Source organism: Ostrinia nubilalis, chromosome 3, assembly GCF_963855985.1.
Source record: "Ostrinia nubilalis chromosome 3, ilOstNubi1.1, whole genome shotgun sequence".
NCBI lineage: Eukaryota > Metazoa > Arthropoda > Insecta > Lepidoptera > Crambidae > Ostrinia > Ostrinia nubilalis.
In genome coordinates, this window is record NC_087090.1 from 4946680 (window position 1) to 4998901 (window position 52222).

The 52222-nt window shown below is 34.8% G+C and overlaps 2 protein-coding genes across 4 annotated transcripts; one reads left to right on the plus strand and one right to left on the minus strand.

Annotated features, from left to right (window-relative positions):
* Nucleotides 1–220: 220 nt before the first annotated feature.
* Nucleotides 221–29193, plus strand: LOC135087670 (alpha-tocopherol transfer protein-like). Of its 2 annotated transcripts, none has more exons than XM_063982414.1 (7): nucleotides 221–471; nucleotides 20881–21060; nucleotides 23682–23776; nucleotides 24203–24356; nucleotides 26734–26927; nucleotides 27432–27693; nucleotides 28037–29193. In XM_063982414.1, the coding sequence occupies exons 1-7, from the start codon at nucleotides 420–422 to the stop codon at nucleotides 28066–28068; spliced, it is 969 nt and encodes a 322-aa protein (XP_063838484.1). In that variant the 5' UTR covers nucleotides 221–419; the 3' UTR covers nucleotides 28069–29193. The 2 variants fall into 2 exon arrangements, with proteins under 2 accessions (XP_063838484.1, XP_063838485.1); XM_063982415.1 differs by lacking the exon at nucleotides 221–471 and adding an exon at nucleotides 18186–18289.
* On the minus strand, nucleotides 29183–47609 carry LOC135087671 (clavesin-1-like). Of its 2 annotated transcripts, none has more exons than XM_063982416.1 (6): nucleotides 46893–47609; nucleotides 38147–38241; nucleotides 36158–36311; nucleotides 35035–35228; nucleotides 32282–32543; nucleotides 29183–31346 (listed from the first exon to the last, which is right to left on the minus strand). In XM_063982416.1, exons 1-6 carry the CDS (start codon nucleotides 47068–47070, stop codon nucleotides 31300–31302), a joined length of 930 nt encoding a protein of 309 aa, XP_063838486.1. In that variant the 5' UTR covers nucleotides 47071–47609; the 3' UTR covers nucleotides 29183–31299. The 2 variants fall into 2 exon arrangements, with proteins under 2 accessions (XP_063838486.1, XP_063838487.1); XM_063982417.1 differs by having other exon boundaries at nucleotides 36161–36311; nucleotides 46893–47606.
* Nucleotides 47610–52222: the final 4613 nt, after the last annotated feature.

Here is a 52222-nt window from a genome sequence, read left to right on the forward strand (position 1 = left end):
AGACCAACATTTGGCAAGTGCTGAGAAGAAGCGCCGCAACAAACTCAGTCACCACTGTCTGCCGGTTAATATAAATAAATAGAAATAGTAGTAGTAGGTACATTCGATTCAGGAGCAGTTCACTGAATTTACCATGCATACACATCCCCAGCACAGCGCGACCAACGATTGTATTCATTCCGATCATAACAACGCAATCCAACATCAATGTAGTGTCCATTCACCGTTACATACAACTAGTCCACCACAGTCTCAGAACAGTTGCGCCGCGATCCGCACGCCCCCTCGCGGCCGCGCATCAGCTGATCTCACTCACGATTTGTTACACGAAAACAAACATTCTTGAACAATAAAAGCTTCTCAATCAGTGCCCGGTGACTGACTGTGTAAGATTTTACGAGTGCTAGCAAACAGTCAACATGCCGGCCCAGATGGAAACCAGAATAGTCCCCCGGGAGGTCACACCGGAGAGTAAGTTTTGAATAATATTGTATCTAGGGGTTCTGTATTCCGGCATGTATTTTTTTAGTAAATTTTTATTTTAAAGAACTTGCCATTAGACATCCTACTTTGTTACATTTAAATCAAGATCTGGAATTGATCGATACTTAAATCAAAATCTTAAGACTGAGACTTAAAAAATGCAAAATCTCAACTAATTGAAACAAATAATTGAAAGGAAGGAAATTTTATACTTCTTAGGAATCGGAATATTTTCCGAGGATTTTCCATACGATAAAAGCGAGACGGTTACGTTAGTTACCAAGAATGTTATTAAGGTACACAATGCCGAAATATTTTCACTTGGGAGCTATCATTTTTCCTCGACGCTGTGAAGGTTAAGGGAAGGCTCGTAGTTTTTAGTTTACCGGGTACATATTTATTTTAGAGCCTACTTACAAGTCGTTCAAGTCAAATTTAAACAAGTATTGTCAATATACATTCCATAGGTTGTCCCCAAAATAGTGGTCGGTCGCGGAATTACGCGTTTTTACAAATAAAATTTTATTTAAAAAAACAAACAAACCAATTTTAAAAATATGTAACATTCACTTGGACGATTATATTAACAACTAACCTACCTAATTTACGAAAGTGAGCAAGAACTAAAAGCAAACATTAATGACCAAGTACATTAACAACCTTATCAATAAATAAGTAGGCTTACCTAGGGTTTTATTTTAATCTCTGCCATTTAAGTCTAATATATTTAATAAAAAAATAATTACAATCTGTTATAATTAAATCTTAATCGATACAGTTCAATTGAAACCGCGTATATTATTTTAACTACAGGTCTTTAATCAACACGCGAAATTAATTCCAAAGGCCAATGTCGGCTCGTTCGAGCGATGCGGTGGTGAATCAGCGGGTCTACCCTGCATATCGATTTCGATATCAACTCCATAGTTCGTCTCTATTCGTACGTTTCGAAAGACGTTTATTGTCGAAAAAATCCTTCCTCAAGGATTTCTAAAACGATCGGTTCTGCACTGCCCGGAGCTTTCCACGACATTCACCAGATCGTCGATGAAGTTTATTTGATCAAATAAAATAAGTATCAAGTATAATTAATTATAACTGATTCCAAAATAATATGTAATTGCAATTCACACACGCAAGGTTTCCACGCATTTCGGCGTGTTTTGAATTTCTTACGCCGAAAATACTAATCTTAGGCTGGGTTGCTCCATCTTACTTTAACTTTGACAAACATCGAAAATCTGTCAAACTCCATACTAAACGCACCGGTTATCGTTATAGTTACTGTCAAAGTTACGTGGTGCAACTCAGCCTTTTAATCTTGTAAGTAAAAGCGACTGGTCTGATAGTTAATGACATGGGTGGGATAAAGATACTTTGACAATATTTAGCATAGTACGTAAGAATCTGTCACATTTTCAGTAACTGTAACTTACTTGTGACAATAGTTTAGTATAGTGATTCGGCCCTTGTATAATGATTATAATAAAGGTGATTCAGTAATTTTAAGTTGTATTACTACATACGAGGTATAAGCCTACTACAATTTCTGAGAATGCAAAGATTTAGGTTTTAGTAATTATTAAGTAACAGTAATGCTGTAAGACTAGTAATATCTACTTACTGCACGCAATTTTCTACGCGATCGTAACTAATGCTTCTCTTTAGGTATGTACTTGTTTAGTAAAATATAGTGAATACTAGTACCAACAAACAAGTAATCAAAATTTACATTTGGTGGATTGTGTAGCATTTTACAACAGAAAAATAAATGCTCGTCCTAACCCTGATTTAAATGTGTACAAAAAAAACAATGGCTGGTTTTCAGCATGTTTCGCATTAAAGAATAAAGGCACAAATCTTAATAAAATATGCAAATCCATAAAGGGCTTAGGAGTAACTCGACCTTGCAGTTTCCACTTTTCCGGCTATAAAGCAAGCTTTAATATCACTTAGAACTGTTAACTTTTCCTAATATGACGTATACTTAGGTACATAATAGTTTAATACTCGTCAGTGTAGATGTCAATATCCTACAACGGATGAGTAGGAAGTAAAATATACCGCTCGTTAATTTTCATCTTCCCGATTTCATTATAGCTCGTAGTAATAGATAATTAACAAACACAATAGCCAACAATGTGACTCCTATAAACAAAGCAATCGATTAATCACCGGCAGATAAATCGATGGATGCGTAACTTTTAATTACGATTGAACAATGACTGTCGCGTGGCGGTGCCTATTTATGTTTCCCGTTTTATATTTCTAGACGAGCTATGCCCGCGATTTCGTACGCGTGAAAATAGTTTGAATTTTCCTTTTCCCATATTCGGAAAATTACTTGATACTCTGCTTGTATTGGTCGTAGCGTAGCGTAGCATTTATAGAGGAAGATTATAAATAACTATATCCAAGACTAAATATTTTTTCAAATAAAAACCAGTAGTTCATGAGATTGGCACGTTCAATGAAACAAACAAACTCGTTAGCTTTATAATATTAAGTATATTTAATATAATTAGTACGAGTATATACCTAATAAGAGAGATTTTATTATGAGTAGATATTGTCACGGTTGATGTATAAGGAACCTCGTAAAATAAAGTTGCATTCAATTAAAGCGAAAATTTTTAACAGTCTAAAATAATAACCGAGGTTTGACAAGTCACACTCACTCGCATAGTTTAGCATTGAACATGCCATTAATTAAAATTGACTGAGAATTGGTGTTGATTATGTCTTACTTAGTATCGAGTCGGAAATGAGTAATCAATTTAATTTCCATGACCGCCAAGTTCGCGGGCCCGCCATGTGACTGTTGCATCATGCATGATGCATGAAGCTTAATGCAATGGCGTTGTAAGCCCGCGTGTATATCGAAGTGTGCATGACTTAACTTTTAATTCCGTGTTTTGAGCTTGAAAACAATGGAAGCTTCTACTTTATTTGGCTAACGACAAGGATTCGAATAAAGTAGCGTCTCTAGGTATTTATTCAGATACAATTGTCCATTCTGATTGATTTATTACCATGAGTATCACTAATGTTACGAACACAAATTTTACGGTAAGTGGAAAAGTTATAGTACCTACCTATATAATAAGCATTTATATGCGAAAAGGTTATCTTACCCGCCTGAAATCTTGTCTATTACCTATCTAACTGAAAACAAAGTTAGAGCCTTTCACCGAACTAATAAATAGGTACCTGATAAGTCAAATACCTACTGTACACAACGGCTAAAGTTTCAGCATGTAGACGGCTTAGCACTTGCACTATACAATATTTAAGGCAAAATTGTTAAGGCCGATTTAAGAGGGTTCGAATAGGCTCTAGGTATTTTAAAGTTTCATAGAAGTCTGTTGACTAGTTTTTGCACGAAGAAGTCACAAACGTCCATCCATCAATCCTCACAAACTCCTGACATGTAACATTACCTATTATTTTTTTCTCTTGTAATTCTCTGTAAATGTAAATAGACAATATGTTATTACAAACGTTGATAGTTAAATAGTTATCAACAAGCAACCGCAATGTGGCCCTTTTGGTCCATGCATATCAGAATCTGACACATGCCCTATATTTAACTCCTACGCAATAACGAATGATTATATTATTGCTGAAATAGGTCAACCGACAAATTAATGGGCCTGCCGATAGCGCGGTGCAACGTCCACCCGTATCGGTGACCAATACACAATTAGATCATCGAGTTATCACTTAAAAGTGGGTCACTATACACTAGGCTGCTTTTTATTGCACTATAGTTTGTCTCTATAAACTAGATAAGTTTATTTAGATTCGAATGGCGTAATGCCACAAAACAGATACTTATTCAAAATCAAATTCAAATCTTTATTGCGTGCTAAGTTACAATTTGTAATGGTGGAAAATACATAGACATGGGCTTAAGACTTAGTTACTTAGGAGGTATTGCAATATACATGTATTGCAATATACATGTGGCTATATACATTATACTTAACACTAGAGACCATCAATATAATATCAGTCAGACCATCAAATTATCACTAAGTAACTAGTGTGCAACGCGCGTGTATCTATTAGCAAGGGGGTAAATAGTGCTTATAACAAAGAACTATACAAACAGAGAATTAACACATGACAAAAAGTATCACATGAGCTCAAAAATTAAGAAATATTAATATTATTTTTTTAAAATTTCATTGATGTTTTTAAGTATAAAAGTTAAAATCTAGAAAATCTCAGATTTAATAAATAGTTAGCTCGAAATTAAAGTAAAACTGGTTAAATAATTACGGCAAGCGAAGCATGGAACTTTCAATATACTTATCATTTAATTACATCACGGAGTTTATCGGTCAAGGATCTTTAACCAACATGGTATTACACAAAAAGATCAAGCAATTCTGCGCTATGTAAATAAGTTTAAACATTTTTGTATAATTTTGCAAATACTATGACAAAATGAAAAAGTGTATAATTATGCAACTATGGTTGATATACATCTAGGCTAGACTAAATCTAAGATAGTAATATTTTTCGCATTTAAAGTAATTTTATTGCTTTATAAGAAAGTTTCTTAGCTCGCTTTGCAAAACTAAGGGGTTTCTTAAAGTTGCTGTTATGTAAGTTGTGTCAATGACACACAACTGGTTTCTTTGCGAGACGGCCATGGAATTTTACGAAACGCACCCACCAATTTTCATGTTACATTTTTATTCGCACATCGTAAAAATGGAAGTTGTTTTCGATCATTGAAATCGATAACCCCGCCTGTATTAGTAGTGACGCATGCAAAAACGTAAAACTATTTAAAAACAAACTCTATTTAATAACTAGGAATGATATTTCCAGAGATGAAATATTTACTTAAGTCTAAGGCACGGACTATCTCTATTAGCAATGTTAGCAATAATATTTAAACTGGCAGATTAAATATTATAGTATTATCATTAGCAAAAACCAAAAGTGGGTAGACAATAATCGCCGAGAACATGTTCTCACACTCAGTAATGTAAGCAATTCGCGCGTCGTGTAATATCAACCAACCCTGAATTTAAATTGAAATACGAATGATTTAGAAACCCTATTTATTTATTCTTGATTCTATTTAATATTTATTACTTAAAAGTTCAAGAACTTTGCTATCGAATCTTATTAAACTCATAAATAAAGCGATCCTTGTTCGAAATATTAACAAATAATAGAGCCTTATTATTAGCTGAGACCTAGTCTCTACTGCACGAGCATGATCCCTTAACGTACCAGACACAATAGAGGATTAAGCCTACACTCCCACGCTCATCAGGCGGGTTAGGGAGGTCTGACCTTCGCATAATGTGTCCCTACAGTCGCCTTTTGCGACATCCACGGAAAGATTGACCATTATCTTACTTCATTAGATAAGATTAATATCTTGTATTGAGCGTGACTTATCTCGACAATCTATTTCATCAAACTGATAAAAACGGATATCGATTGATTATTCAAACAATCCCAACGTAGTATCATTAATTTACCAAGCCTGCAACTTTCCCAACTAATGACGTTTATCCATCTGATAACATTCAACTGCATTGACCGTGACTTATCGTTCTATTCTTATCTAACTGATAAATCATCTCGGATGTCGCGGATCGACGACGCGGCCATCTCCGTAGCGGGTCACGTTCCAATCTAAAGGTAGATTGACAAATCTGTGGATCATCCGATGTATAGAAATGTTTGATGTAATCAAAGGCAGATTAACGTTGACCGTTACATAATTTGAAAATTAGATAACTTAGTTTGAATGCTAATTAATACGTTATAAGTTTATAACGATTGATACGGAGTTGAAGTTGTTTCTAACAATAAGTAAGTAGCTAACGATTTCTTAGTGTGAATATTTTTTATACATTATTTTTAATATTTCATAACTTTAATTGTAAAGAGTGAGCGAGAAAAAGAGATGAGAAGTAGAGGTAACCTGTAGAAAATATAAGTTAACCATTATTACTAGAGATGAAACGGATATCCGGTAACTATCCGGTAGGCCGGATATCCGGCCTAAATTTACTATCCGGCCGGATACCGGATAGTAACTCACTATCCGGCCGGATACCGGATATTAAAAAACTACGACAATTTCCTATTAATAAAATGAAATACATTAATCTTTGAGGTAAACATCAATAAAATGGCTTATAATAATGACGGCTTTTATTTAAAGTCCAAAAAGTTACAAAAAGCCTTATTAAGGCCTTTAAAAAAAATTATTTTTCTGGGCTATTCACTCTAATGACGAATACATAAATAGTAAATATCTGTTAAGTCGAAATATTGCCAAATAAAATAGGCGATCTTTTTTTCACTGATGGTCTGATGTCATGATGCAGTTCAGTCAGAACAGATTACGCAGCAAGTAAACTAATTTAAGAGCGTTTACGCTGTTTGGCGCAAAAACAGCATTTTTTCAACCCGTTACAATCATTAACCAGTTACATTTCAAATATGTTATAGGCATAAATAATTAGGCAATTTCGTCGTCTACCTAAATAGTTAGTTGAGAAAATATTTCGATTAGTATAGTATTTAAGAGTTCTATCAAGATAAGTCCACACAGGTTTTCAAATTTCCACTTTAGCATCAGTTTACAAGCTGAAATTTTTATAAAAATACTGTGAAAACGATATAACAAACATTTATATCCTATAGCATAGATCCTTAGGCAAATAGTTAGTTGAGAAAATTCTTAGATTTAAGCATTTTACAATAAGACATCACAAATTCAAAGAACGTGAAATACCCAAAAATCAAAGTGATTTTTACACCATTATTCTTCTTTAATTGAACATAAAAATAGCTTAATATAATAAAATAACATCTTCTTTAAAATATTTACTTTGAAACGATATATAATTCATTGTTATTGTTTTGCTATAAACATTTGAAAACTATTAAAAAACGCCGCGCGCGAATCATTTCCAATGATGCCCCTTAAAACGCCGCGCTTCGCGTAAACGCTCTTAAGGACATCATCCATTTTGGTCCAAAATCAAAAGTGCCGGCCAAAAAATAAAAGTGTTGTATTCTGATAGAACACGTCTGACTTAGCATTTGTTATTTTGTTACTATGGCACCAAAGCTGTAGCACCACTGTGCATCGTAGTATTCGAGTTCTAAAAGTCTGTCTTTTTAACATTTACGATTAAACTATTTACTAAAACAAATAAAGTCTTGAGTGAATCTTGCCAAAACATGGCATTTTTAAATGGCTTGGCATGGCTTTGGTGCCATAGTGACAAATGCTAAGACAGACGTGTTCTGTCAGAATACAGCACTTTTTTTTGTTGGCCGGCACTTTAGATTTTGAACCAAAAATGTATGAATCGTGGATGATGTCCTTTTCGCTATTCAATCACACACTCACGATGGCATCCGAAATCGCCCGAATTGATATGCCCCCTAGACAAGTGGCAAAATCTGACATTCTATTCGGACTGATTCGATTTTCGAAAAATGTGACTAGTCTAGTCTACTAATAGATCCCCTGATCGCGTTCGAAGCACCTAAACTCGATAGAGATAATGGGCCAACTATCCGGCCGCCGGATATCCGGCTATCCGGCCTAGCATGTGGCCGGATATCCGGTATCCGGTATCCGGCCAAACAACTATCCGTTTCATCTCTAATTATTACCATTCAAAAATAAACTAAAATATTTTTTCCATTTTCCAGTATCATTGTATAATTCACCTACTTTTACAATAAGGTTAATCTGACCTCGATCCAGTTCGGTCTAGTAGGTACGTCAAATGTCATGACACGACCACTATTGATCCTATAATGTAGAGTCTAAAAATAAAATCATAATCGACGATACATATCCGAATCCAAATAATAATAGCCTATTGTCAACTGAATTAATGGCGACACCAATTTTGGCAATGATAATAATAATACCTTGTAATGAAACATATTAATTTTCATAGGTTCCTTGTTCTTTCGGCCAAGGACATGGGAGCTACTTCGAAATTAGATGCCTAATAAATTTGATAAAAGCTGTTTTTTTATTCAAAGACTAGCTGATCTGACGAAGTTTGTACTACCTATATTCATCGGAAATAATGTAGGATTTAAATAGAGGAAAATTTTTTCAAATCGATCCATTGCGGAGCGTATTACAAGTAAACAATCAAATCTTTCCTCCTTGTGTACCTAGTGTACCTAGATCAATCTCTTTTTGAACCATTTCTTCATTCATTTTATTCATGTTTGCTGACCAAAATTAGTTAACGCTTTAGGCGTGAAAAAGCCGCTGCGATACAAGCTTTCCTGCTTAGTGCAGAGACCGCCAGAATAATTTGTACAATGTGACATCTTTTAGTAATAAATACTTTTTTACTTTTTACTTTTTAGCTGTAAACGCAAAATGGGCAGTGGCGATACCCACTGACATAGTTTACGATAACATTGCTGTTTATTCTCATCGAGTATGACCGGTTTTGTAACCCGACAACCCGCTATCTGCTAAAATCTCGAGGCTGCACAATGTGTTTAACTCAAAAGTTATGAAATGCACACATAACGAAATTGATCTGATAGCCCGAAACACCATTAATAAATCCAAAACAAATTAAGTTATTAATATGTTTAATAAAACTTATGATAATTGCATTACCTTTTACATTAATCAACAGAACCTTGTTCACATTCACATATTAATATTCACATGTCTAATAAAAAAATATCATGTATGTACCTAGCAATTAACTTATTAATTAGTATAACCATACACATTTCATAATCATAATGAAGAACCTCATAAAAATACGATGAGTTAATGCATCAGTATTATATGAAGAAACTTTTGAAAGAAAGAAAGAAAGAAAAAATATTTATTTGGTATCAAAGATATTATATATTGCAAACAACGTCTAACTTTGAACGAATTGGTGCGTCGAACTCATGATTAATCTTTAAATTACAGATAAACCATTGACTATGTTGAGACATAACATGAAAATTTAATCTTGATACTATTTTAAAAAATTTAATACATTTAAGATAAATTAAAACGTATCAACCAGCGCATATTAAAGACGAATCCACGTGTAATCGTGCAATAACCCGATGTTGGCGCCCTCCCAAACATGTGGCCGGCATGAAGTGTGTTTTCGCTTTCCCCGTAAGGAAAAGTGAGTATAGAGTTCAAAGTCCGACCTTATTTCCCTTTGATAAGTTTCATTGGTGTCACAAATATCTGAGATCGTTCGTAATATTGGGTGACGTAAATGCATGCAACATTGTAAAGTAACGAGTAGGTTTTCGAGTGCGTTTCGGGAGAAAAAACAAATGAAGAGCGTAATTAATTTTCTTGGAAATTCCAGCCAGTAGTTGTAGTAGGTAGTGTAGTTTTGTTAAGCATCAAGTTGTTTATGACATTATTCGTCCTTATCCCTTACCAGTAACTCCACCACAACCTGGAAATACCCAAAGGTTGTCAACAAAGTTCAAGTGGGTTCACTGACACGTTGCTGGTTCAATGGCATTGAATTATAGAGTAAAAGCTTTCTACTGTAATACGGCGTAGAGTTTACAACTAAGTTTAAGTAATAAGATTTCATTTTGGTATAGGTATTAAAAATGAAAACTCGAAACTTTTTGAATTAAAAATATGCGAATAAAACTTTAGTCTGACACCACTGAAAGTGTAATATAAGGAAAATTGCCCAACATTTCTGGGAAACTCTATGTAGGTATAATGCTGTTTCTTTTCCTAACAATAAAATAAAATAAAAAATAAACCTAGAGAGAAAGTCAATGTTAAGATCTTTCTGTATGTTTTCGATACTAGTATGAGCTTGGACTTGACAGGTTTGTTATTGCGATTTATGTCTACCTACAGACTTCTTGACGGCTGATAGTTGGGTGAATATGAACAACTATGAAAGTGCACATATTGATGTCGGCCGATTCTTCATACAAATTAGAAACGCGCCCAACTATCGGCCGAATGCCGGGGAGTCTAGTCTAATACTTATGCCGGGCTAGGATACATACCGTGATAAAATCTTATCGCTGATTTTAGACGACAAATGTATAGGCTTACCTCGTAAAATCGATATACTCGGCGTGATAAACGCCTTAATAAACACGATGTCGCTATCCACTTTCATGAGACTTTTAATTTTTTTATAGATTGTTGTGTCTACGCGTTCTACCCACCACCTTTTAGGTTTACATTGTTGCATTTCTTGAAAGTAGACGTCATTCTGGGACGGGCTTTGCGTCAGGAAAATGCATCAGTGTCAATATGTCGCGTGGAACCGCATATAACTTCCGAATTAACATAAAATTATTCTTATTTTATACAGAATTAAACATTTGTAATACGTATTACTAAGCAGGTGATCCATGCCATTAGGCTGTACTTTTTGTTCTTAGTGCTTGCGTCAGTTTTGTGACGTACGAGTCCCAAACATCTTACTGAAGATAGCACTGTGGCATCTTATGTATTTTTTGTGACAGAGCGCTATTTTGGAACAAAATGTACCTATGTGATGTAAAGATCACATTACATGCTACATTTAGAAGGTTCTATATTGGCTCACATAAAATTCTAAATCCTATTCTTTGTCTTACTACCGATTTGTGTTCATAATAATCTCTCTTCATAATTTTATTTTTCATACTTTTTTTATTCATACATTTTTATTACTACCAACGGAGCTCATAACAGTTAGTAATCATAATTTTTTTATCAATACTGTTACTGTCAAGAACCATTTAAAATTCATAATTTTTATTTTCAGATCTTTTTTCTTCATAACATTCATTGATCATATTGTTTTAATTAATAATGTTGTTACTAAGAACATACTTCAACTCATAATGTTGTTGTTCAGAATAATTTACTTTATAACAGACATACTCGTATCTTTAATATATAAGGTGTTATTTTTTGTACTGATCATACTTTACCAACGCATCTAATAAAATCATACAAATACAACCCAAGTGTTTTTAAAAAAAAATTCAGGCTAGTTTTTGTTTTTACTTTTCCTAACAAAAAAAAGATATTATTTTTACAACCATCCTGTCTTCACTCACTGCCTCTCTCTCTTTCTTTACTCATTTCATTCATACGAGTACGAACAATGGCCGCGCGCATTCATTCAACGTTCACACACATAAAGGTTAGATTACACTAAACCTACGTTACCAAAAATTATCACTCGTGAGTATGTACGATGTTACGTCATGTTAATAGGTACTACGCGCTAGGAGAAACAAAATCTAGCTACATAAGTAGGTAAATAAGTGTATTTTCATTAGTGTAATAGCGGGGGACTTTTCCAACGAACCGAGGCGAATCATCCGCGTTAAACTAGACATTTAAAAAAGGATAGAAATTGGAATTCAATATCTACGGTTTCGTAATGCCTACGCAATTTATTTAGAGACGTAATAAAAAATTGATAGGTACATACCTATTACTACTTCGCTTCGCTTCAGTGGAAATGCACCCTAATATTGAATGTGAATAGGTGTTGTAAATAAAACTCACTGATCAATTTTCCTGGTTTTAATTCCTAAATTATGATTTGCCATCACACTTTAGATTCATTGATTTTACTTATTCACACATTTACCTATTTTGAATGTTGTTATTTAAAGTTCCTAGGTTATTATTACACTAATCACAATACATTTTGAACGTCAAGCCTTTGTTGAATGTTCACGTAAACACTGTCTTGCACTGTCTAATCTAGCCACGATCGAATTGAGGTAATGCTTTCGGGCTGCACACTTGCTTGCTGTTCACTAGACACCACGTCGGATGTTGTATTCACAATTCGCGCACTAACTTTTTTACGGAAAAAGTCCCTTTCGCGTAAACAAGCACTCATCTGTCCAAATCACACTGTAGGTATGTACCTAGGTAGACTTCCGCAATAACCATCGATAGAATTAGGTCGCGGTCGTGGCCCTTTGGCAACAACTCCTTGATAAGGCATTCCGTATTTTTACGCAAAAGCCGCCGTCTGCGGCGCTCGCATCTGGGTACCGCCAGCACTGTGCCGGTGATTGAAATTGAAATCCAGAACTTCGTCCTCGAAGCGCACGGAATCTCGTCAAGTCAGGATACGGCTGCGCTCCCTGAAGCGCTGCGCGGCTCCAAACAAGCAATGAAGGTTTTCGACTTGTCAATGTTTCTCGTCGGCCAGTTAGTGTGCCCGAAACATAATTTCACCTGCGTTTTGTTATTGATCAAGCGCGGCATTGTAATAAATCACACATACACTGCAATACGTTTGGGCGCATTGGACGGACTGGGACGATTATTTATGTTGTTGCGCTCCCGCATGCCGATCGGCGGCTCGGCGCGGGCTGTGGGCGCGGAGCGACTGGCATGGCAGCGAGCGATATCAATATGGCCGACTCACGCGGCGCGGCACGTGGCAGGTCGTTGCCCTCGGCCGGCTACTACGATAGTGCGTACAAACGAATACTCACCGCGCTCAAAGGATGATTTATTTTTTATTTTTTTCGAAACATTCTTTGTCGTTTTACTCGAAAACTAGCCTGAATTTTTTTTTAAAAACACTTGGGTTGTATTTGTATGATTTTATTAGATGCGTTGGTAAAGTATGATCAGTACAAAAAATAACACCTTATATAATTTAATATAGTAGATAAGCATGCAGAGCATGCAGCATGAAAGCAAGCATGCAGCATGCATTGGTATCTCCTCGTCTCCGGCGCTGCGGGATGTGCAGCCCTTCCGCCCTTGCGTAACGAGGCTCAGGCACCCACGCTTGCTTCCGCAGCTCACCCGGGCGCTTGAGCCTCGTTACAGCGGGCGAGGGCTGCCCTCCCTCCGCGCCTCCGGCTTTTAAATTACACTCTAGGGGTAGGGCAGACAAGACTACGTGGAGTCGGTTTTGCAGCGATTCGTTTCTGTCACGTTAGTTTTGTGGCACAAAATATTGCCTGTTTTGGACCATTTGAAATTAATTTAATGTTCAAATACGATTTAATACGAATATAGACATCATGATTTTCAATAATATGGATAAATACACTTATGAGTAATAAATTTCACATTTATGAATGTTATGGTTATTTATTCGAATGATTATGACTTTCGATCATTAGTATAGAAAAATATATGAAAACAAATATTAGTAAAAACTAAGTGTATGATTAGTGATATTATGAATATCAATGATTATGTTTTTAAATATGTAGGTTTTAAATTTTTTATGAAGAATGATCATTATGGTGTCAAATTGTATGAGAAATATTTTCGGACCTCCAATGATAGGAATTGAAAAGTTGTGTAAGAAAATGCGCTACCCATTTAGAAACTATGTAATTTGATGTATCGTTCTCCGCAAATTGACGTCAGGACAGTTTGATTTGTATGACAATGTGAATTCAATTTTTTTTAATAAATCTTCGTGATAAGTAGGTACGCAAATTAATAAAGGTGTTAATATTAGTTGATTGATTTAGATAGAGTTTGCAAGAGTCACACGTCTTTTAGACTCGAATATAATTATTACGTAAGCTAACTGGTATAATTTTCGATATATTGCAACAACAATCGCGACACGATTTCTGTTACAAAACGTATCGACCGATTTTTAAATTACATTACACTAAAAAGTTGCATTTAAACAAAATGTATCAACCATTATGCTAATTTCAGTAAAAGTACTCGATATCCTTGAACAAATTAAACCTTAATTAAATTACGAAAAATTATAATTTTTCCATTGTCTCAGATATTCTCTGGTCTTTTTTATTCTCGTTTTTAGTGAGTGTTATTTAAACGTAACTCTATATTTTTCGAAATACTTACCCAATTAAAAAATAGCCTACGCCTTATCTAAATTGCGACTACCAAAGCTCATACAATATACGCACCTACAACTAAAGAGAAAAAACATCTTGTGCTTTCATATTTTCACAATACAAAAAGTAAGTGATCTAAGCATTGTGTTTGCAATATCTCTTCACACAGATAGAAAGTGTCGTCATAATGCTTTGAAGCAAAATACAGTAGATGGGAGACATTGTACCTATTGCGTACCAGCAATCAGATTAGTTTTCTATTAGGTGCTACGAGTGAAAACGTTTCGAGAAATTGCGTAGAGATAGTTATTTTATTACTTATAGAAGTTATTACCAATTTATATGGTAAATTTTATCCACTAAACGCCAAATAAATGAATAATTCAATATAACTGTCGGTTATTCTGGGTAAGGAATCGATTACTCTTTTTCTATACTAGCTGCTAGTTTAGTCAATCGAATGTAACTCGTAATGTGTAATAGATCAGATCAGCCTATTGTTCCTCCATTCTGAATAAAAAATGATGACTTTTTGACGGCGTGAATTCCTTATGGTTTCTTGCTAAAACAATAAAATAGAGATAGAGCCATGGTTTCGCCAAGTCCGTCCGTTCGCAACGACCTATGTCACAAAGGGTATGCGATTTTTGTCGTTGCGAGGAAAAAAGAGGATCACACAGATTTTCTGTTCCTTATAACATCCTGTTTTATAAATAGGCGCTATTTTTAACTCTTACTTTATCGAAATGCTAATCGAGAGCAACGAATATCAAAGTCGATTTTTCTTCAACGATGCTATGGGTCGACCGGTCCGACCAGTTCGACCACCTCGTGCTAGACGGGCCTTTAATTAGAACTGCATTGAGGGTCAGCTGCTCTATGATTACCGTTAACTAGGTCGGGTCCAAATAGAGATAATTTGATTAAAATACGCATTTAAAGATATCTTTGGTTTAAAAACTGTATAAGTACTGTCAATTTGTACGTACAGTCGCCAGTGCATCAGATAAAAAAAGTTGCAAAATCGCACGTGTTATTTAATTAATCAAAATTGTTTTTAGCTCATGTTGGTACTTTTGTGAATACTGAACTGAAAATGAAAGCTTTCAGTCACAAACTGTCAACCCTTGATCACATCATGATTAAAATGGCTGCCCTGTTTTTATTTACTACCCATAATGCTTTAACGTCCCTAGCCCGTGAGTCAAATGTGACTCACGTCTAGGATATGATTATGTCTTCTTTGTGTGTTAAGTTCTATTAATGTTTGGACTTTAGATTATTTATACTCCATAATTTTGTATCCATGAAGTATGATCTGGTCGGGCAACCTTCATCACAAAGTTATTAAAAACAGTGAACTTTATACAATGTTTTGTTATTGCAAAACTTTGAAAATAAAATTCATCAACGTCATTAGCGCCATCTATGCCGTTTGTGTCGTAATATTACGCAAATCATTGATCGGTATATTAACGGCAGAAACTTGTTTCCAGCTATCTTCACTAGATGGCGCATTGAATGAATCGGGCAGTTTAACCTTTTGGTCTACATTGTTGCAGGTCTAATTTATTTACCTACCTATAGGTAGGTGCTTCTAATTAGATGCACTAGTAGGTCTTTAGACATTTATTCAAACTGATATAAATCCTCCTGAAATTAATCATCAATTATTGAAGGAAAAATATGAGACAGTAAAAATATTATAATTTTCACCCAGGTAAAGCCTATCTAATTTTCGATGACAATAAAGGAGCTAAAAAGAACAATATTAAAGTTTTTTGTACAAATACGAAAATATACAATTTCGCTTAAAAATAAATGATTAGATCCTGTTGTTATCAAAAAACAACTTTTCTTAGGTATGTATTATAATTTGAATGATCCAAAATGTTCTTTTTCTCGAAGGCCATTGGGTTTTTTTAAGGACGAAGCACACATATCAACCAGGAAACGGATCGTACGTAACCGTATCAACTCGAGGCGGTCTCTTTGTATTAAACTCCCTACTGAAACACACTTATCCGCACCCTAACGTTGATGATCCCTTTCCGGGTTGATAAGTGTGCTTAACCTTTAGTGTGACTAAGTCCTATTTAAGTATTTGATGGACAATAGAACGTAACGGGCGTAAAAGGAATGATGACGTTTAGAAAACAAAAATAAATGTTTAGTTTATATGCTGATAGTTTTATGAATATTCATGAACCTTATTCAAACTCAATTTCCTGGAGAAGTTCGACCGACAGTTTGAAATTAAATAATTCTCTTATAATGCTTATTTATGCAGCGTCATGATGACTAGTTCACGGTCAAATTTCAAGACATGAGGAAAAATTTCAATCTATATGTTATCTATACTATTCTTTATAGGAAAGCGTTTAAAAATTGGAATAAATTCACACATTTCATAAACAAGGATATTATCAATGCGCTTTACTGCTGTAATATTAGGTATTATTCTTTCTGGTGCTATCTCAGTGCAACTTAATTAAAAGATTCCACATAATGCACGAAGTCATTGGACCGTAATCTAATGTAATATTAGTGATGCAGTTATAAAAATATGTACCTACAAGAATGTATCAAATAAAGTAACTCTCCACCTTTGTATGTTTATGTTTATCCGCTAACTTCCTAAACGACCCAGTGGATTTTGATGCGGTTTTCACCATCATTTAGATATTTTTCACGAAAGGTCATTCGCTTATTTTTTTCGATAGTAGAAATTAAATCATCATGTAAATTTATCATAGCTAACCATATAACATAACCCACAACTCCTTCTTATAAAAATTACATGTGCACAGCACATACAACGACTGCACGAAAATAAATATTGGTAAAACTCTGACTTAACTAAGTGCTTATTTTTTCGTGTTTTTGACCTTTGAACCGGATATAGGTTACTCATAATATTAAGTATTTTCTCACTTTTAAAGCTGCAATAACTTATTTCTATAAATAAAGTTTTTCAGTCCCTTGCTTGGTGTGTATGATCCTCGAATCGAAACCTACCAGTATAGATCTCCGGCTATTAATAACTTAGGCCACATTGGAAGTTGTTACGAGTATCTACATGTATAATTTCTATAATGAAAATACACAATGTCATTCAGCCCTTTGACATCCCGTTGTTTTTGCATAAAATTAATTACGAAAAGCCTCATTGTAAAGGAATTATCATGCAATTTCATCTTATAAATGTGACCATTGAACTTGAGGTTCACAGTGACGTCACATGCGCCTGCGCAAATTATAAGGTGGCGATGTGGGTATAACCACACCATGATACAGTACAAATAAAACAAGCAAGTCAATAACATACGTAGTTTTATTCTAATATTCTGACATGCTACTGAAAGGTTTTTATTCTGTCGTAGCAGTCGTAGTAATGTATGCTACGGAGTACGACTACGATGAACTACATGTACGACTTACGAAAATCAATAATTATTATTATTAAATTAACATTGATATTATAAGAAAGTCCGGCCTGATCGTCACTTACCATCAGGTGAGATACAGGCCAAGAGCTTCTTCGTTGTGGATAAAAAAAAGGCCGGCCGTTTGCCGCTTTACTTTTTGGAATATTGATTTTACTAAAATGATTTTTTTACTGACAACAACATTGTTTTCTTGACTGTTTTATTGCTCTGACAGGAGACGGTAAAGACTAACAAGTATCAGTAATAAGTATTATTAATAATCACATTTAATTTTGCTTAATCATGAGGTAATACTGATTATTTATAAATGCTCCCCATATTTACAGACACATTTACCGTGTCAGTTGCTTGATGGTTGTTCTGGCCGCTAAGCCCTTGCTGTGGCCGAACCCAACCGTATTGCTTTCCTAATATAAAACAAATGCGGCCGCCAGCGCCACAGTCTCGCGCGCACTCTTGTCGATCATCTACCGCGGACGTTGCATTGTGATATTGTACACTGTAATTCGAAACAATGGGGAAATGTGAGTACTTATTTTATAATGTTCCATTAATGTACACTTACGATTACGACGCATCATCGCACGTTCGCCATATTCATTCATTATTTTAGGAATGCCAATTTTCGACCCACGCAATTAGATTTATTGATATCTTAACTTCATTATTTTTACCGGCATTCAGTGATTTCGAATTAAAATGAGTTGAGATATTGTTAATTTTAAAATTTTCCTCATTTTAATTTCAGCACATTAAAATACCCTCAGATGCATAAATTAATATTCGTCAGCCAGTTTAACACAGTTTGGTCTCTTTTCACCTGAGTAAAACCGATATTTATTAGAAATTAACAAAACATACTTACGTGTAAAATAAATAATAAAAACGAATAATAAATTAGGAGAAACTTAAATAACATACCTATATTAATTATCATTATCAACACAGGATTAGTTGAATACCAAACCTTAAGTGCCTACGTAAATGTATATTTTTAACAGGTAATCTACAAATATTGCGTTTGCAAAGATAATATTGACGACAGCCTGGCCTAGTGACTCTCGTAGGACCTGACTAGGTACAACACGCCAACAGTCACGCATTCGAATCCTGTTGGGGACAAATTTTATAATGATACTAGCTGTGCCCGCGACTTCATACGAGTGAAAATAGTTTGAAAAATATTTCCCGTTTTTGAAACATTTTTCTTCACTGCTCTGCCCCTATTGGCTGTATGGTGATGTTATAGCCTAAAGCTTTGCTCTATAAATGGGCTCTCCAGCACATTTTTTTTTTTCAAATCCGTCCAGTAGTTTCTGATTCTGAGATTAGTGCGTTCGAGCAAAAAAATGAACAAACAAACACTTCAGCTTTGTAATATAAACTAGCGGCCACCCGCGACTTCGTACGCGTGGATCCCGTTTTACCCACTTAGAGGTGGAGTTTCGTAAAATCCTTTCTTAGCGGATGCCTACGTCATAACATCTACCTGCTTGCCAAATTTCAGCCCGATCCGTCCAGTGGTTTGGGCTGTGCGTTGATAGATCACTATGTCAGTCAGTCAGTCAGTCACCTTTGAGATATATATAATATGTAGATAATATAGTCGTACGTTACGTACGTAGGTAATCCGTAACCTAGTCACTATCACAAAGTTATGCCTATATTAGTGCTAAGTAAAAGTTGTGTTAGAATGAAATGGAATGTTCCACAAATAACATTTTGCTTAATGGACTTTCCACGGGCCTGCCCAAGAACAGGATTGTACAGTATACAGGCAAACGAAGGTTAACAACCTCGTCAATGTATGGCAAATATCCAACTTAATAAATGTCAAGCTTTGAACAACGTCTACGAAAGTTTCCATGAGTTTTACAGTTACCTACCTACAAATAATACCTACAGCAAATTATCAAGTTAATGCACTTTATTGTTTTGAAATATGAGTATTCCGCACAGACCTAGTTCTAATTACTTAACCGTCACATTAAGGTTACAAAAATCAAATTAGTATGAATCACAATTTTATGTTCAATCATAATGACCGTTAATTGTTATAAATAACTTAGATTACAAAAGTATTCTATTATTACCTACGCTACGTTGTGTTCATTCGCATAACTTTAGTTAAAATAACTTCTAGACTTCGGTTTAACCGGTTATTTACGCCTACTTACCTATAAGTTATTGGCCGAATCTGTATCCAAAAATATACCGGTCCATTTACATATTACAGCATCACTAAACTCTTTTTAGGAGGCATGACTAATCGTATTTTTCTAGAAATAACCTTTGACTTTTATAGCCAGTTGTGGTTATTGACATTAATTTATCTTAAAATATTGATTTATTTTTAGAAAAAAAAAACTAGCATAAATTGAGAACGGTGGTATTTTGAACAGGCTATTTTGCTTGGTCAAGAAAGCCAAATAACTGCTGTTGTAGTGACATAACCGTTTAAAAATCGGTTTATAGTTTAAAATTTCGAAGTCAATGTAAGTGACTATTAAGTTGCCTCGCAAATGCCTCGCAACTTCTAGATGTTAGAAACATACCCATTTCTATGTAATATTGCATTTTGTTTGCAATGACACATCAACCAAATTATAGGTACTAGTTGGCAAACTGACTTAGCAAACACTTTAAGTAAATTATGATGCTATGGAGAAATGACTAAAGTACGAGTACCTATGTATATTATATTGTATTCTAAATTGATCTGATGTAAATTATTATTGTTTCTTGGGATGTCAGCACGGAAAACTTAACAGACACGTAAGAAGGCTTCTGGTAAAAGCCATTTTCCAAAACCTTCTAGTAAATGGGGGAAACGTTCGTAGTCAATCGCCAATTCATAGGCCGTAGCCGTATGTATATTATCTAATCCGTGGCCCAAAATGTTTTTGAGTAAAACTCAGTGATAACCGGTTGTTAACGGACCATATATGGTGGATCATCAAATTCTTGGAACCTCTCAGCATTAATAGAAAACATTTATTTGCATCAACATATTGTTATTCAGGTAGAAGGCTTAAAACTAAACAAAACTATCATAGAAACATGTTATAATTATTCTAATTTAACAACTTGCTTACAATATTATTTCCTTTTTCAGTATCCCAGCATATGCTGTCAGACATCGACAAACTCCCAGGAGTGCAGCTCGGAGACTTCCTGCTGCAGTTCGAGCTGGATGAGCCCCGGGAATCCGTCCAGGAGATAGCCAGGAAGGAGCTCAGGGAAACCCCCGAAAACATCAAGCCAGCTGTTGAAGAGTTGAGGAGACTTCTTACAGGTAAATATCTTATTTCCTAAACTGTATCCGTTTTCCGTTATTCGTCCTAAATGGCTAGTTATGACAAAGATGAACAGCTCTTAGATAGGTACTAATTAGGTACTAAAATAAACATAAACTAGTCGAGTTCAAGTTTCGTCAATTAGCACCGGAATTCTTACATAGTTATTTTTATATTTTTTCCCGCTTTTGTAGTTCGTATGATGAACTAATTATTTTTTCAGAAGCAATTTGGCTTTTTGTTTTCGATAATAGTTATTAAAGCATTTTTGAATGACATCCTGTTTTTTACACTCAATATTAGATTACACGTTTTTGTTTCAAAATAGCACCGTATATCAACTACAATACACTATAGTCGTAAATAGTAATTTTAACACTTTAAAAACAAATATATAAATGTGAACAGACCAGAACGGATCTATGTAAATCCCCGAAATCGTTAGTCAAATATTGTCGTCTCCGATTGTCCTAGTGACTGGTAATTTTAACATCCTCTAATATAAATAAATATTAATTCTGAACACAGGCACCTACATTTGAAGTCTTTTTTTTTTAATTATTTACGGCAACAAAAGTCTTCACTTATTTGTGAAACTATTAACAAATAAACATCAAAGAGTCATTTACTCTTCGTTAATCCGACTAGATTTTTTATTCATTAGTAAATAAATATCTTATTCGGTTACGTAATTCATTAATGAACAAAAAAGATTATAGATATATTCTGCTTGAAAAAACTAATCTACCTAATACCGTGTCATAATGAGACTCTCAAATGGAACTTACCACTCATCATCACGCTGCGCTGGTTACGTTGATTCGTTTTAGGATTCCTTCTGAGTTATGAAAAAAAATAAAACCTTGAACTATCCAAGTATCCATGTGTCTATATGCCTGATCTGTGACTGTTTTTGTTAAGACCAGATACATACCAATAATAAGTTTTTTATCAATAGAAAAATAGTTTGCAATGTACGTAAGTAAGCAAAAAAAGAGTAACAGACAGTTTCGTCTAGCTAGCACTGAATGTCAGTTCAAATTAATAAATTATGATTTACATACCCAAAATTTGCCAAGATAAGTGATCAAACTTGATTAATCTCGTACATGTTGTACTATTTAAAATCAATTATCTATTAAAAAGGCTTACAGTCAATCGCGAGACTACACACTGTTAATGCAAAATCTAACTACCCATACATACAAAAGATGCCACACACTTGATTTGCCACTTGTGTACCTCGAAAAATCATCTTTTGAAGACATTTCAACTTATCATTTCTTTCGTCACTTATGATTGGTTACAATAACATACATGACGAGTGTATGACGAATGATGCCAAGCAATCAGCTTATTAGCATAATCGCCGGTGCTTACAGGTGGTAAGGATCATTGAGCGCGGTGTCAAGATGGCTCTCAGGCTGTCTGCACCATAAGTGCCAGCAAGAATACCTAAGTGTGTAGGTACTCAAAATGCTGGAAAGCATGGTTACTGAAAGATATTGGATTCTTTACAAGAAAATGTTGAATAGTTGGACAAACGGAACATCAAACTTTGTACAGAAAATGAATTAAACCTGCTGAAATTGAATCTATAATAATCTCTAGCCTCATAAAAATATCCATGTTTTTAAATAGTTTATTTGGCTTTGGATTTAAAGCCATAACACTTGAACAACTTAGCATAAGTTTGTAAAAAATCACTTTGATTCTGACGTCTGAAATCGGAAATGTTTTTGCAGTATCATTTTTGATTTAATTAGTAATTTTCCTTATTCTGACTCATTGTTGTTGGATAATTCACACAAAAGCTCATGCATAGTGGTGGTAATTGAAAAGAAACACAATACTTAAGTCGGATATTTTTAATTTATTTATCTTAAACGCAGAAAATTATATATTTGTATAAACTTAGTCACAATTAACTCTACCATGGCCTTCCTCAACAGATATTGATTTTACTTAAAAACATTTGAAGAACAACTCATACAATAACTAAATTGCTTTTACCTGACAGAAAAGCATAAAAAAAATATTATATCCTTGAAATGTGCTTGGTAGGTATATACGATTTGCATTTTATTTAGGTACTAGATTGTTTCAAGAATAACTTTTTCATTTTGTGGTTTAACCAATCTATCAGCAATTTATATCGTAGGTACATAAGACATTAATATGCGCATTGTGGGTTTTTATTTTTGGCCCATGCTTATAAAAACCAAGGTCAAGATATCGTCAAATATTTTTTGTTCCGGGAAAAGATTTGGCTGTTATGTAAATTGTAATTATCATGGGATATCTAATGTCTTGTTATTGGAAATGTAGGCATTGTTCAATAAATATGGATTTTTTTTCTCTGGATATGGAGAGCCAAAATTTTTCATACGGTCTACGAGTAGGCCTACTATAAGTCCAACACTATATTATTGTCATAAAATCATATGGTAAAGATATCATGAACATGGGTATTTATGTACGGAGTCACGGACGTTAATTAGTACCTATGTTTTTCCGTTATCTTGTCACCATAGTACAAGCTCTACATTGAAGCGTGATAATCGGTGAGACAGTTATAATAACATACATATGTAATAGCTTATGTATGCTTTTGTTGCAGAGGATAAGGATTTGTACGTGCCTTTAGAGAGTGACGCTTGGTTGATCAGATTCCTCAGGCCTTGCAAGTTCTATCCAGAGAGTGCCTATGATTTGGTAAGTTAAGCCTCAAAAGTATCTAAATTTTATACAATAACTCAAAGGTGACTGACTGACTGACTGACATAGTGATCCATCAACGCACAGCTCAAACCACTGGAAAGATCGGGCTGAAATTTGGCATGCAGGTAGATGTTATGACGTAGGCATCCACTAAGTAAGGATTTTACGAAACTCCTCCACCCCTCAGGAGGAAAAACGGGATCCACGCGTATGAAGTCGCGGGTGGCCGCTAGTAAATGATAAGCATTAACTGAATTGAAGCGCGAAACGGAAGCGTATTGTTACGGATTGAAGCGACGAGCTCGCTTCAGCATCCTAATGGACGCGCAGCCTCATTCCTTTGTTCGTAAACACAAAATTACATCAAGTTTATCTCTTTTCAATATTTTATATTCTGATCATACTATATTCGTTTCACAGATCAAACGCTACTACGCCTTCAAACTGAAGCACCACAAGCAATACGATGGCCTGATTCCCAGCAAGGAAACCAACATCTTCAACCAGAATATCTTGACAGTGCTCCCGAATAGGGACCACCTCGGTCGCAGAATACTAGTCCTTGAACTAGGCAGTAAGTAGCATTTTGTTTTGCCTGCCCTTCCGCGTTCCTCCTGCATTCTAGTTAGTCAAAAGGCGGATGAAACGCTACAAACGAAAAAAGATTTTATCGCAACTTTTTACCTAATTGGATGGATCATTAATTTCAAACTTTATTTTTCAAATGAATATACCTTACCATGTATGCAAACAAAGTAGGTAAACAAAATCTTTATACTGTAAATCTGTAAGAATTTTCCATATTAATCACGTTTGTTATGATGATGCTTTATAGCGTTTGAAATTAACGCTTCAATTACACGCTACCGCATATAAAGTCTTTATACAGGGTGTTAGGTAAATGGGTATATGAGCCGACACTAGCCCATGTTAACATGGTCATATAAATGGTATGGTGAAGTCAGAAAATTTATATCTTCATTTTAATTATTTTAATTTTCATACAATGGGATATTATAAAATTTATTTTGTATGAAAATTTAAAAGATTAAAATCATGATATCAAATTTCTGACTTCACCATACCATTTATATGCCTATGTTAACATGGGCTAGTGTCGGCTCATATACCCATTTACCTAACACCCTGTATATAGGTCAATAAAACAACAATAAATAATACTAGTACGATGCGTCTATAATAACATAGTAGGTAAATTCGTGTATCATAATTTGTTATGTTTGTGTATAAAAATGACTTTTATATCTAACTAATAACATTTTAATTTTTTAACCGCATCATCAGGAAAACCCATTTATGGGTATAATTACGAGTAAGGCTGTGACTTCTCGATACAGCTCTTACTTTTTTAGACACAAGTTTGACAACGAATAAATTAATTTATGGAAGAAATGATTGGTTCACAACTTTTTTTATAACAAATTACATTGGGTTACTACGATGCAGTTTAGTGCTACGATGCCTCTACATAACTAAATGCTACGGTTTTTAGACAATTTTTTGGACGCACTACACTGGTTTTATCACTTGTCATGTACTCACGGCCTTAGATAAAAACAAATCGTATAATATTACACATTATAAACTCAGCCACCGGAAAATTAACCAAATTACAGTTTGATGATAGAAGCAAATACTACCTACGTATTTTCATCGGACGTCATCTAACTTACAACTCGATATCAAAGACATTTACAATGCGATACATTACCTCCACTGTTATTATTATTCCAGACATATCTTCCGGGTCAATATGGCAATAAAAAAGGAATGAAAGATACGTGAAAACTACAAATAAGTACATAATTAAAGGTGTGTTATATACGCATTTAGTGCACTTGTTATTGCATTTGCGTACATTGCATTTGCATTTTATATGTCTCGAGAGACCTTATACTGTATTAGGTGTTCTTATATTGGTATTAGACCAAGTTTAAATGTCAATATATTGCTCACATTGAACTTAAAATGAACCTAAAACTATTCTTGGAGTGAAGGAGAACTGGATTGTAAAAGATTAGCTAGTACTATGATTTTAACCCTCATTATTCTATCTACGTTATTAAAAATAATCAAGTCCCTAAGATTGTAAGAGGATAATCCATAACAAAAACAAACCTTATTCTACGTAGCTAAAACATTGTAATAAGATTAAAACATAAAACACTTACTCTGTATTGATCCAACGAAGAATAATGACTTGACCTCATACTAGAGATGTAATGATCCTAATCATGAATCAAAATTAATCACGGCAGATCTGCAATCTTGTATGCAAATGATGTTATCATTACACTGGATAAATTAAAAGGTATCTTGCCTACCTCAGTACCTATTAAAAACTCTTCTCTTTTTTTAAAAATAGTAGTGCCTAGTTTTCAAAGAATGTACTTGCAGACGAGAGCAGTGAACACATTTGCAACTACATACATCATCATCATCATGATCATTTAGTCCGAAGTCTCCTTGAGTACGACCCTTTCTAATTTACGAGAGGCAGATGGAGGATAGGCACGCGTGTACGGGTTGGGCTTGCAATGACTTCTTATGTACATCTTACTTCTTACTAATATTATAAATGCGAAAGTTTGTATGGATGTCTGGATGTTTGTTACTCTTTCACGCAAATCTACTGAACGGATTTTGATGAAACTTTACAGTATTATTTTTTTTTTTTTTTTTTTTTTATCCACAACGAGGAAGCTCTTGGCCTGTATCTCACCTGATGGTAAGTAATGATCAGGCCGAAGGTGGAAGCGAGCTTCACCCGTATTCTTCTTTATAACCGAGAATAACATATAGGCTATACTTAATTTAGACAAACTAAATTACACGCGGGTGAAACCACGGGCAAAGGCTAGTATAAGATACACCATTGATTTATCTTGAAATGCTCGTTTGTACTTATGAAACTCCACTTACCTTTCCAGAACACTGGAACCACAACAAATGCACGCTGGACGAGGTGTTCAAAGGCTGCGTGCTGTTCCTGGAAGCCGCCATGTTGGAGCCAGAGACTCAGATCTGCGGAGCCGTGGTCATCTTTGACATGGAGGGCCTGTCCATGCAGCAGGTCTGGCAATTCACGCCACCCTTCGCCAAGAGAATCGTCGACTGGCTTCAGGTAATCAACGTAACAAACATTTAATGTAAAATTGTGATTAATTAGATACTTATAATGACGTAATTGGGTTCTGATTCTGTAATAAATTATATCTATCCCACTTAGGTCAATAAAACAATCGCATTGGACTTAGAAATTAAAGAGGATAGAGATAGGATAGGTGTTGTCTTTAACTAAGTGATATAGGAAGAGCTGAATAAGATATTGCCAGTGAAGTTCTAACAGTGCATAAGTGAAAAATGTACAGGAGATTGGTCGGAAAAAATCGGTCGGTCTTTCTTCATCCAATGGCATCAAAATGAACTGACGATATGGGAGTTTTATGATGATACCGATTACCGACTCTACTTCTAAGTACAATGCGCGAGTCCAACTCGTACTTGACTGTTTTTAGAATCATTGATGACGATTTAAACTAAACAAATAATATCTTACCTGATCCTCTCTCTGTAATCAACTATCAATTAATTTCGTAGATCTAATTGTATGAATTTTCAATTTCAGGAAAGCATACCAGTCCGAGTCAAAGGCCTCTACATAATCAACCAGCCGTACGTGTTCAACATGGTGTTCCAACTCTTCAAGCCGTTCCTGAGAGAGAAGCTGCGCTCGCGCATCATCTTCCTCGGCAGCGACCGCGAGGCGCTCCACAAGCATATCAGCCCGAAGTGCTTGCCTGCTTGCTATGGGGGCACTGTCAACATCCCCAGGGTTACTGGACCACAATGGTTGGAACTGCTGCTGATGTGCGACCAAGAATTTTGTGGTGAGTGGGATTTCGATACTTCGAAGCCATCAAGTAGAAGTTTGTGGCATTTTAGTTGTTGTAGCCTTCAAATTAAACAAATTGTCGCTAAGCTGAGCTATATTCTGCACTTGTGCCATTCTGAACTTTTTCCTTTACAGTTTAAGTGTAACACCTAGTTTTATCCCCCCATACAAAAAGAGAAGGGTGTTATAGACTAATGCTGCGGTACTTATATATCATTATTTCAGCGACGACATCATTTTGTTGTGTGTGTTATAGCCTTAGCAGGACCACCACTACTAGGATTTCATTGCCATTTTCTTAATTAGGTAATCGAAAGAATCGTTTTTCTTTTTTTCAGCCATCAATTCCTACGGGTACAAGAAAAAATGATCATCGTACAACAGAATCTACAATTAATTAAATATTAACATATCTTGTATGTGATCATAACAATTTGAGCGTCAATGAACAACAAGTAACGTATATTGTCGTGCGTAATAGATTATACCTATTTTAATTTTACTGCCTATGCAAAATGATTTTATTCAATGTAATTTCTTAGCGAATAAAATAGAAATTTAAAAATACTTATCATATCATGATCTTTTTAAGTCGTTCGCGTTTAAGTTCGTTCATTGAAATTGCTTGTAAAACATTCCAAATATCACAAATATGTATTAATATTTTTATAGTTTTGTCCACGGATAAAATATGTATTTTTATAATGTAACTATTTTTCACTTAGGCATAATAATAATTATGAAGAAAATATATTAGAATGATTGCCATTTAGAAATAATACCTCAAGTGATATAAAAGTATATTCATAATGTCATAGACCAAGCATGTTTGTTTATACACATAGAGGAATATAGTTTTATAAGTCGATGTTGCTTTTAGGTAGAGTTTCTTTTATATGTGTGCGTATAATTGTGATGTTTTTAATATTCTGTGTATATGCTCTAGACGAGTAGTACAGATGTTTATGAAATAGATCCTAAATGTTCAACATTAACAAATTAGTTATAATATTATGCTATAGGCTGTGATATATTCTTATTTATAAATATTGTATTCGATATATTATTTAAGTTAATTCAAAATCATTGAAACTTCAGTTGGTCCTATCTTACATAACTTAGTCATATTTTATGAGAATTGGCTATTCAATGAAAGTAGGGTATCTACGTTTTACGTGATACTATTTACCCTATTATTGGTAAGTAGATTTAGGTTGAGCTCAAATAATAAATTAAGTAAAACAAGGAACTGAGACCAACGTTGTATTCATCAAACCTTGTTATCGAATTCATTTACTTGCCTTATTTTTATGAAACCACTGTATTAAAAATATTATAAAAAGAAGAAGTAGAAATATTTAGTGCAATTAAAGTTATTATTGCCCGAGATATGGTGGCAATACTCTTTCATAAAACTGGTAGAAAAAATAAATATTGTGTAAAAGGTATGTTGTCTGTTAAAATTTAGAATAATAAACAAATAATATTTTTAAAACGTAGTTTTATTTTTATTGTATTATTACCGATACAACCAAAACCGCATTTGTACACAATTTAACAATAAGTTATATTTATTAAAACGGTAACTAAAATACATAGTACGTACTTTGATCTTCTTTTTCCATTGTGAGTGTTGTAAATAGGCTGAGGTCACAACCAGTCAGAAATTAACACCCGTATTCACAAACATTACTATGAGGCGCACAGGATTACACACGAACCAATCACAGAACTCTATTCAACGCTGTGAGTTCGATTTACTGATAAGAAAGCATCATTTGTGAATACGGGCGTTAAATATGCTTAAGGCGAAAAAACCCTATGGATTAGACAGGATCAATCGAATTGAATACGTACTTGGCGTAATTTATAAGTTATAATAACTTAACTACTTATACCTAGACGTAACTATAAAAATGTGACCAAGTCAGTTTTCCGACATTATAAATACGTATTGGCATTAAAATCCTAACAAACTTATTGTGAACTCAAAATGTATGAAATGGATATGGTGAATGTTATGTTTATCACAGATGATATTTTGATAGAACTCAATTTCATGGCTCTGAAAATGCTTTCATAATAAATTGGTCTACCATACATACTGGTAACAGGAACAGCCAATCACAGTATTTGACTTACTATGTCATATTATAATAAATAACGTGGTTAGTTCCAGTCACATTATGTTATACCTATCTTATTAAAATAACGATTACAATAGGGATCTATTAACATTGGTTCACTATACTGAGAGTTTGAACTTGGACATTTTATTTAATTTACCTTACACGAGTATAATGACATCCTTTTACCACATTTCATAACTTGAGTATCAAAAATAAATAAATTTATTACTTGTAACGAGTGGTAATTTTAAGTTTTTGTTTTTAGTTGTTTTTATTATTGCCTGAACTTTACATTATTATTATTTTACTTACATGACACCAAAATCCATTTGGCTGTTATAGCCTGACCAGTGGGTCTAGACAAAGTGCACTTTTTGATCGAATCGAAAATCGAATGCGTCAAAACTCCATACAAAAAAAGGCTTCTCGACCACTTTTCGACTGGTTTGCGATTAAAATGTGCACTTTGTCTAGACCCACAGGAACATAAAAACCCTGGCATAGAGGCGCGTCAATTGCATTTGATAGTGCAACACTGAGTACAGTCGTACCTGTGTTAAATTAATAGGCTAACTTTATGTATTAGGATTCAGGATTACGGGCTAATTTGATATTTTCATAAATTAACGAAAAAACATTATTATAGGTAACCTGGTTTAAATAAATTAAATGAAACCATCAATCGAGCTAGTAGGATTTATTTTATTACTCATCAATAATCAAATTCAGAACTTGAATATTCAACTGCAATGTTTGCTCATGAACGCTTCAAACTCGGTACTTTTTTCCCAATTCCATAAAATTCAACACTTAGAAAGTGACAAATAATTTTAAAATAGGTAGTTGAAACAAACCACAGCTAATTTTCATAGTGGACTGTACTATGCGATAAACATGTCAGTCAATTTGACAACCTTTGTTGGAAACATTATTCAATGAAAATATTGTCCGAATCCTTAGTATTTCTCTTCGACAAATACTTTAACACATTGTGAACCACTATTCTTTCACGACTATAAAAATATTTTAGCAATTTTATTCACAAAATCAATTGCGCACATTTAAAATAAAGTTTATTTACACTTTGACAGCAATAGACTGACATGCAAGGTGACATGTCAATGAAGTTTTCAGATAATGTTGCCATTAAAAGAAATTAGTACCATTAGTTTTCCGCAACATGGCGAGGGTTTTTATGTTCCTGGTCGGGCTATAAAACACTTTTTTCATAGAAAATACTAAGACGTAACCCGCTACCAAATCAACTGCAGTAAAATTTCTTAAAACGAACATTTAACTAAAAGGTACAGTTTAACCTTAAATTGTACAAAATGGTCCCGAAATGTAGGTTTATAGTGTACCCTATATCATAATGATGATAATTGCGGCTTTATACGCTAAGGGCCCGCCCGCTGGAGGTCATGACGCGTGGGCGTCCCGTGACCCGCGACGTGTGCTGCATGCCAGCGCGGTCACTTTGTTTTGTTGTTGTTGCTGACGTAGCCGTAGGAGTTGGCAGCTGGAATGAAAAACGTAACTGTATTTTCGGTATTTTCATTTGGTTTACTGTACGGTTTTTTTAAAGACTTGAATAAACTGCTTGGTTGGACAATACTGGAACCATGAGATAGTGAATATAAAGCTCAAAGGAGTCTCGGACGGAGTCAATTCTGTTAAAAACGTAACACTAAATTTCAAAAATTTTATTGTATTGATATTGTTACTAACATAACTCTGTGTGGATCATAATGGTCTGAAAAAACGCATCATTTATTATTATTATTATATAGAAGAATATGTCCGAATATTATAAAGAAAAAACACAAAAACATTCACACTTCTTAAAATTGGCACACCCTTTAATAGCCTAAGGACATAGCGCTATAAGAATAAATAGTTTCCTTAACTTGACCTTACTTAAATGACATGTGTTACGAGTTGGGAAGTGACTTGAGTATGGAACCGTGTTCGACTAACTAAAGTTTTGAATGGTTTATAACCGAACGAATATGTAAAAGGAAAAAATGTCTCGTAGTTAATTATGTTAGCGCTTTACATTCTAAGCCTGCGGTCGTAGGGCAAATCCCATAAGAGGCAAACGATTGCATGATGAGCATACATTATGGGTCTTGTTTGTAAGTGAAGTATGTTTAAAGCCTATCATGCTGTCCTTCCTTTGGGGCCAAGAGGTCAATTCCACCAACAAATAAAAAACTAGGTTGGACTAGAAACGATTTGGCAAGCGATTTCTTATCTGTTTATTCGTAGTATGAGAGTGACATAAATGTTAATAATATTTTTACATATAAATTTGTTTTGCTCCACACATTACCCAGCCAAAAGAATAATTTAATTTAGTAGAGTTTACTAGACCGAATGTGGCAGAAATTTTTGCCCCCACTGGGAATCAAACCTAGGACTAATTTATTTGCAAAATAAGAGGCTTTTAAATACCTTTGAAATCTTCCTCGTAGTGACGGAGCATTTGCCACAAAATCTTCCCGGAGATCTCAGGGTCAGGCAAGGTGCCTCCATGGCGTAACCTCAACGCGCTCGCGTCGACATGCGCCAATAACGATTGTTTATTGCTCCCGTGGAAGTGTATGCGCGAGCGCAGCTTCTCGCGTAAGAAAGGCTTGAAGATCGCGAATAGCATATTGAAGATGTATGGTTGGTTGATGATGTGCACAGCTTTTAGACGGATCGGGACGCAGTCCTGGAAATAGTTTAAATATTGATTAAGGAAAGTAGGACGCGAGTTTGATCATTGTTTGATGTTTCTACGAGAATAGTCATCAGCAGGGCAGAATGAGCACTTAAGTATGTCTCTTTGATTGTTACAGTGAGATTATAAGCTAGGTTCCCAATTTTTACTGACTCTTAATTAGATAGTATAAACCCCAAGGACCATTGCACCTTTTAAAAAGGTATCATTATATTGAATTAAAACTACTGTCCAAACCAAACTAAGAGGTTTCATTTAATGTAGGTAAGAAGTAGGTAGCTACTTCAAGCACATAGGTATTTAAATGTGTCCAGACAAAACAATTTGAAACAAATAATTTTAAAGGCATTCTTTTTGGGCTTCTTACAAGAAACGTTTCTACTGACAGTCGTAACGTGTGGTTTTGTGTCAGTAATTGCACTTAACTATAGTGTACGTCTTAATGACTGCCTGCCTGCGCTTTGTGGAGTCATGAGATGCTATCGCACAAAAATTTAAGAAATGAACAAGACGTGTAAAAATGGAGGTTTATACTGTAGCAAAATCTTAACATACTTAAATTTCCTTAAGTTCAATGCTCGTTTTCACCATCAATCTCTAATTTTTAAGTGACCCCTGTGGTAACACATAACAGGAATTTTGTTTTTATAGGGGTCACTTAAAAAGGATTGATGCATTGATGGTGAAAACGGGCTTATGAGACTTAATTTATTTCTCATCAAGAATGATTACATTTCTTTTAATCATCATCATTTTAGTCATAGGACTTCCACTGCTGAACATAGCCCTCCCGGGCCTCCCCCAATGATTTCCATATCGCCCGGTTGGATGCAGACCGTTTAGCGGCCAGCACATTGCATTACATTTCACTAAGAAAATATTATACAATGTACGTAAGGAGATCACGTAAATGTTCTTGTGAACTCTTATTTGAGGTAAAAAGCAAAATTTTTTCAAAACATCAAACAACAGCACTTCAAAAACATGAAACTTAAAAATCTATATTACATCAAATGCTAGGTATGTAGACCTATATTATGTGACACCATTTGTAGGTAGGTACTACGTAGGTACTTAACAAGTGCGGTTCATTGGTAATCTTGGCACAATTTCATATGGATGACGCATGTGGATGCGTCCATTGAATAGCCGATGACCAATTATCGCCAATTTACATGGCCACTGGCCATTGATCTTAGGATTGCAATATGGCGGGGTCATAAACTTTATGGTATAAAAAAACAGATTTTTGCATTGAAAACACTAACATGTTATGTAAAATATAAGATCATTTTTAGGGTTCCGTACCTCAAAAGGAAAAAACGGAACCCTTATAGGATCACTTTGTTGTCCGTCCGTCCGTCTGTCAAGACCCTTTTTCTCAGGAACGCGTGGAGGTATGAAGCTGAAATTTATATCAATTACTCAGGTCTACTGTCCCTTGAAGCTGTGAAAAAATCAAACTTCTAAGCCAACGCAATCAAAAGATACAGCCGTTTATGCCGCAAATTTTCGACACTTGCAAGGGAATCAAAACCTACAGGGTGCTTCCCGTGAACTCAGAATCTTGAAATTTAGTACGAAGCAACGTCTTATAGCATAGATAAAGGAAAAATTACGAAAACCATAAATTTTTAGTTACATCACATAATATATATTTTTTTAATAATTTTAAACTTACTACCCATTTCCTCATAAACGCGTAGAGGTATTAAATTGAAATTCATACCAAATACTCAGGTCTATAATACCTTTAAGCTGTAACAAAATCAAACTTCTATGTCAACGCAATCAAAAGAAACAGCAATTTAAGCTGCATATTTTGAAACTCGCAAGTACTCGCAAGGGAATCAAAACCTAAAGGGTACTTCCAGTCGACCTAGAATCTTGAAATTTGGCATGAAGCAACGTTTTATAGCACACATAAAGGAAAAATTCCGAAAACCTTAAATTTTTAGTTACTAAATATTAATAAATATAAACTTATGAATTTCATTTTGCAATAAAAATACCATAGTTATGACTCGATTGTCGTAATGAACGAACTTTGTAAACCTTGCAGGTTTGTACGGAACCCTCGGTGCGCGAGTCCGACTCGCACTTGGCCGGTTTTTAACTTGCACTAAACTTTTTCCTCGTCTTTGATCTTTCCTAATAAACACCATTAGCATTTTGGTAACGAATAAAGTAAATATTGGTCTAAATGTTGTTTTATGTATGACTTATGCCAGTTTTCATCATCAATCTATAATTTTTAAATGACCCCTATGAAACCAAAATTCCTGTTAATAATGTTACCGTAGAGGTCACATAAAAATTAGGGATTGATGGTGAAAACGGGCATTAGTCCCCGTGTAAAAATCCACATCGTATACCCATCAATCTGCTGTTTTAAGAAACAGATATTTTTAAAGAAACGACCTGACGTTTTAACACACAGAACTACTTAAATTGCAGACCTAGACATGTAATGTAATATTACCTGTATCCAGTCAACGATCATCTTGGCAAAGGAAGGCGTGAACTGCATGACTTGCGAGAACGACAGCCCCTTCATATCCAGTATGGAGACGACCCCGTTGATCTGCGTGAGTGGTTCCACCATAGCCGCCTCCAAGCCTAGCTGGATCCCTCGGAAGACCTCCGTCAGGGATACGTCCCGCGGGTTCCAGTTGGCTGTAGAAGACACTGTTATTTACAACTGGCGTAATTTTAGATAAGAGAACATTAAAAGCTAAAACATGCATTTTATTTACAGTCTGATGTTCATTTGACTGTAATGTTGTGAAGTTGAATAAACTTTGATTTATTATTCTATGTAAATGATAGTCACTTCAGTTTTTATTGGATCAAAAACGAGCTCGTGTTTGCGAGAAGCTTGTTTTGACGCACATATTTTAAGCTCAGTTACCTACTAACAATTAACGCACACAACTACAATAAAAAGTCACTATAAAAATGAATAAATTAGCTATAAAAATATTAATTACTACCTGCTGCCTTAAATTTTTAACCCAGTACCTACAGAGACCCAAAATTGCCACTTTGTTCAAATTTTATGCCATGAATTCAAACTCTAATGGCAAGTTTTGTGCTTTTATTATTTAATCTCAACATGTTATTTTGAATATAATTACTTACCCGATAATTATTATCAGTATAATTTCAGTAAGCAGATGAGGCGAGATAAAAATACGAAACATGACATGATAAAATTGTAAAATGAGAAATGATTTCATGATTAAAATTATTGAGTACTAATTTGATTACGATCATTACTAAAACTACCTTACTTCTGAATTCAGAAGTGATCATGACATGTGACAAATAAGAAATGTAACTCAATAATAGGTATACGTCGCGTTGAGACCCGTGTCTAAGGCTGTGTTGCACCACCTAACTTTGACTGTAACTATAACGATAACCGGTGCTTTTTATATGGAGTTTGACAGATTTTTGACGTTTGTCAAAGTTACAGTAAGATGGTGCAACCCAGTCTTACTATTTTAGTTGAAATGGAACGCGAAAATTTAAAATCTTATAAAAAATGATAACGTTATGTTAGTAAACCAATGGCCCATGAATGATCAAAAGACAAATAGTACCACCCGACTCAACGAGCATTAGCCTGCGGCCGTGCTGGTCCCTTGGCGAGAGAATTGACACGATGGAGTGGTCGAACGCAGCTCGGACTGACGTTGGTGTCAGGTCATAGCACTGGTCGGAGTGCGCGGTCCGGAATTTGTAGTATGCTTGTATCTGAAATTATAAAAAGATTATTTTTAAAATATACAGTGTGTTACTGCGGCTTTTTGCAACAATACAACGTAAGTAAGTCAGTCTTTTAGATGCAAGGTTGATAGAGTTGCAAGAGCGATATAATTGCAACGTAGATGCGCCTACCTAATGCTTGTGCATATTATTATCTAATATTAGTAATTACAACTAAGTTAACGGCTTTATTTGTAATTATAACATGATCATTCATCTCCTTTTCTTCTAGTAGACATTCATAGCTGGATAAAGCTCTCCCTAAAGGTTTTTCACAACAACCGGCCCAATTGCTCCATGCAACCTTCACAGCATAAAGCCGCTTAAATTGAGATAAGTTTTTGTTGGAATAAAAACGTCGTGATTTCTTATTTCCTGGCTTATTTTTTCCGTAGTTTAATTTTATATAGGCGTCTACCCATTTTATGGGCAAAAAGTTGCCGCATAATTTGCTAAGTGTTGACGCCAATGACAGTTTTCTTTGGAATTGAACGTCTAAAGGTCTTGACTCTTATTCATAATGGCTTAGTTAGAAGTAAACTGTTTATCATGCAAATGATACCTTCACTCGTATAAGTATACGGTTAGTGGTACAAGTCAATTTATTTGAGCCTTGACCGGTCGACCACCTGAGGATCAAGGCATAGAAAGAACAAAAGGAGGTGATCTGTGACAAAAGCGTAATAACACCTATTTGTGAACATGATGTCAACTTAATGCACTTTACCCTCCAACCCACCGACATAAGTCTTTGTTGTCAAAATCATACAAATTACATAGCATGATTCTTTTGAAATAAAGCCGCTACACCAAGCCGCCGGGTTTGGTGTGTAGAGTCCTTAAGTATCTACTTAATATCACCTAAATCAATAAATAAAATATTCTTGGATATTTTACACTGCGTCTCTAGTCCCAAACTAAGTAAAGCTTGTACTATAGGCACTAGATAACAACAACCTAAGTAACATTACCCTCAACTGGTATATTCATAAGAATTTATGCTTAGTAATAAATCTGCAAAATACACTTCTAATCTTCCTGCTTCAAAAATCGTTCAAGGTTTTAACCTTAATCTATCTTAGCCTTGACCATGTTTATAAGGTCTTATGGTCGATATTTAATCAACACCAAATAATGTATTTATTATAATTCTATTAATATTTTAATAGAATTATAATAAATACATTATTATTAACAACAAAAAATGGTAACTGTAGAATTGTTAATTTTATTCGAGCTTTTATTTGGTCTTATTCTAAAGCATAAATAGTTACAAAAACAAAACAAAAACATGTATCTTATTCTTACAAGTTTTGTGACCATTATCATCATCGTAATAAATAAAAAATACATACGTCAGCACTTATGTAATAAAAAATACGTACATCATTAACCGGCTTTATTGATGTCGGTTAAGAGCAGTTTTCGCGTGCTTGTTAATTTCATTCGTGATTTTATCGCGGGTACTTAGTGAAAAATACAAGGTAAGGGCCTTGGGTTTCAAACTAAGTTCCAGGTTCAATATACTCACTCGTAACCTACTTTGCTTTGTAATAAATTCAAAGATTATACAAAAATAACTTTTTGTTATTTTTCTTTGTAATTAAAACAATGTAACAGAAAGGACTTATGGTACAAACGTGATTTAAGATTAGTTGACTCAAAGTACTTTTAATGACCTGTAAACTGTACGTTAACCTCAGTTAAGCTAGAAAGCGTGTGAAGAGTCATTTTATTGTCATCCAAATGTTTAAGTACTTGGAAAAACTGTGCATCTCACGACTTAATTGGAAATAAACTGTTGAAATTGACTCTTAACTTACCCTTTTGTAAGCGCTTTCTGCATAAAACTTGCATGGCCGCAGGAATTTCATTAGGAACTCATTGTTGTCTATCGGTATTACTAGTCCGGTCTCTCCTGGAAAAGAAAAAAAGACAATAAGAATGATTAAATAATAATAAAATAAATTAAATAATAAATTGAATTTGGATTTTATGTATAATTTTTTTTATAATCCAGCATTTTTACAGGGTCTTATTGTGAAAAAATGATTGGAACTAGAATGTATGGTAAGTCACCCTTTAGGTTAGGTAAGTAAGTAAGTAAGGTAACTAACTAAAGAATATGTTAGTGCAGGATATTTTGTGGTACAAGTAGAGTCAGAAAAGACATACAGGAAGAAATGGCTTTGTAGATATTACTGATATTTGTATCAAATAGTAGAAGGTGGCATCTAAATGCCGCCTAGACGCTAGCGTCTAGACACCAATGTCACATTATTAATACGCACAAGGTTTTCAAGTTGTATTTATGAATGCACAAACATAGAGTGTATCTAAATTATTAATCAACTTTGGAAACAAGCCTTCATTAACACAAATCGCTAAGCACTCAAGAAAAGTAACTTAAATACACAAGCAACAGCAACCTTTCTACTCGCAGGCTTCATCATATGGAGGATGAATTCTTCGAGGGAAATGTATGATTCTTATATGTTTCTTCATAGAGCATGATATGACGCAAGCATCGGCTGCGCAAGATCTGCATTAAAGTTTGCATCATTTCATTCAATATGCAAAGGTTCAAAGACATCTTATGATCACAAACATTCCTATAGCATTCGTTTAGAGTCTAGATTTAACTACACAATCATACTTATTATTGTTTTTAAATAGTTATAGGTACGTGTTGATTTTCATAGCCATTTTGATATTCAAGTGTAATGTCAGCTTAATTATTGTAGGTTTGTCCCCAACTAAGTATTTAGCAAGTGCTAATTACTTTACCTTGGGATTTGTCAACATCATTTATTTAATATTTTGTTAACGTAAAAATATTTGTGACTGGCTGGATATACGCAAGGCTCATACCGTAAATTAAAACCTCAGAGACACATGTTCCAGCTAACGCGCAACTGTTAGCGACGTACGGGATACGGAATAAATTGCTCTACCGTAGCTTCGAGGGCGAACGTACATTTGCCTCATTGTCTCCTACATAACCAAGTAGTTGTTAAGTGGCATTACGCTCCATTTCTCCCCTCTTAGAGCAGAGGCTACTCAAATGCCTGATGTCTGTAATATATTTCAATTATGCAACTTTAAGTAATAGGTTGATGAAGACCTGCAGCTGGTGCGAGATAACCTTGGTGACCTTCCACGTTTCACACCCATAGAGCAGAACGTTAGACCCGAATATTTTGATCTTGACCCTTCGGGTCAATTTCCGTAACTGCCATATGGGGCGAAGTTGTGCGAAGGTAGCTCTGGCCTTGGCAATGCGCGAAGTCCCCAAGGAAAACGCAAACGTGGTCGACCCAGGCAAACTTGGCGGCGCACTGTAGCGGACGAGGCGAAGAAGATCGGCAAGACCTGGAGCGAGATCAAGCGAGAAGCTCAAGATCGAACGAGATGGAGGACTGTTGTGGACGCCCTCTGCCCCATCTAGGGGACATAGGACCATAAGTCAAGTAAGTCAAAGTAATAGGTAGGTTCCGTCCCTTGCTTCTTTCCCTGCCAATTTCACGTCTTCTACTCGTAGGGTCAGGGAGGCAACAGTGACTCACTTTTTTTTCGAAGCTTAATAAAAATAGATATCGCTTTAATATTGGCCTAAAATTTGCTCACATTTTAGATACACCCCAAGTAACATTTTACTCCATTTAAGAGTTCACATTTAGTTCCAATGTGTACTTAAAGCATTAGTACAGTTCACTCGTGATGTATAAGCTGTATTATTGCAATTAATTACACCTATTCCTGTCTAAGGGACTTATAGGAGTGTAGACTAGTGTAGAGTTATACTTTTATACGATTGTTGGTGTTATAATACTCTAACAACTATCCTTTAGTCAGCCATCTGACTAAGAGCATTATAGGAGGGTAGAGATACGGCAACCGCTGTTTAACGGCCTACTTGTACGATGTTATAGAGCTAGCATTTTAATAGAACACACGTGGTCATTTATAAAGCCAAAGGCTGTTATGTTTACTTGTTTTAGACTGTTATACAGCTAGTAGCTGTAGTAGGACTTGTTTGTGATAATTAAAATAACCTTTTTTTACTATCTGTACAAAAGTGTTTCAATGGTTCGCATGTACACTGTAGGCTGTTAAAAGGACTATATGTGTTGTCCATTAACATCAATAGCAGTTTATTTGTCCACAAGTACTACTCTTATTTGCTTTAAGCTGAACACGAATGTGAATGTGATATTCTATTACACATTTCCCCAAGCCTGATTCTAGTTGTTCATGGTGGTTCTGTACATGATGCAGAGGAAAATATTATGCCTGAACCTGAAATTTCCCTTCAAAATATACCAGATATCAGAGTGTGATGATTGCAGTTCTTGTGATAGTGAATACCATTTTGATTTGGACAATTATTTAACCTTTCGCAAAAAAAAAATAAGAACATGGGCTATTGAAAATCGTATTCCTCATTCCGCTTTGAATAAATTGTCAAGCATAATAAACGAATTTAAACCGGGAACACTACCGTCTGATGCTTTAGGTATTCATACTTGACTATTAGTACCTGGGCTAGGCGATTTAACGGACATTAATAATTTTTATTGCGGATCTCTAAAATTTCAGTATTTGAAAGAATTAAAGATACACAATTGACCTGAACTAGGTACATCTTAAAGCTGTACATAAGTTCACATTAGAATAAATTTATAGACATTAGCGCTGTAGTGGTACAAATGTGGAACTTCATATAGATAACAGCATTCTAACAGAACACATGTGAACCTAATATACGCTCACCGCATTAAATTGGAGTTATAACAGTTCACATAGCCGTATTTCATTTCCACCATTTTGTTCTACATAACCTAAAATATTTACCAAATAAATCTCCAAAATTAATGCAGATTTATCACAAAATTCGCAGATAGAGCGATTGAGTTTTGGTTTCATGTTATAATTAATTACCGTAATATAATTATAATGCCAATCCAATATCAAAAACTGAAAATTGTAGATTTCCTCTCAGCCAGTTTTAAATATTTTAAAATGAATATCGCGTTTTTACAGAGGCGCGTAAATATTTTAGCTGTAAATATGTATACATTTCACGATAAAGTTGCATTCCCAATGGCATTAACATTATTAAGTATTTAAAACCCGTGTTATTATTTGCATAAATGATTATCCGCCCGAGTTGTTTCCCTCTTGGCACTCACGTACAAATACCAAACTAATATTAAAATGTGGAAATAATTTAAGACACACGTGAACTTTAGGTAGCATTGGAGTACTTTTGTCGGACTTTATAACTTTGAAAGCTGTGCATTTAGCCACTTGTTACTCTTTATTGTCCTCACGTACGTTGTATGGTTCACACTGCGTCCCATATAGTGCCGTAAGTCAGCCTTAAGTACGATGTTACTACTTAAACTGCTATTATAATGCTATTATACTGCTAATGTACAGCCATAGTGAACTTAAAGCTGTCTAATTTGTGCCCAAACTGGTTCTATAAAAGCATTATAGCAAGCTATACAGCTCGTATACAGCTGACATACACAGCTTGTGGAGTACATGTGAACGACTATTGAACTCTTAAATGGAGTAAAATGTTACTTGGGACTATTGAACTGTAACTGAGCACTCATGATTCTACATTATTTACTACTTATGTCAAAGTAGGAACCTAAAACAAAAAAATGATAATTGAGCCACTGTGGACTACTAGGTGTACACACTGACTCACTACCGTGGTACACAGTATTAACGTGGTACGGCAGTATTTATATGAAAAGAAAATGCCCATTCCGCGTAGTTTTTTATTAGAAATAATAACAAAACTGCACAAACTATTCTTATTATAATCAACAATTCAACACGACTCTTAGTACTTTTATTGCTACCTATAAGATCTTAAGTCATCTCAATCTCTTCGTTATTTATTTCTTCCCTATTTTTCTGTCGGTTTTTTTCCGTGGCATTCTGTAAATAAAAAAACAAAATTCGATTTAAAGTTAGAAAAATATTGAATTCCTATAAACTACAAAAGTATTAAAATTGAGTCACTGTGTACTTCTACGCCATTTTGTAAATATTTGATCAAAAAAACCAAGATGTAAAACAAATAAGTCAAAATTCGGATTAAAGACAATTGATACAAGACCTACTATCCGATAAATATAACGGCTATTACCTATAGCAACAAACAAAGATATGAAAACAATCGAAACTCACCTTAGAATGTAATTTAGTGGGCGCGAAAACAAAAAACATTCCCTCACCCTTCCGCACGGCACTTGACCGGCGAGCAAACTGGTTTAAACGTGTTCGGGTACCAAGACCTTTGAATCGGTAAAAGAGACAAATATATATTCCTATGCCTTCAGGTCGAAACATGACTGAGCCACTGTAGCCGACCGAGTCACTGTTGCCTCCATGACCCTACATTTCGCTTTTTGAGCCACATTAATATTGCTTACTATTTTTACAGTTCAAAAACTTGTTTTTATAAAAAAAAGACTTGACAATCCTACATCTAGTTCTACTTGACTTTAACAAACATCAAAAGTCTGTCAAACTCCATACAAAAAACATCAGTTATGGTTATAGTCACAGTTAAAATAAGGCGGTGTAACTTCTTAGCCCTAGATTGTATACTCATGCAGTGGTTCCCCAAGATTCAAATGATCACTGATCTAGTGGTAATAAAGACCTTTGAGTAGCTGTTATAATATTATCAAAGTACCCGCAGAATCCGTCAAGGACGATATTGTAGAAGCTTTACGACATAGGATGCTGCCAAGGCACATTGTGCTAAGCACAACATAATTATGTATGTACAATTATTTATGGAACAGGTACCTACAATTTTCCGTCGTAATTTTTCCGGTTCATAAAGGGCAAGTCTATCTATTTAAGGAAAAACCATGAAGTCAATTTAATGAATGTAAGACTAAAAATTATAGTTATTAATTTCGTAATAACTAGGGTTAAAAAGGAAGGGTAAAGTAAAGGTTCTGTTAGTCATAAAGGATTTTTAATTTTTAATTTCTGTAATGACAGAAGAAAATCTACTGCCTGGGGACCTTGGTTAAACAGCCATTATTTTTAATTGGTAAATATTTAAACAGGAAGCCTGGTAAAATAATATTTCACTAAGAACTACGTAAGCTGTAGTCAAACAAATTAAGCGAATAGAATAATTTATATAATATTCTGAGTTTACTCTAACCATATCAGATAGTTAAATTATATAAAAAGTCGAATAACTCTTGTTTCTTCAACAACAGTAGTAAGGTATATTTTTTAAAAATGTTAATCAATGACCAATAACTGTCGCTTAATTATAAACAACCAATGACGCTACCTATCTAATTGGTTGGTAAGGTCATAGCATTCTTAGAAAACAAATAATTTATATGGTGTTTACGACATTAATGTGTTTTGCATGTTCTATGACTTAACTGCCGTATACGTAGTTGCTCAGTTAATTGTAGTCAAATCCAATATATATTTTAATTAAGTAAGTACATGCCATTTTATCCTTAAACGAAAAACAAGTCTTAGATCCAAATACGTCAACTATGTCTCGAGTTCACAACAAGTTTTTTTTATATTGCTGTTGGTTAGACAAGGATAAAATTATACGACCTAGTCCGTCAGTAGATTTGTATAAATAATAACAATCATTTATTGATACGATTCTGAATTTAAATTTGTTTAGGATTAGGACTAAAAAATCCTTAATCCTTTTAAGTTCCAATTTATACCTTTACAATTAAAGGTAGGACAGACGGTAGAGTCACTTTCGTATTTTGTATATTAGTCAGGATTAGAACAAATTACTTAAATACCAGGTAGCTACTATACTATTTTGATATTATGTGGCCTGCATGTCACCAAGTTTAGTAACAAACCGGTACTTAGGTACTGCCTAACTTGCATAGAACCTTGCTCCAAGCTCTGTTCAGCTATGGCTACACTTACAATTTGTCTATTTTAAAATAAAGGTTGACTTAAACTAATTAGTTTGTATACTTACTAGTATTTATAAGTGAATTTATCTAGTAATATCTTGCATTTGTTATATTTCATTCGTATCTGAATAATAACCTGTAAAATACATCGATTATAGGTACTGCAAACTAAATAATAGTAAAACGTTTACCTCTTTTTTGAGACTGTCTGGCTATTTTTAAACCGTTTACAATGATTAAAATGACCTTGTAAAGACCACAAAAAATAGTCAAAAGTATATATCCATTTCAGTCTTCTAACGAGCGGTTGTTAAAACACAACCTAAACAACTAATTTCGGTTCAAACCTACAAGGATTCCGCATTATATTCGAACTTTCAGATAAATTAAAATTGAAATATGAAACATCAAGAAGGTAATGTTTGTACTACTATGACCTTATTTTTATCGAGGACATGAAAAATAGTTTTTAAAAATAAAACACTCAGTTCTAAAGCATAAATATCTAGGTTAAGTTAAGTAACAACCTAACATTTTTTTAGCCTCTAACCAGAGGGTTAGAGGCTATGTTTCGCAGAGGCGAAACTATCATAAAAACCACAAATTACACGAAAACCGTTCCACATCACATAACCTTTTGTTAGTGAGATACTCAAATACCTATTAGACTTTAAACTAGGCAATTAAAATTTAAGTATTAAATGGTAAAGTACCACCATAGTACCACATACTTACTTAAACATTTTGACAGTTTTAGCTGTGGTTTTAGTATACTGAAAACCTTATTAGAATCTTTACAACTTAAATACTTACCTACCTATTCGTTGGTATCAGCGATGGTGAAAGTACGAGTACTTACCTACTACTAATTGATATAATTGCACTTTATGCAGCTAAAAAACAAGTTGAAGAGTCAATCGAGGCTAATTAATATCAATTTTCTTAGACTGTTACTCATATCAAGATCTCATCATCACAAATAACAAGCGGTATTGACGATCGGTTTATAATGAAGTCTAAGTCTCACTGTCAACTAAGTAGGTACATACAGTAATTCGATCCAGGACCTTCGACCTCGATACATTAGCTCATTTATTACCCTGCACTACATACGATCATAACAACTGCAGTGTTTAAGTCTGCTCACATAATGCTTTGTCCTCAAATTAACCGGTAATTGACCGGAGTAGGGATGCGCCCGATCCGATATTTCCAAAGATAGGATCGTGAACATGCGGCATTGCAATTTGTGTGAGTTCGTTTGCAATTTTAAATTCTAATGCTTTTAGAATATATCGATTATTTAAAACTATGCAAAATAAGAACATGTTTTTAGTTAAATTACGTACTTAGTCATCAGAATTTTGGCTCTAGCGTTATCAATCAATTATAATTTTTTTTAATGCAGAACAATTGCCTGTACCTATTTTACATAATTATGAACTGTTGATTTGTACAAAAATATTAAAAACAAAGGATTGGTTTAGTGTTTATCATTCAATTTCAGGATTAAACGTTAATTTGATAAACAAATGAGTTTGATAAATCATTCGACTTTATACAAAATAAATTTTAGCGATGCATTTATGTATTAATAATTATTTACCATCCATGGTGTACCTACCTACTGTAATTCAGATCCTACAGTGAATATTCGACATCCCTACCTACTTCAGAGTCGCCTCAGATCGCTCCAATTTGTTTATTGGGCTACTTGCGGTTTGGTCAGCAGCTTCATTAACATTGCTCTGAATCTTGATATTGGTTAATTGACTCTCATAAAGCTTGTATTTGAAGCTTTTGCAAATATAATTTATTAAAATGCTGAAGTTACCTCATTTATCATCCATTATTATCAGATACATTAAGTTTCTTTTACTATGTTTTCTTAAGCACATACAAGAAACACGTTTCCTTGGAAAATTACCGTCGTATAGACCCAGATACCTTTCCCTCGATATCGCAACAAAATAGAATCAAGAATCTATGATTTTATTTTGTCATAAAATATCTGAAAGCTCGCACATAAACTAGTCTCCTATTTCGATTTTCTAGGAAATGTCTACTACATCTGATCTATTTACTTAGGATAATCTTAAGCATGGTATTAAACTACTACTTTGCAAATATTTAATTACAGATAAGCATATCAACAAATAATACTAAACATTCTTTGATGGAACATCATACCCAATCGGTTTCCATAAGTTAGTATTTAATTATTAAATTCACGTTGTCAATAATAATAGCGATAACAATTTTGTAATCTTTACATATAATTATATTTTTATCGGTATGTAAACAGATAAAATTTGTTGCAAGAAGTAGATAACTATTTACACAATTCTATAAATCTGAATATTGTTGTATGATTATGTACATAAAGAGAGAATATTTATGCCCACAATTAAATAAAAGAGAGCTCTACAAACCAAAATCGTATACCTCAATTAATAAATAACCTCTACATCTGTATTATTTACTTACATCAGAAGTAGGCATTAACACAATATATTACCAGCATACCTAATAACTTTTGTAAATAAATATTATATTCTGGTTTTTATGTATATCGTGAATGTGTGCGTAGAGACAGAATGCTCGAGCTTTCACTCACCTCTTAAAAGTTTCCTGAGTTCTTCTATCGCAGCAGCCACGATCTCCGGCGTTTCCCGAAGTTCCTTCTCAGCCTTTTCTTTAGATTGTTTGTCCGTTATAGGTCCATTTTCTAATTGAATTATATTTTTCCCCCACATCACGTAAGGCTTTCCATCTTCATTAAATTGTAATTCCATTTTGTATTTTTTTCGACTTACTAAAATAACTCGAAGTTTTTAATTTATTAAATAGACTGCTCTAGTAATTTTCCAAGCACTGGGAGGACAAGTTAAAGTTAATGTATCAATCTTAGACCCTTCACTCGCATTTCGACACAGATATCAAACGGCTTCGCCAAATTAGTCCAACAACTTGATTCACAACACTACACCTGGTGTTAAAAGCAAAACGAAACGCGCTCTCTCTGTAGAGAAAGCTCCGAAAGATAAGTTGTTGATGGTAAAATCACTGTGACAGTATCAGATGTCCGCACGCAGCTGAGTGCCAGCCTGACTGGCCGGCGCCCGCGCATCTTAACGGTATCCCACCACTTCCATGCTTCCGAATGGTAAAGTTCCGACGCTACGGTGGTCTCCGCGTAGCCTCTCAGTCTCAAATCACTTCGATCACATAGCATCTTATTTGCAAACTAAACAAAAAATATACAGCACTGTAATCAGGCCATGATCCAACATTATACTGAAAAATTTAATCAATATCCGATTTTGCCTCCACTATTATTGCTCAACATTAATTATATTATCGATTTCTCCAAATCAAGGAGTAAATAATAACTTTACAATTTAAAGAACACCTATAAATTTATACCTAAAGATAAGGATGGTAGCGTTCTGAAATAAGTTAAGTAATATTCAATGTAAGAAATGTTTTTACAGTAGGTACCTACTTTACTTAGTAACTAATTGAGTAACTTTGGACACTAAAAATATTTTAGTAGCTCTTAAAGGTACCTACTTAGTCACAAGCAAACAGTAGGTATAAAGATGCATTTATTGCATTCGAAACAACTAATATCCGATACCGCAGTCTGTAATTTCATACTATTTTACGTAGCTATCGATAGTTAGTGCCAAGGCTCCTCACCTACAAGAGGCTTTAGCCAAAAAAACTTGAGATGATGCTCTAAATATCACGCCAAAAAATGTAATCAATTTACTTTCTTACTTTTTATTTTATACTAGTTAACCATTAGATAGAACAAAATGGCCTCTGAACAAAATTCTCGTTTACCGTCAACTGAAAGTAATTTTGCATTAATAGTACTAACAGGCGTTCAAATGTTTATTTTTCTCGCACCAACCTCTACTTACTTCGAAGAATCAATCCTTAATCCATATCGGATTGCCTGATTGGTTAAAATTATGCAAATAAAATCAGTAACAGCTTACGAGTTCCTCGACTCTACATACACTCGTATAAAGTAGTGTTAATATTGCAAAGTTTTCCGTCATAGTCAGTTCCCTTAGCATAAATCTTACCACTTTCTTCTCTCATATTAGTGTTGGCATCGCGAGTGTGGATTCCTCGGGACTCAGGGATGGAACGTGATGAGTCCGCCCCAGAAAAGGTGCCATTTATCACCTTACATCCCCGATATCCCGGTAATCTATGCAGTAGGCAGTAGCGGCGTCCGCCCCGGGTGCCAAGCATCAGGGGGTGACACAAGTCACGCAGATTAGTACTTACTGGCGCATCTGCATGGCAAATCTGCAGTGTATGTCATGATACGGGGGGGGGGGGTGCGGGTGCGATTGTCTTTCAATCGGTAGGTAACCCCAAAATCCTGGGGGGTACCAGGGGGTGCCTTAGGACTTATGAGACGGGGGGGGATCGCCCCGCGTGCCAACCCATGCTACGCCGCCACTGGCAGTAGGTCTTGATCAACACTATCGCCCGTATTCACAAACATTACTATGAGGTCTCACAGTGCGCGTGGACGCACAGGGCGACACACGAACCAATCACAGAGCTCTATTCAACGCTGTGCGTTCGATTTGCTGCTTCACTTAAGCAATCATCGTTTGTGAATACGGGCGTTTGTCCATCATCCCCTACGAGTCTAACTGGTCACCAGTTACACTCCTGCTACTGGTGGAAACTAAGAACTGCGGCTGAATACCCAAAGCCTAGATCTTAACCAACAGTTAAGCCAATAAACTCTATGTCCACTAGCATAGCCATTATTTTGCCATGTAATTTTTTACAGGCGAATAGAATACCACACCAAATAGATGATTTCAAATCGTCGTAAGAGATCTATCAATCGTGGTTGGATAAATATGATAAAATTATTCATTGTTAGATATAGAGTTTAAGATATTATTTTATTAAATTGTTGTTAAAACTTCAAAAATAGGTATAATTTTCTTAATTACTCGACCGTGAAAAATCTTGGTTTAGCTAAACAGACTAAGCCATGCTCGTGTTGTAAGGACCACATCAATCAAGCTAATACTGTGACATTTTATGTTCAAACATAATCGATTTTGTAACAAAATAAAATCAATACCAATTGTAAAATAGTAAATATTTTCATTAATATTACCGGCGAGCATACTAAAGGAGTTGTGAAAAGAAAACTACGTAATTATTACCAATGACCTTTACTTATATTTCAACCGAAACAAAACAGGTTCCAAGTTACTAACTACTTGAGCAATTCAGGTATCTTTTAGTCCAGTAAGCATGTAGGCTCTTCCGGCGATATTACTGGTAAATAGTTTGTGTATATCCGAAGTACAAAACGCCTTATAAGTAAATATATATAATTAAACATTTAAATACATAATATTGGAATGCATCGTTCCAAAACACACTTGTCAAATGACATTACAAATACAAGGCACTTCATAGATTTATCGAAATACAAGGCACATTTAATTGCACATTTCATCAGATTTCCCACCCCCATAAATTACCCAACTGAAATGGATCAACCTGTATATAACAATATCATTGCATATATTTGTAGTTACTGTGGTAAATGCGTAGGTATGTTCTAGGTTGGTAATATTAAACTGATAGCATTTCAGTTCCTACAATACACATTCTGGCATCGTTTACACGTAATAACTCTTAAAAACACACCATGTATAATGTCATGATATTACACTATAATGAATATGGTACTTAACTGGCACATCTAGAACATTCACAGCCTCGATGCTGTCCACAATGGAAGCTAGCATCATACACGCATTCGCTAGAGAACAATTTTTTATTAACAATCGCTTTAAAACTGAGCTCAGTTTCACTTTCACTATTCTTTGTCATCATAGCTGGGCACCGTTAATCAAATAGTTAACTTCGTTAATCGTTAAACCGTTAATAAAAAAATTAACTTCGTTAAACGTTAAAACGTTACATTTCGCAAGATTTAACGCAAGTTAACGTTAATCGTTAATCCGTTAACACATGATAATAAAACGAAAAAAATAATTGTATGCAAGGTTCAAATAATTTCGACAGCTTGTATCGCGCATGGAATTTATTCCTCTTTTATGTTTGCGCTACAAGCTTTCGAAATTATTTGAACCTTGCATAAACACAATTATTTTTTTCGTTTTAGTACAACTGAATTTCAGAATAAAAGCTTTTTAACCCTTCATTCGACGGAATTTTTTTTTAGTCAAATTTATAAAACAGTTACTGATTTCGTTTCTTAGCTTGTATAGGACCCTAGAAAAAATAACCAAAAAAATCTACCTATTTCAGTTTCCTGAAAAACCTATGTCCATTATACTGGACGTTGCCAAGTTCTTAAGAAAGTGACTCTCTCCAACCAAGTCCAGTATACTTCCCGTTGTCGAAGAGACAGAAAAAAGAAACAAGTGGTTCCGTAATAAAATATTAATTATTATCATCATAATTTCAGCCTTATGACATCCAATAATTAACATTGTCCTCCCCCAATGATTATCAGGTTGGCAAGAGGGCGAACAACCGGCCAATCTGATTGTCATCCTGTATCCTGCGCCTTCCTGCTACCTTTATGGGGTCATCTGTCCACCTCGTGGGTGGACCTCCCACGCTGCGCTTATGGGCACGTTGCTTCCATACTAGAACCTTGCTGTGGCCATCATCCATAAGTTCTGCGTGATGTGTGCCCTGCCCATTGCCACTTTAGCATGCTAATCCATAAGGCTATATCAGCAATTTTAGTTCTTTTACGGATTTCCTCATTAGATGTCGTAAAGAAACACCAAGCACAGCCCTCTCCATATCCCAGCGTGATATAGAGAGGGCTTATGTTGAGAGGCAACGTTTCAATAGGTACCATTATATGATTACTGGTAACACATTTGGACCTGTTGCTGATTTCTTTTCCTGTACTTGGACCGCCATCAAGGTGGCGTTTGTGCAAGTACTTCAGCACCAAGGGTCAATACGGTACTTCTCTGAAAAGAATGAAGCACTGCTCAAGCTTCAATCAAATCGAAAGCCCTCTCATAGTCCACGTACGCCAAAGTTAATGGCAAGTTACACTCCTTGGTCTTCTGTATAACCCTGCCGCAGCGTATGGATGCGGTTTATGGTTACAAAGACTTCTTGGACACCGGCATGTAATAACCCTCGCAAAAAAGCTTGTAGATATGGCTCAGAAGCGACATGGGACTGTAATTCTTCAGTAAAGTGCTATCCCCTTTCTTGAAGAAGGGTACCACCACGCTTCTGTTCCATGCCTCTGGGGTTATTTCCTCGAGTAAGACAGATTTAAAGATTTAGCTGTGTACATCCATGCGTTCTGTGCATGAACTGATGGAAGAGCAGAGTGAGAAGGACAATTTTCTCCTCAGAACCAGTATCTATATGAAAAAGAGTAATTTTAGGCGGCACCAATGCTACTAAGGCTTGTTTTTAAGACTTGAAACTCTGAAAAACGATACATAGTGAGGCAGAAAACATTTTATGTGTAGATCCCTAAAATAATATTAGGAAAAACCACAAAACTTAATTCTTTAGTAATTTGGCAACGGGAAGAATACTGGACATAGTATTTAGCAGTTACTTTACTAGTAATTCGACGACGGGAAGTATACTGGACATGCAAGTTATGGGTGTCATAAAAAGAAAACAAAACTGTGTATGACAATAAATACATTGTAAGTAGCTTCGCAGGTATGCTATCTATAGTTTTCAATAATATTACAAGAATATAAGCTATAAAATAATGAATAAAATGCAATTTACCAAGAGCCCGCACAGCGGGTCCATCCCCCCCGTCATACAATTGGGGATTGCTCGCGTCCCATCGATATTGGTGCCTTGCTGATTTTTGACAGCATAGTTAGATAGTTTAGGGAGCCAATGAACACCTTGAGTTCAAGA

Excerpts from the sequence above, each read along its gene's own strand:
- LOC135087670 (XM_063982414.1), top strand. The coding sequence starts at position 420 with ATGCCGGCCCAGATGGAAACCAGAATAGTCCCCCGGGAGGTCACACCG. Across the intron at positions 472-20,880 it reads CCGGGAGGTCACACCGGAGA|TATCCCAGCATATGCTGTCA; the intron begins GTAAGTTTTGAA and ends TTCCTTTTTCAG. Across the intron at positions 27,694-28,036 it reads GTGCGACCAAGAATTTTGTG|CCATCAATTCCTACGGGTAC; the intron begins GTGAGTGGGATT and ends TCTTTTTTTCAG.
- LOC135087671 (XM_063982416.1), bottom strand. The coding sequence starts at position 47,070 with ATGGAATTACAATTTAATGAAGATGGAAAGCCTTACGTGATGTGGGGG. Across the intron at positions 35,229-36,157 it reads AATGCTCGTTGAGTCGGGTG|CCAACTGGAACCCGCGGGAC; the intron begins GTACTATTTGTC and ends TGTCTTCTACAG. Across the intron at positions 31,347-32,281 it reads CTACGAGGAAGATTTCAAAG|CTGCCAACTCCTACGGCTAC; the intron begins GTATTTAAAAGC and ends TTTTCATTCCAG.